The sequence below is a fragment of the Ambystoma mexicanum genome, chromosome 4q (genome assembly GCF_040938575.1).
Source record: "Ambystoma mexicanum isolate Mex_15411 chromosome 4q, UKY_AmexF1_1, whole genome shotgun sequence".
Classification (NCBI taxonomy): domain Eukaryota; kingdom Metazoa; phylum Chordata; class Amphibia; order Caudata; family Ambystomatidae; genus Ambystoma; species Ambystoma mexicanum.
This window is the reverse complement of record NC_090928.1, coordinates 1,076,049,715-1,076,121,803: the sequence shown is the minus strand read 5'-3', so window position 1 is coordinate 1,076,121,803 and position 72,089 is coordinate 1,076,049,715.

The window sequence follows — 72,089 nt, the reverse complement described above, 5'->3', positions numbered from 1 at the left end:
CAGCAAAGCTTTTCAGCAGCCTCTGGGAAACTGTCTGCTGGATGGGCCGGCTCATGTGGAACGTCCGCCTGAAACAAAGACTGATCCATGACCACAAATGCTGGTGTCCTGCAGACAAGGTAGCAGTCACCGCTGATATGGGGTCAGCGGTTTAAAGGAAGACAAGGAGGAGCGATCTTCAGTTCGGGGTTTTGATGATGACTTTGAGAGGCAGATTTGTTACCTATAGCTTCTGCCCCTCCCACAGTTCAGTATTGCACAGGTGAGAAAAGACAGTATCTCGCGAACCAAGCCAAGGTTACCATGAGCGAGAGAGAGACATTAATATTAGCTAATAAATGCAGGGTGAGAAAATTCCAAACCTGGTCCCATCACACATGGCCCATAATTGAAGAACACGGTCTTGCCATTAGTATGGAAATGAGGGATGGTATCTTCTTTAAAGGAAAGCAGTCCATGGACCTCACTCCCACTACTGCTGTCTCTGTCATGTTGGTTAGTAAGAAGCAAACCAATAGAATGTTAGGCCGCCCATTACATATTATGCCAACCAATAGCTCATTTCCGAGATGTCTTTCTACTTTTTATCGATTTCTTGAGGAGCCATCCGACCATGCAGCAGACCAGCATTACCCAATCAGAAATGTAACCCTTCTAGAATGTAGATGTAGTTGCCGCTATCATTGAATGTCTATAGAATTGGGTATCTAAGATTACAGTATGATGAATATTGGATATATAAAATGTTTTGATAATTGAGGGCCTTAAGAATGATCTGCTTGTATGCTGTCCCTGCTTTATTTTGATGATGGTAAAGCTGGGTTTTGTCTTGCACTTGTCTATTTCTGTTATTGAGTCTGGCTCCAGAACCTCTGTCATTTGGGACTTCCCATTCCATCTTAATGTTTTGGATTTAATGTCTTACCTTGACATTCCAACACATCTGAAGTGATTTCCTTGTTTTATTTTATTGGGAGCTCTAACCTTGAAAGCACCAAGATCGCACTAGCCTTATCCAGCAAAGACCTTTTAGCTGAAGCTGGAAGGGTGTAGGCAAAACTGTGCGTGAACAAGAAAGTAGATTCCCGATTGCTCTTCAGAGGAGATTTCCTTAACCACTTGTCGTCAACAGTCGTAGCTGCTGCAACTCCAAATCTTCCATGTCTATGGCCTTAATTCCACAAATGGAGGTTGGTTCTAATTTGCTTTGGCAGGCCAACAGACGCCATTGTTGCTGCTGCCAATTTGAATCTGGAGAGTGAACGCCTTTCGCCAAGTGTGGCTCCATGCAACCAAGTTTGTTAAGATGTTCCGGAGACCTTTCTGGAGCTACCTAGGTAAAGGGCGCTGTCGCAGCTCAACTGAGGAGCTGGCCAAGACAGAAGCAAGTACCTTAACTGCAAAGTCACTTTCTGTTCTTACGACACCCTCTGCCCTGAAGTCCACATTTCCACAAAGATTACATTTTTTTTCCTTTAGATGCTTTGCTGTATTTCACAACTTTTGAGATCTGAAGTCCTGATTACTGGAGCAGTAACCGGCGTAAAGCGCTAAGGACAGCAAGTTGGGGAATTTTCTTTCATATGCGGCTTAATCTTCAGACACAGCTTCCTCTGATAAGACCACCAAGTGATGGTTGGAATTATCCCACGAAACGTTTACAAATGAATTTCTCGCCATCTGGAGGCTTGAAAGACAATAACTGATGCTTGGGTCATGTCTGTGTTCTGCAATGGATATGTGGGACCATAAAACAATTCCTATCATGGTCTAGCCCCTGCTCTGGTTGACCATGCATCAGTCTTAGACAATCTCCTAGGGGGGTGTGGAACACTATTAGCCCTCCCCCCACCTGCTTTCCTATTTCGGGGCCTATGTGCACTGTGTTACTCCTAGATTACTTACATCACATACTCCTATTTTACTCCTATGGGCACAATAACAGAAGTCCCAAAACACATGAATCGATTCAATTATAACAATAGAATACATTTATTCATGTACAGCAAGGCATGATGCAAGCAATGTAATGCAAATATCGAATTTGCGCCTTTATACTTTTGGTGCAAATCTACCATGCAGTGTAGTTACTGTAAGCCTTACAGGCTTCTAATGCAAGCCTGTGATTCTAATGCAGCCTAATGCAAGCATCAGCATTCCTCTCCAATCCACACAATACTTCACTCTCTCTAAGACAATCCTAGTCTGATTTCCCTTTCCCAAACCCAAAGCTCTTTGTGAGTGTCTGTTCTAATCCATCAGTTTAGGCCATGAACCATACTTCCCATTTGAGCTTCCCATGGTCTCATCTCGCCCATCACTCCCTTAATCAGCTCTTTGTCAAGTCTGGTCACTCGAACTGCCTTTGCCAAGCTCTCGATCTCTCCCAAGCTAGTCTGCCAAGGCTGCATCAATGCCAACAAAACGCCTCTCTCAATCATCAAAGAGAGCAGTTCCATCCAAAACTCCATCTAGAACCAGCATCTCTCGATCTCATGCAAGCCAGACGTCTCCATCGAACTCCATCTAAGTCGTCAAACTCCTATCTCTTCACCTCTGGTTATACTGAGCAATGACTTGTACAAATCCCTATGGTTACTTTAAGCATTCCTTCTTTGCTCTGTGTCAGCATTCTATATTTGAGCAGTGCCTCAAAGTCTGTGTTGTATGTACTTTCACTCCATGTTCTGGTCAAACGCTGCGTGTTCTGTCAGCGTGACATTTCAAAGCATATCTCTATCATGGCTGCCTTCTGTCTGCCTGCGGTGCAAAACACATCTATTTCTCCATTCATACCACTGTTAGCTTCACGAAATCCCTCTCTCCTCCAGAGAACAGGCCATCTCTCCTCTCATGCAAAAGCACTTCTCCCTTCATCCATGTCAAAAGCTCCTCTGCTGCCTGGCCCCCACCTTTTCTGTCTCTGCGAACACCAGCCCAAGGCGGATTAGGCCTCCTTTGCCTTCTCCACTCGGACAAGGTTCATCTGTGCATGCCAAGAAACGGTGGTTTACATTCCTTTCCTCACACTTATTCATAACAATCTCTGCACAGAACCAAATGGCACTTCTGTGTCTCCTTCCAGAAATGGCTTTAATAATGCCATAGGCTTTATTCTTTCTAGCGTTTACTCTTTCTCTCGCACACCCAAGCGCTATCTATATGCTCACTCAATGCATATTCTAAGTGCGTGTCTCTCAACATGCATACATAATACATATCTCTAAATGTGTAACTACAAATATACCTTGTCTCGAAATGGCACTACATGTCTCTGCGAATATACCAGGCCTCAATCATTCTCTATAGTGCCTAGCATGTTTCTCTCAGCCGAAGTGCTACATAAATGGCATAATACATAATTCTAAAAGCATCTCTCAACATATATGGCAATAACATAACTAAGCAAACCCTTCATATAACGGGGCCTATTTCTCTCTTCAAATGCATGGTAATAATGTGAATAGTATAATGTTACTATTTCATGTACTCCTAATCAGTACTAATCAGATGATGGATAACTAAACAGGATAAATGGATAACTGGATTCCTAAAGGGGTAATAATGGGTAACCATGAGTAATGATTCTCTAACAATAGGTAATGATGGGTAATGGTTCTGTAATGATAGAATGGAGTGGCCCGATTTGTTATCAGGTTCTAAAGATGTGTCCTCCCCCTCCCACCTGGTTCACCCATCATGCCCCCCCCCCCCTTCCATTGCTCAAAGGAGCACACTACCCTAGATCTGTCGGAACTCTTAACTCCACCTGGAATGGTTCAATATGCCGACCCCCACACAGCTTATCTACAACAGGAAGCTTTCCTATGTGTAGCTGTGTATTTCCATATTCTGATCTGGCCCCAGCACTGGAAATGTCTTTGTCCCGATAAACCAAAAGGAAGGCCGCTGTACTGGGAGCTTGGCCCAAAGCATTTTACAGAAAATGCTAATCAATGGCGGCCTTCCTCAGGCTACGAGGGTGTTGCATGCCGCCATATTTGGGCAATGGGTTCCTCTGGTCTCATTTGCTAGCGAAGGTGATTGCTGAAAGGCAAGCACTGCTTCACCCTCTGTTCCGCCTTGGCCTATCAATGAACTGGAGGAAATCCTCTGGTCACCCAAGACCCGAAGTTCATCAGATTTCGGTAGCCAGGGTTTTTGTCATGAAGGAATGCATTACTGAACCAACCTGTGCCCTTTTCCTAAATTCGACCCACAATGATGGTTGCAGTCTGTTTGGCTTGATGGCTTCCAGCTTTCTTGAGGTTCTATTGGCAAGGCTAAAGCTACCATTTCACGTTGGCTAGTTTCATGCATAACAGAAGCTCCTACTGTTCAAGGCCTACTGGCACTGAGAGGTCTTCATGCTCATCCTGTGCATAGGAAAGTAGACTTTCTAGAAATATGTCCCTTGGGAGTCCATTGCTAAAGCAGCCACGTGGGGCTCTCCCTCAGATTAATTTTCAGACACTACTGTCTAGCTCTTAGTTCTTTAGCTAATGCTCTGGTTGGTCAGGCGGTTCTTAAACCTTTTAAATGGGGTATTTAGCCATGCACCCAGTAACCGTTCTCAAGTGCTATGAAATCTCCCGTAAATATGGAGTGAAGGGGACGGGACATAGGAGCAAGCAAGCTTGTCACTGTCATTTTCTACATACACCTGCCCGCAGTACACTCTAAAAATCCTTTAGTTGCTAAAAGCATCTACCGTCATTGGTGATTGAAAGGGGCTGAACTGAGTGGTGGGGCTCAAGAAGGTGGGCTAAAGCCGACGCATGCCTAACATAAAAATGTTCAGTGCTAAAAAAAAAAGCACTTCGGTCCTGATGGACCAAATATCCCATTGAGTGTGAAGGAAAGGAGATTTTGGACTAAGTTGGTGGGGGTTCATTTGATCAGTGATTTCTGAGCAAGAACTGTAGCGTTCTATTGTGGGAAAGCAACATGAAGGTTGGATAGTAGAGTGCAGTAAGTGTAGGTTGGACACAAATAACATGTGCATAGCTTTACATCTAGGCATGTCGGGCCTTGTTGAATGCCCTGAGACCTAACTCCCTAGCCAAGAGGTAACGGGAAAGAAGAGTATGCAAAAAGTCGATGCATGCTTTACTTTTGTACTTTTGTATCTAATTTGCTGCAGGGTTCGAAATTGAGATTCAATGAGCTGGAACTGAAACCAGCGTCGGCAGCAATGAAGGAGGATATCTTGTTAGAGTAAAGGATTTACATGGGGGGGGGGGGGGGGGTTTGCCTATTAGTTGTTGGCAGGGCATGACCTGGCCTTCATCTTGGTTTGGTATTCTTCCCTTCAATGTGGTTGAAATACTGTTTTCAGTCTTAGTTTAAAGAACTTGTTGTGTTCATTTTTTTTTTCTTTGCTGCTGTGGTGTCAGTATCATTTGTAATGCATAATATGAAGCCTCTTGTCTTGACATAGAATCTACAAATGGCATTTCAGCAATAATCTTGATTTTCAAAAAACTCTTGTGATGAAATAATTGTAATTTATTTTCTACAGATTTATATATTGGCTGCAAGATGAGCAGTGGTAGATCTAAATGTGAAGTGCAGCCCTACAGATAAGGGGCGTATCGGCCACTTTTAAAATGCTCCCAACAAAAAATAGGACACTAACATGCAGAACCTTCTGCCCTTGCTTTCACCCACACAGCTCCATGGGTCTTTGTACCAGTAGTGCCTGTAGAGCTGTGCTGAAAACTCATTTGTCCCGCTGACGTGGGGTTGCTGCATGATTTGCTGCAGGCGTGTTTGTAGGGCAACAGCCAGGGAGGGGCAGAGGTCCTTATCTGGACCTGTAGCTATAAAAACGATCGGGCTCGTCTTGGAAATAGCCACCCGCTGTGCGCGTCCCCTGCAAACCACATCGCCCTCGGTGGAGTGCGCTTTTGCAGAATTGGTTCCTCTGGCACAATTTAGATTGTGGACTTTATTTCTACTTTAACATGTTTTTGAGCCAACCTTTCTTAGTTCGAAGATGGATGTTTACTTAAACTTTTTTGTTTAAAGCGAGAGTCCTCGTCCTCTTATAACATATTCAAACAGATGTTCTATTTTCACTTTGTGCTCGCGCTAATTTCCCTTTCTGTGGTGTTTTATTTTAGCCGTTACGCGCTGGCTGTTTTCCAGGCAGTACTCTATGAAGGGCAATACAAATATCAACCCTTCTGGCGTACTTGTTTAGCAGATATTCTCCCTACTGCAGTGAGTGATGAGCAGCTCCTCACTGTGTGGCAGACAGTGGCTGGTTTGCGTTGATTTTGAAGTTGTAGCCATTGGAACATTATGGTATAGTCCCTCACTGTCACTAGCTGTCCCCTGTGACCAATAAAAAATGGAACAGGGTGTTGTGGGCTGCGGATAGGGCCAGACCCCCTCCTGCACTCTCGGTGGGTTTGGTGTTGAATGCCACACATGTGGCCCGTTTACCTAATGACCTGTATCACATGTCCTTGTGCACTTGACATGAGCCTTGGGAGGGGGGGGCGTCCATACATTGCATCCCAAGTATATATTACAATGGCATGATGCAACATGGGTGGCCCCCAACATTTAAATTATATTGGTTTTATGTCAGCAAAGCAACCCTTACACATTTGAGATGGACGGGGATTTGCCTATAGAAAGGTTTAACAACAAAATCACGTACATTTAAAACTGCACCAGCAGGACACTGGGCATGGCACACACTTAAGAACCGATTTGTTAGTCCAGGCAGATGGTAGACCACTGATGTGCCCTTTTACAGAGTTCAAATTATGCCTACAGGCAGTTTGCTGGATCATAGCTTTGGGCTAGCAACGTCACTGTGTCCACTTTAAGTGTTCCACCCATATGCAGGAACACAAGTTTCACTAAAATACATTTCAGTCACCTGGGCTATATGCAGTATGTGTGATTAATTCTTCGGTCCTTACTCGCCAGAGAAAAGTTTGATTGGGGGTGGAAGCGGGCTGATGTAGGTTGCGGTCATAGGCATGGTCCACCTCGTTCCGCTTTCTTGCTCTTCCCCCCCAGGCAGGAGACTCACATTTTGGCTGCCTCCGTTTGTCCCCCCCCCACCCCAGGTGGGAGCCATTTATAGAGCCAAACTGGGTTCAGTGTAGCAGCGGCCCTGACATTGTCAGCGGCTGTGGTGGAAACCGCTTCTGTCTCCAGTGGGTTCTGCTTCCCGCTGCTGCTCTGGTGTTATGCGCCCTTGCCAGCGGTTGACGGGACTGTCCCTGTCATGTAGAGGATGGTGTGAATAGGCTCCGACTGGGGACTCCAGCGCCGGGTGCCCCTGCATAGGACCTAGCTGGTGAACCAGTGGTTGTCGGGACTGCCCCTGACCTATTTTGGATGATGTCTGCAAGCCCGTACTGGGGTCTCCAGTGGTGGATGCCAGAGCACCTTGGCACTTTGTCAGCATAGCTGACGGTCCTTGGACCAGGTTCAACACAGGATATGGGAGTGCGTCATGGCGGGGTGCTCCCTGCAGTGCGCTCTGGCATGGGCAGGCCTGACCTGAGCTTCTTGGATCCTCGTCACCATTGTTAACGGGACTCCAGATAGTGCCTGGCCCCTCCTGCGCTCTTGTTCGAACACAGGTCAGCTTGGTGTTCAACTGCCAAATGTGAGCCTGTGCAGCCCTTTTACTTAATGACATCATGTGGGAGGGGTTCAGACATTACATCGGGCATGTACACACAGTTTGCGGGTTTAAATTGGGTCAGAGCTGCCTCAGCTTTTTTATGGTAAGCTCTGTACATAAGTATCGTCATTTTGGATAATGTAAGTGCACATAGTGCCAGAGCTGGCCTTGGTGGGCCGTCCTGGGCGACTGCTTGGTGTGCCCAGCCATTAGCCTCACCAGCTCGGCCGAGTCTTTCATGGTAGCCCCCGAGCTGGTGTGGGGAGAAAACGTGGCAGGTGCCCCATTGAACAACGGGGAACAGATCAGCATCTATTGAAAACATTGTTGCCTCCTCCTGTTAGACCCCTCCCCCCAATATGACCAGGGGTGCCCTCCCCCCAATATGACCAGGGGTGCCCTCCCCCCAATATGACCAGGGGTGCCCTCCCCCCAATATACCAGGGGTGCACTGGAGGGGAGGGGAGGGGAGGGTAGGGTGTGAGCTGCGGGGTGAAAATACAGCCCCAGGGTGACAGACTGAGGCCATGCTAGGCGCCTAGTGTGAGTGGGAAGCTGGTTAATGGTGAGTTCCATTGAAATATAAAAGTCAGTAAAAAACTGTGATTTCCGACAAGGTATAGTGAAATATAAATGGGCCTATTTCAACTCTACTAAAATGGACAGGTGCTCCAGTGAAAAGGGAAATCTAAAAACTGCTGGATATACCCAATGCATGGGAAAAGAAGTGTGGCTGGAAATGCTGTTTTTTTTTTTCCTAAAATATGGAAAGTTACAATTTCAACTTGGAGACCAGCATGTGGCATTGACTTCTATGCAGCACACGATTGATGCAGAAATCCAAAGTGAAGCCAAACATTTTGCATTTGTTCATTTAAGACTGTTTTTATGTAAGTAAAAAAAAAAAAAAAAAACCTGGTTTCTATGTAATTGTGGCCTATGTGTGAATAATAACAAATGGACTTATCTGTTCAAACAGTATGTAAAGAACGACTATTGTAAACCTGCCCAGATGCAATACTAAATGTTACATATAACCACATCATGGCAAGCTGTACAAGTATGGATGCAGCTTGTGCTTTTTCACTGAAATGAAATTGCAAGCTTCAGGCCTTTGGCTGTGGCCCACTGGGAGAAAACGGGCCTTGGTTTCAGTTAAATGCAAAACAAATATAAAGAATTAGATCAGAATTGTGGAGGGGTAGATAAGCTGGCCGGCAGAAATGAGCTTTAAGGTCAGGCCTTCCCATTTAACTGTGCATTAGTGGGCCACAGAAATACTCTACCTCAAGAAATGGCCTTCAGAGACTCTAATGGATTTTCGAACGCTGTGTAGGAACAGATCCTACTGATAAACATGTTTGTGTCCGGTCGCAGAGAAATGAAACTAAAAAAAAAAAAGGGGGGTGGGGTGGGCTCTACATATGAAACTGAACTCTCATGAGAAGCATTGGCTGATTAACATAGGATTACATTTTCTTTAATAAAAAGAACATTGTGTGTTCCAGTGAGCTCATTCCAGACTCTTATTGAAGGGGAAGACTCCTATTGAAAGGGATAAGAAGCTGGTCGGTACCTTGTAAATATGAATTTGATGTATAGAATTTGAGTTATGAAGAAAATTATGATTTTGGCCTTCTCATAATTCCCAGGAAATGGCAAGTTGGTGTGGTGATGGTTTGTGAAATAAATGTTTGAATCTTCAAGGGCCAGATTTGTAACTATTTTGGCTTGGGAGCAAATGAATATCTTCTCCCAGGAAGAGCATGTCGAAATGAGATTAGCATTTTCCAACTCGCCATAAAATATAGAACTCCAAATGTAGATTTGTACCTACATTGTCTAAAAAATTAAAGTAGCTGCCATGCTAACGCTGAAAAGGTAAACCCAATCGTTATTTTGGGATGATGTATCGTTTCGCTCAGCCTCCATCATCCACACCTACCAACTCCTTGTCCTATCAGCAGGCAGTGGGCAAATATGAGGGGGGGAGGTAGGGAGACGGCTAGCCAATTTGTTTTGTGGGAATTGTTAAAATGTGAGTGTCATCTGCCCTATAAGAGATCAGTTTTCAATCTCAGCGGGACGGACTCTTGACTTTGTCCACTCTATTCCAGGATGTACTCTACTGCTGGACTCTTGCGAGGAACAATTTAGCAGAGACACAAGGAGAGTTACCAAGGCCATCGGGGTAAAACTTGCCAAGAGAAAAGCTGTTTACCTGGAAAGGCCTGGAACCTTGCATGGGATACGCATTGGGAAGTCTAGAAGCTAGCTGGGCCTGCCATCTGAGGAGCCAGAGGAGGACTTTGGGCTGGGGGCTATCCTTGACCAATGCCTTTGACCAGATATGTGCTGTCCTTGGAGGAGCACTGCTGTTTGATGCCCCATAACTGTTAAGTATTTCAATCGGGCGATGTACCCTGGTCTCAGCTTAGTATGCAGCGCACAACCAAAATGCTTATTTTAATTATATATATTTTGAGTGATACACCACTCATATCACACCCCTTTTCAAATACCCCAGGTCACGATGGACCAGGAATCCGGCTGGTTGGTAAAGATAATATATATTTAAAATTCAAATCAAACATACTTTTTAATAGGGAGCAGCAATCGGCAATGTGACAGTAACACACAAGAAGGTATGTAATGCACTTAAATTCATTCACTCTTTAGCAACACAAAATAGAAAACAACACTTTTGGCTTGTTTGGAAAAATAGCACTTAAGTTAGGATTTCCCCCTGCGTATTCCTCAACCCACAAATGAGCAATTCTAAATAGATGTAAGGAAGCAGCAGGTAATCAGGAATAAGGAATAATAAACAGAATTCGAATACAACCGTCACTCCCCAAACAAGAGAAACTGATTTTAAACCCTACTGTTTAAAATGACATTTCGGCAATGGCTGAATAAAACACTGCAAAAATCCTTAAATCGGGACCAATTTTCTATGAGAGCAACATTGGAAAGATTCTAGCAATCATGAGCAGTAGTTTGAGCAAAAATAAACAATTCAAATTTGACGGGAAGGTCAAATAATTTAGAATGAAAATAACACATGTAAAACTTTGCAAAAATGTTGATTCTCGCATGCAGTTTTTAGGTTGGGATGTAGCTATAGGTCTTAGGTACACTCTGGAATTGAAATGAGGTCTCTAGCGATTAAACTGCGGGAGATTTGCAATGTAGAATGAGAGGTGTTTTTAGAAAAATGGTTAACGAAAACAGAAAAAATCAGTTTGGACAAGAAAAGATTTACTCTACACTAGAGCATGTAGGCTAGAATATCAAAGAGGGACACACTAATCTCTGGAGTTGATTCATGACTTCAACACCAGATCCCACAGCGCCTGCTCTGGCGGAACCAGACCGGCCACTCAAAATTGGGTTGATAGTTTAAGATTTACACAAGATAAAATGACTAAAGACATGGCGCTTTAGCAAGATAAAACAAGACAGTATTGCAATAAGGATTCTGACAAGGTTCTAAGTTGTTAAGGTAAGGGTAGGATGGTTTAGAGATTGGGATAGGGCAAGGTATGCTATAGTTTTCTATGATTCCTATTAACACTTACCATCCACTTTAATTTAGGATTTTAGACCGTCTAGGGTTCTGGTCATCACATGGATCTGGTCTAACCAAGGACAGCTGGGCAAATCTGGTGACACAGGATCATCTGGGCAGTTCTGGTCACTGGACTGCACTCGACTGGCGCTTCTGGTTATTGGATACTACCGTTCAGCCGGATGCCAAGTTTGGAGCAGGCATGCATCTAGTAGCAGCAAGCCAGGCTGGATCAGGATGCTTCCCTTGGGTTTTTGGGATTTTTAGAATTTGGGGCCTAGCTGAAAAGGGGTTCAGCAATGCATAGGCCTTGGCTTTGCAATGAAAATCTGGATCAACCATGATGAAGAAATCAGGAACAGGACGCCACGCAGGAATTCAGGAAGAAAGTTAGAAATCGGTGTATTGTGTGCTGTCAGGTGCCCTTATTTATCATGACAGATGACATCACTACAGTATATGGTAGGGGCAGGCATAATACCCACACCCATAATGCTAGGATTGGGCCAGAGCATAGTTTCCGCCTTGCCCCAAGCTGATTGGATCACAGAAACGGGATTCCATGTTTATGGGGTTACTTTTACAATGTCTAGAAACCTCCCCTAGCTACTGGAACCAAAATCAAATTTTGCTGTAAATACATATTTATGCAGTTATAACCTCTGAGAAAATCGGATGCACAGGGTACATATATTGCGCGTCTTATTTCAATCCAAATCCCAAGTCTGTGGGACCTGGTTTTGCCTTCCTGCTACATTTTGGCAATTTTAACCCTGAAAGATTTGGCCTAAAATCCCCGCTTTTGTACGCAGATGCGCATTTACCCCTGGGATGTGTACAAAATATTATGTTCGCAGCATCAATACTTTCCCCGCAATCTGTCATTTTTTTACAACTTCTGTTCCTTATGCAGTAGTGAGTTCTACCAAGTTTTCAAAGGAAGAGCATACCATTCTTGCTGCGCAGTTAAACGTCTTTTAAAGTTCAGTTAAACAATAACCTTTTTAAAACCAAATATCACTTGATTCGTTTTTTTTTTATTTCCCCCAACTGCAAGCAGCTGTCAATTCCTTTGAAGCAGGATGAGGGGCCTTTCTCTTGATTGAAGATTTTATTGCCCCTCACACTTGAAGGAGAGTCTCAGCTTGCTATTGTCCCAGCCTGGAGCAAAGACAAATGTCTGAGCTGGGGAAGTCCCTTTGTCCTGGTGCATTCAAAGTGTTCCAGCTATCAATTGGCGCTTTCCTGTTCCAGAAGTTTGAGGTGTCACCCTTTCTCAGGGTTAGCAACTGGCAGACCAAATGGTTATTTTTTTTTTATATAGTTTACCAACTTAGCCTAGGAGTTTTTACATCTTGAGTTAAACCTATGGAATCGGAACAGTTTATAAATGTACTTTTACCAGCAACAAATATTTTTACATTGCTAAATAAGCAGGCCTTTACCCAACAATGTAATTTTAAATAGGCGATTTTCTCTCTTCAGTCAGAAAAGGCCCATTTTACTATTTCTTTAAATTCGGTTTTCATCTCCAGCAAATACACTTTCTGCGCAGCTATAGTTCTTTTCTGGAGTGCTACAGCATGGATACATTTAACAGGCATCTATTTAGAGTCTTTCTCTGAACAGCTGATTCTTGATACTTTTGCAAAGAAAATAGACTTGTTTCCTGTGTAAAATGAAAACAAAGCCCTTGGTTGATTCTTTAAAGATACTTTTGACAGGAGCTGTCATTCAAATGAGGCCCGGTTCCTCTGAGGCCTAATGAATGATCCTGGACATTTACATTGCAGGGCCTTTTTAATCACAGTGGTTCATGGTAAATGGATGGATTTAACACCAAACAGCACTTATGGTTGAAAAAGGTGTCATTTTAAATAGGCATTTTGGGTTTTTCAGCAAAGTAATGCTGCCTCTTTCACTTCACTCCATGTTTAATGTTGCAGAGCACACTGGCACAACCCTGCAGTGAGTACTCTGTTCCACCCCACATGAAATGTGTGTGGCAGAGTGGTGCAGCCATTTTCTGGTTGTTGCAAAAAGCAGTTTAGAGATCTTGGCGCGCACAGGAGTCAGCACAGCAATGTTGCTGTTTCTTGCACCAATGCAGAAAAGTGATGTAGCATAGCACGGCTGAGTGGGTCAAAATATCCCACATAACCAAGGCCCCCCATGTAAGTAGACCAATCCAAATGCCAACAAAAGTGTGGGGTGAGGGAAATCTGCCAGCCTCCATCTCAACTCGGGTAGGGGGGGTGGAACTGGGTAGACCCTTGAAACATTTTTATCATATATAACTCTAATTAATTCCGCCATAGAAAACCATCCTATCCATTTTAAATTGAATTGTGTTGGGAACTGCCTGCCTTAATCCTTTCCATTAAATTGTGGGGTAGAGGGGTTAAACTGTTTAGACCCATAGCACATTAATTTCCAGGCACCGCTTTCTACCACTTAGCCGCGAAAAACTGTAACAACATTCCAAAAGTAATAAGGAACACCAAAGATCACCTTAAATTCAGAAAATTACTAAAAACCTGCCTCTTCAACACCAGAGACTAAAACCGAAACAACAATAAGACAAACGACTCATCAAAAAAGGGACATTGACAAACCCCTAGAATCCGACAGAAGTACCCTGAGCACCAGTAGGGCTGACGCTGGACACAGAGGTCCACCCGCGAGACCCAGAGAAACGGAGGCAACTACTCCAGCCAACCCTTACCATCCCGCACCGCCCGTGCAGCCACAACTAGGTACCACGGGGCTGTGGAACGGACAAGATACCACCAATCGACACACAATCGGAAGTATGGACACTAGCAGCTGCGCTAGTCATGTGGAGGGGGTGAGGAGCATGCAAGGTTATTAAGGGAGCGGGCGGAGGGGACAGCTAAATCCTCAAACGGCCTCGAATGCAAAAACAGGCACGTACCTCCTGAGGCTCAGGGTGTACAAGCATCCCGTCGTGGAAGATTACACGAGCCCAACCGGTTCAGTCCAGGATAGAGATACAAACTAATCAATACCACTAGCAATTTCCTTCTCTGCATACACCTCTCAAACTCCAAACCAAACACAACCACAAACCTCTAGCGCAGCAAACCGCACGAACTTCACTACACTGCAACAACAAAACAAAAACACACACTCGCACATCAGCACACAACGACTACCGGCTGCATACACCCCAGGCCCAGCCGACGGAACCACCGGGCTGACAGCACATCACTGCAATCTTGCACTTTTCCAGCCTCCATCCACTAACCCTCCCTCCCTCTTTCAGAGCCGCCAGAGCGCCAGGGGACCACTCCGGTGGTGATAGTGCGCGGTACAAATGACCTTTAACATTAACATATAGAAAAATCATAGGATGAGTGTGGAGTTCGACCCTAACCAAGTTCATGCCCTCTGCCTTCAGCCGATGCAGATAATAGTACTTGGGTGACTATTTTTTTCTGGAACCCCCCTCCCCCCCGACTTCTGTACAGAAGGGGATGCCCACACCAAAAAGAAGCAACCCTAAAACTCAATGTATAGTGTGTAAAACCGGTTTTCCTTGGTGGCTTGGACACCCGAGGCCCATATCTGTATGGTGTGCTGAGAAAGTGTGAATTTCAGGTGTCAAAACAGACATGGTGCTACCTGTGTTTTAGGCTTTCCCCTTGGCGCCCAGGTAGGTGCACCCACACATGCGGGGTACCGTTTTCATCGGGACACCTGTGGGAACGCGGGACGGTAGGCCATGTGTTGTTTGTGTGGTTTTCATAACGTTTTGACCCATTTGCTGGTGCCCTTTGTCACACAACCCTTTCATTTCCCAAATGTGACTTACATTTAGTCGCTGCTTTAGGCACCATACACTTTTGCAACCTTCACAAGTCACCTACCCTTGAAAAGGTCTGCATGTGCTCTTTCAAAAAATGTATGCTTGCTGTTCGTCACCACATTGGTTTTCCCGATTTACACAATGCAAGTGCGTCTGTTCAGGCCGTGAGCGTAAAACTCCTGTGTACCATGGCTCAGTGTTTGGCTTGTGGTATTGCTTGTTTTGTAAAACACTACAAAAAATGTGTGCTCTCCTAACTGCGAGAGTCGGGGGGATGTAGCGGAGCATTGCTTTTCTCAAAATTCATAGAAGCCATTGCCGTACCAAGCCAACCATGTCCACACACATTTTTTTTTCGATCATTTTCCCGCTTTTTCCCCCCAATCTATGGCAGTTTCGCCTACCTAGTTGTTGCCTGACATACGCAAATCACCCCTTCCTAAACTTGGAATTTTGTCTATTTTTCAGAAATATGTGCCTTTCTGTCCTCCAATTCGGCTTACCTACCCTTTTCTTCCATTCAGTCCATGCATGTCCAATTGGCAAAAATGGCCAAAATCGGCTACCTCTCACAAAACAGTTGATAACCACATCGAAATAAAACAAATTTTCGTTTCCACTCAACCTGTTGAAAGCAGGAAATTGGCGAATTCAGCGCAGCAAACCATTCGTTCCTAGCTTTTACAAGGAAAAAAACACTGGCTTCTTTGTACATCATTTTATTGGCATTTTTTGAAAAAACCCAACATTTCCCCCTTTTTGGTTATTTTCTCTTACCCCCCTACAGCAACCTAGGATTTGTGGGTGGTGTTACGACCGCCTACATGTGGGGAAAGAAAGGAGCCAAATTTGGCCGAAATATCTCATGCAACAAAAAAGTTACAAGCCATTGAATGGCCACTTACCGAAATCACCAAAAAAGGCCCTGGCACTGGGGAGAAATAACTATGGCACTTAAAGGGCTAAATGTTTCTATGGGTTTAAGTTGAAAGACATCTGATGTAAGTAATGACTGTGAATCTCATAATTATGGAAGCATAGGAGCAGATGAATTGAAAGGGCAAGAAGAGCCAACACCATCCAGTGTACGCCAGCTGTAAGGAAAAAGGCAGTTCTTAATAGTGAATGATGGATCAATGGAAGTAGGGACTAGGGTGCAAAGGAAGACTAACCTTTTGATTAAGGGGTCAGGATCGACAACTTTCTTTCGATAGTGTTATTTTGGTTGGATTCCCACTAGTAGGAGCAAACCTGGAAGTGATGAGAAACCTAAACAGGTTTAGGGAATGTAATTTGAATGAAGAGGCTCTTGCCTATAACATGAATGAGTACTAGGAAGTGATGAGGAAGACTCAGAAGGGAGTGCTGTGAAAATCCATAGAAAACTAAAGTGAAAAGGATGGGGATGGTTAGTGGTGTTAACGAGGACCTGAAAACCCGTGCGGCACGAGGACGCACTAGCAACGGGTTGGTGCACGGGTGTATATATAACAGCAAGGCGTCTCTAGTTCGGTGCACTAAATAATCCCAAGGAATTCAGGGAGGACTCTAGGTTGAGCGAAGTGAGCGTGGCAGAAGTTGAAGGGCAATCCAATATGCAGTCCATGAATTTACTTTTGGTCTTTGCCATGCGGTCAGCAGAGGAACAGCTTTTAAGCAAAGGCAGTCCGTGTTAAACAAATCAGGTTGTTCAGTGTGGCGGCCAGCAGAGTAACAGGACGTGAAGCAATGGAAGTCTGTGACAAAAATCAGGATTGTAGGACCTAATCAAGGAAATGCCTGAAATCCCAAACTTCAATCATAAGCGTTGGTGCCAGTGTTCTGTGGTCCCCTTCCTTCTTTGGCGTGAAAAACAAGGGAGAAGCAGCCGGAGACCTGGAAGGACAAATGAATCCTGATGCTAGGGACTTTTCATTATAGTCTTCCAGCACCTTGTCCTTTTTGACAGTAAGAGAATAAACCTGTGGGTATCTTAGAGCCAGGATTCAAGTCTATGGGGCAGTCGTAGGGCCGATGAGGAGGCAGATGTTCTGCCCTGCCTTTGTCGAAAAAGTCCCTCAAGGTGCAATACTCACTGGGAATACAGGGAGTATGGGTTGAAGAAGAAACCGATCCGACCAAGGAGGCTGTATCGAGGATTTCCTTGCAAGAGTTGTTTTGTGTGTGTGTCTGAGCGCTACAGTAGACCGCTGGGAACTGCCCATCCTGATCAGAGTATTGTGTGACTGCAGCCAAGCTAGACCAAGGATCACTCAGAATTGAGGTGCCGCAATCAGATTGAAAGAGATGACCTAAAAAATGACCACAGATAGTGGGAATTGTGGTCATTTGAAGAGCGACTGTTCGGTCAGTCACTAAGCCGGAGACTAGGGTTTCGCAACAATAGTGACTCCTGAATTGCGGGCAATTGGATAGCCATGTAATTACCCATAGCACCTTAATCAATAACTGCCTCAGTTTGCCACGGTTAGTCAAGAGATGGAGAAAAGAACCTATTATGGGCAATTGTGAAACAGCACCCAGAATCGGGGTCCAGTAGAGCAGCACCCGGCAGAGGGACTGTCTATTGCCGAGCCTTGGAGTTCCCAATTTCCATACAGGTTTATTTGGCCAGTTACGCAAGAAATGGTCGGGGGACCCAAAATACATGCAGAGATCTTGCAAGATAGAACCTTTCCGTAGTGACCATGGACCACGAACGCCCCCGATATGCCTAGGTTCTGTATCGGCTTGTAAAGATGTCTCTGGGCATGAGGGAACTGGAAGGGTCGATCTCTTTTTGGCCTTTCTCTCTGCTCTCTGGACATTGATCTGTAAAACTAAATCTTAACAATTCTGGAAACCTTATGCAGACTACTGGAATGGTGGCCAGCATATCTTTAAGTTCATCTGAGAGACCTGTGTAAAACACTGCAGCCGCCTTGTATTCTGGCCATCCGGTCAGCTGATTGAATTTTGCTAAGTAAGAAAGCAAAGGAGTATCTCCTTGTTGGAGTTTTAAGTATTCTAGATCTGCGGCTTGTCTTGGACCTAGTTTTAAAGACCTTATTCATTGCAGTTATTAACACATCACAATCTTAAAGAACATAGCTATTGGTTTCCAACAAGGGATTGGCCCAGGCAGCTACAGTCCCTCCTAGGTAGGAGCAGATAAAAGCAGCCTTTGTTGTGGAATCGGGATGACACAAGAAATGCAAATTCCATTGATTAATGAAGGTACGGTATGGTTTGGGGTTGCCGTTGCACCTTTCTGGGGGTGCCAGTGGAAACTGGGTGGACATCAGGACTGGGACAGGAGCCTGTCTGGGTAGTGCGTGCACCAGACCTGGCGCACCAGCCTAAACATCAGCCCGTGGCTATGACTGTGCCAGGTCTTGTAAGGGTTCAATCCGGTGATGCATGGCCTCATGGGCGTAGGTCCTGTCGTGTTTCAGATCAGAGACTAATTGCATGAGAGCAGAAAGGGTATCGGATGCGTCCATGCTATTGGTAGGCTTCTGATTCTGTTAGTGTACAGATAGAGCCACCTGGGAGTTGTGAATTTGGGATTGCTTAGACCTTAATGGTTTAAGTCTCCTCAGTGAGGGTGACCGTCTATTAATGCGCCCCTCTATTTGGATGAATTATGCAAGCAGAGGAGCAGATGCATCGAAAGGGCAAGAAGAACCAACACCAAGTGTACGCCAGCTGAAAGGAAAAAGGCAGTTCTTAGTTCCTACTTACATTGATCTATCCTTCGCTACTAAGGTGCAAAGGAAGAATAACCTTTTGATTAAGGGCGCAGGATAGACCACTGTCTTTCAATAGCGTGGGTGATTCTTTTGGTTGGATTCCCACTATAGTAGGAACAAAAAAAGGAAGTGATAAGGCACCTAAACAGGTTTAGGGAAGGTAGTTTGAATGAAGAGGCCCATGCCTATAGTAGGAATGAGTAGTAAGTGATGAGGGAGACTCGGAAGGGAATGCAGTGAAAAGGATGGGGAAGGGTTACTAGTGTTAATGAGGACCTGAAAACCCGGGTGGCACGAGGACGCACTAGCGACTTGTTGGTGCACATATATATAACAGCAAGATGTCTCTAGTTCAGTACACTAAATGATCGCATGGAATTCAGGAAGGACTCCAGGTTCAGTGAAGTGAGTGGGGCAGAAGTAGAAGGGCAATCCATTTTCTTTTGGTCGTTGCCATCAGCAGAGGAACCGCTTTTAGGCAAAAACCGGCAGTGGGTGACAAAAGGAAATTCCTGAAATCACTAACTTCAATCGGAAGCATTAGTGCCGGTGTTCAGTTGAACATCATGGGTCAGAGGACGGATCCGGACGTGTCAACGGGAAATGGTTGGTCAGGTGACCATGTTGCGGCGCCGTTTGTGTGACAACAGGACAAACGCCGGAGAGCAATGTCTCTGCAAGTTGCGTCCCCACTGTTGCCAGGGCAACCTCCAGTGCCCCCGGAAGGGGAGTCCCCTGCATAAAGGAAACTGGCAGAGCATCTCCATTGGGCAAACGGCGGCACGACTCAGGTGAGACCGCGACAAGGTTGGAGGCCTCCCTAAAGTTGAATCTGCAAATCACTTTATGCTCCACCTGGCTTGGGGGGGATTCCTTGAGTTAAGTGACCACCCAATAAATCCGGACAGGGCACAACATTTTTGTTTTGCTGCAGCCACCAAGGCTGACCTTGCATAGTACATGTAAGTCGTTTGGTCGGTTATCATTATTTAATACTAGTGAGGCGGTAGTTTCCTGGCGAACTCAACGACCTCAATTTGTGCCAGGGGTGCGTGTGTTGGGTCCTCTAGTGGCGAAGGAAGAGTCAGGAATGTCACAAATTGATATTCCTATAGTTCAGATCTTGCTAAATCAGTAAGTGGTTTGGCACCAAACCCAGTCAACTAACTAGAAGCCATAATTCTCCCCATTTAGGAGAAGTAGCTAATTTCAGAACCAAGACAGCGAATATGCTTCTTTACAGGTCGGCCAGTTTTTAAACTGGGTCCATGCCACCCTCCCACCAGCCCCACCCTTTAAATCCACCTGATAGTGGATGTATTCCTTTTAGTTAATCTGAATAGTAGGTCAAAGTATTTTCAGTGACCAGGAAGTTCGATAAAATGTGTTACTGCCTTCCCTTGTAGTCCCCCTTTGATGTTGAGCAGCTTTTTAGGGGTCCGCTTTAATGTATGTCAGGCTTGCTGGACCCAGCGAATTACGCATCGACCTGGAAATCACTGGTTCAAATCTTTACTTGTCTTTTATGTCTCGCAGCTTAATTTAAGAGCCACCTCATGGTGTAGTCGGTGGATAGCTCACAAGTTTAGTGTTAATCCCATGTGCTATTTCCACGATATGTCTGCCTCTTTCCAGGTCAAAATATTGGGTGACGTTAAATGGAGTAATAATAAATAATGCCTGTATTTAGCTGCTTAAAACCTGGTGGAATAGAACGTGCAGCGAAATATAAGGTAGTTATTTCTTCATCCAGCTCAGGTTAACAGAAGTACCTTTCTCACCCATGACACAATAACATTTGAGTAAACCAGGTCCTTCCTGTTGCTCCTTGTTGGGGAGCATTCTCATTGCTCTGGTAATTCCCTTAAACCTTTGAGACCCCTAGCTCCTTTGCTGGACTTGGGACTTTTTGGGTTGGGGGGGACCTGCTCCCCACAAACCTGGCCGCAGCCCCTCCCAGCATACGTGCCTGAGGTGCGCGTGATCTCGGTCAGCTTGCCACTATTACGCAGGGAGCTTTTGCCCCTTTGCATGAGCCGCCCGGGCCAATTTCGACCCTAATACCATTAAGGCTCTCCCCACTACTTCAGAGTGTCAGTGTACAGGGAAGTGGGTGTCCAGCCCCTTTCTTGCGGCCGTGCTAGTTGCCCTTCTCTCCAAATCCAATTCTCCTGCCGTCTCCTACTATTGGAGCTTGTATACTGGGCGTGGAGCCATGCGCTCCTCTGTGCACTTAGGTCCTACGTATACTCACCTTAGCCTAGGGGGTGTGAGGGGGATGGTGTCACTGCCTTAACGCACTGCTCCCTTCTTGGGGCAGCTTGTGCAGCATCAGCTAGGGATAGGGAAGTTTACCAGCGGGTCACCCTGCCTTACTGCTGTCGTGCTTGCAGTCAGTCGCATAGCTTCCCAGCCTCTGACACACCAAGGGGCGGCTGCAGGGCTTGCTCTCTTCGAGGCGCTTCCTTCCCTCGCTCCTCAGGGCAGCCCGGGTCCGCACCCCTTGGAGGGCATAGCCTTCGCACGGATCCTCTTCAGCAGCGCCTCCCGCTTTCGTGTGCTCCGCTCGGCATGTCGTTTCCTGTCCTAGGCTCTGTATCCCAAGCCCGTATGACAAGTCACCACCTTCATACGGCGTCCGTGCCTCATTGCAATTTCCTTGGTGTCACTCCTCTCAGGATGCGCTGGACGAGGGCAGCGAGGTTTGCAGGGGCCGACACCAAACTGTGCCTCCCGTTGTTCCCCTCCTGGTCTCTCTGCTCACACTGCTCCGCCCGCCATTTTGCCTGTCAAAAGTTGTTAGTCTTGACACTCCAGCAGTGCCCGATTGAGGACTCCCAGGCAGCTCTTGTAATGGGCACAGTGTTCCAAGTCCTTTTCAACAATTTAATGACGTTTTCGTGTCGAACAGCAGCACTTCGGCTAATCGTGTGCGCATCAGACGGAGCTCACTCGGGGCACGTCTGCTTATTTTTGCCATTCTGGTAATATAGAAGCTTGGAGCACGTTTTTAGTATCAAGCCTGTGTAGTCTCTCCTCTCCCTTCCCAAGGTGCGGAGGAGGGTGAAAATGATGTTATTTTCTGAGTCCGATGGAATTCAGATACAATTTTGGGTAAAAAGTTGGATTTCACCTTAAGGACCACCATGTCCTTATAAAATAATAGTGTATGGAGGCTTTCAGAATAATGCCTGCAGTTCACTCACCCGTTGGGCAGATGTAATGGCTATAAAGATGATGGTTTTTAGGCTTAGCATCCTCAAAGGACAGGAGTGTAAAGGTTCGAAAGGAGCAAACATCATGAATTTCAACACCAAGTTGAGATCCCAAACCGGGACTTGAAAAGGGACCGGAGGGGAAAACGTGTGTCCAGCCCTTTAGGGATTGTACTATTGGAGGGATTTTGAAGTGATGTATTTCCTATGAAGTGTGCTTAAATATCGAAGCGGTGCAAGATATCCAATAGTACCACCTGGAGTCCCAGATTAGCTAGGTGTAACAAAAAGGATTACATGTAAATCGATCACCATTCTTATCGCTACACCAGCTTCAGAATCTGTTCAAATGGCATCAGTACAAACACTTAGTTGCTGGCCTTCTGGCCGAAAGCAATATTTACATTGGGTCATCCGGGAGGTCCCAATCCTTGTATCCCAGCCTCTCGGAAACCATGCGTGAAGGCTGAGTCTTGATCTCCTCTCGTCTACAAGACTTATTAGAGGGCAGATGGACATGTGCAGAAGGTCCGGGTACCACTTCCTCCTGGCTCAATCCAGAGAAATTGGGATGATGGATTTCCCAAACTTTCTCAACCTCCTGATGACCTGAGGAATGACTGGGACTGGAGGAAATGTGTGCAGGAGTGGAAATTCCCAGTCCACCAGGAACGCATCTCCTAGAACTCCTCTTGGAGGGGGGGGGGGAGGTTGGAGGAGGAATTCCCTGGAGCAGAACACTTTTCTCTTCCGGTTGCCACTGGTCGGAAAAAATCTATTTCAGGGGTTCCCCCCAAAGGTACTTCCTGAGCTAGTTCCCACACGTGGGAAACTCCTGAGCTAGTTCCCACATGTGGGAGACTGTGCTCTGCCTGCTCAGAGCGTCGTCTGTGTGTCTGTTCTCTCCACTCCGGCTAGGTGAATTGCTGATAAGGAGATCCCTGCTTGGATTCCCAGGTACCAGAGCTGCATTCCCTCTCTGCACAGTGGTAGGGACCCCACAACTACTCTTTTGTTCAGGTAGTGCATGGCCACTGTGTCAGTCAATATCAGGATGTTCCTTCCCTGTACAGAGGGCAGAAAGGCCTTCAGCGCTTGTCTGATTGCCCTCAGCTCTAAAAGTGTTGGTGGATTGTTTGGACTCCGATGGAGACCAAACAAACGCTGATAGTCAGATTGTTGGCGCCCCACAAGTGAGGCGTCCGTCAATACTGTTATCTCTGGCCATGGTTGCCAAAAAGGTTCGCCTTTTCAGAATGTTCGAAATCTGTAGGTTTGACATCCTGAGAATTGGGACCACTGAGTCCTGAGACTAATTTCGAGAGCTCTCATTCTCAGGCGAGCCTCTGGCACCAGAAAAATGCAAGATGCCAAGAGGCCGAGCAACCTTAAAGTCTAAGGCCTGGAGATGCTTGGCACTCTGGAATTTGGTGACGATCTGCAGAATGTCTTGAGCCCTCTGAGGCTTTTCCCAGGAGTGCATCTAGGACTGCTCCAATGAATTGGAGCCTTTAAGATGGTATCATGTGAAACCTCTTGAAGTCGAGGGAGAAGTTCAGTCTGTGAAGGGAGTGACGGCTGGAGCTGAAATGTTCCAGGGCCTGTTCGGGGGAACTGGCCCTGATAAGCTAATCATCCAAGTAAGGGTAGATGTGAATTTGCCATTTATTCCCCCCACCCCTTCCCTTTTCTCTTGAAACTCTCTGCCACCACCGCCATTAACTAGGTGAAAACCCTTGGGGTGGAGGTCAGCCCAAATGGCAGAACCCGAAACTGATGAGCCACCAACGGAAAACCTCAGGTGTCTGTGCTTGTGATGGATTGGCGCGTGAAATTAAGCATCCTGAAGGTGCAATGATGACATCCGGTCATGAAGCTGGAGGACCTGAAGGATCTGAGACAGGGTTACCATCTTGAACCTGTCCTTCCTAAGGAACATGTTCAAGTTTCTTAAGTCCAAGATGGCTCTCAATCCTTTGTCCTTTTTTGTAATTACAAAGTACGGGGAGTACCAACCCTTGTGCCTCTCTGCTACAGGTACTGATTCTATAGCACCTTTCTCTAGCAGGGTTAATATTTCCTGCATAAGGAGCAGATCTGGAACTTTGAAAAAGCAGTTTCCCCAGTGGATGACTGAGGCTTTTTTTTAGAAAAGGAAGGCAGTAACCCTGGGCAACTGTTTCCAATGCTTTTTTTTAGAAAAGGAAGGCAGTAACCCTGGGCAACTGTTTCCAATGCCCATGCGTCTGAAGTAATAGCCTGCCAGTCTGTCAGATGTTGTCCCAGTCTGCCTCCCACTGTCTTGCAGAGAGGTTTTGGGGCGGCTGACGCAGTGGCTGATGGCAAAGTAGCCGCTGCTGAGGCGGTCTTGGTACCTCTTCCCCATCCACCACGGGGAATCTTCGTTGGCTTCTTTGTATTGACTGTCCTCTACCTCTTCCAAATGTGGAGCAGTGAGGAAAGGACCTTCCTGTCCAGGGCGTATCTGTGGGGTTATGTGAAGGTTGTCTAATCGCAGCACCAGGGGATTTGACTGCTGCCTTTTTTCTTTTTTTTTTAAATCTATTTTTTTACATTTATAAAGCACACAAAGCGGCCCGAGGGCATCGTGGCGCAGTTACAGCAAGCTTACTTAGTTATATGAGAACGGTATCTTCTGGTCTGTGGTTTACTGTGAACCAGATAAGCGACAGATGGCGGTTACATTGACATTGAAATAGTGGTGAAGGTGTGAGGCAAAGATACACTATCCCGTAGTTGGAGGAGAGCACAGTGATCACACCAAGTTCCTAGAACCGCTGTATTCGTGGGCCTTGTGATGTGATGCAAGCTAGTTGAAGAGCTTTGTTTTGAGCGCTTTGTGGAAAGAAAAGTGAGGAGTCTCATTTCTGATGGTCGTAGGGAGGGCATTCCAATGTTTGGGAGCAAAGAATAGGAAGCTGGACCATCCAGCTTTGGCCCTTTTTGAAGGTAGGGATGTTGAGCGGATTAGAGTGGTGGGAGCATTTGGATCTGGAAGAGGTGGCTCGGCCTGTCTTTTCGGAAAGATGAGTGGGCTGAGAGTGATTTACTTGTGTTATGGCTAGGGTCTAGAACGTAATACATTCTTTGACCGGGAAGGTGAAAATATTATACAGGCTGGGCGTAGTGCAGGAGCCCTGAGGGACTCTGCAGTGGATGGTGATGGGTGCAGCACATGCTTGATCTGTGAAGACCTTCATGGCTCTACCTTCGAGGCAGGTGACCCAGGCAGTGGCTTCAGGAGTGTATTGGGCCGAGTTTGTTATCTGCAACAAGATAAAAAAAAGCTGAAGATCAGTCGGAGGAGTAGCAAAGCTGGCCTGCCTTGGTCCATTATTTCCCCTAGTTTTTTTTTTTTTTTTAGATCTACTAGGGCAGATTCCGTCCTGTGACCCTGGTGAAATCCTGATTGCCTCTTGCCTAGGATACAGTTCTCTTCCAGGAATTGTTGTATTTGGATGTATGCCGTTTTTGTTTACCATTTTTTTGCAAGAATGGTACAGTGGTGATGGGTCTGTAGTTGTTGGGTGAGGTAGGGTAAGGATGGTTTTTTAGGAGTGGGCGAACCGAAGCCACTTTAAGACAGGGTGGGACAAGGCCGGATGAGAACGATTCATTCATGAATGCTGTCAAGAATGATGCTAGGGCACCTGCGCAATCCTGGATGAGGCTGGCTGGGCAGATATCACCCTTGCAGTTGGAAGACTTTGTGTTTTAAGGAGGGCAACACCGTTTGAGACATCTCTGAAGGTGAAGAAAGTATTTGCCTTAATGTGGGAGTTTTTAGTTGGCGAGATGGGCAGGACATTATAGTGAGCCTTACTTTTTTTCTGCAGCATGTCTATTTTGTTGAGCATGGCTGTTTGGATATTCTCGCACCATGATTCGTCTTTCACGCAGTCATGGGTGCTGGGGTATCCAATTCTTTTAATGTCGAACATTTCTTTAGACTCCGAATTAGCATTAGTAATTCTTGTGTTATAAGATGTGTATTTGTCTAGGGGGGGGTGGCTTTTTATATTGGGTGGCAAGTTTTTTTTTTGTAGGCTTCTAAGGTGGAGTTCTGTGGATCTGATTGCAACTTGGTAAGCGCGTCACGCTTTAGACTGCATAATTCTTTGTTCTTCAGTGTATCAAGAATTGGCATGGTTCTTTCTCTAGAGCGGCAATGGCATTGACTGCTTTTTTGAGTGTTAGATTGTATAGTTCTACTAGAATCAAGGGGTCGTTGGAGAATGGCGGCTTGAGGGCTGGAACCTCTAGGAGCTTCTCTTTAGTTAGGTTACATGCGCTCCTGGTTAATGCTGGCAGCGATGGAGTTTTAGGTTTAACGGTTTTGGTGGCGTTTGAGATGAAGTGAATGAGGTGGTGGTCCGTCCAGGGGCAGGGGGTGTTTAAAGCTGATGTCGGCTGCACAGTTTAGGATCCGTCCTTTGGAATGAGTAGGGTTAGTGACTCGTTGCAGGACCCCAGGTCCTGAAGTGCTTTGGCAAGGGATTTGGCTTGTTTGTCTTTCGGCTCATTGAGACCAAGGTTTAGGTCACCTAGTAGGATGGATTTAGTGTTGGTTATGAGGTTTTCACCTAAGAGATGGAGGTTTTCCTGGAAATCAAGTACTGGGCCTGGCGGCCTGTAGATAATATGGATGGCAATCATGCGGTTGGGCCAGAGGGAGAGTTGGACAGTCCAGGAGTCGGCATTACCACCTAGTGGATCATTCATTTGTCTGAGAGACATTCTTATACTAGAAGTGCCATATACCTCCCCCTTCCCCTCCCCCTCTCTGAAAGTAGTCTGTCCTGCCGGAATAAGGTGTAGCCTGGTGGGAGGGCTAGGGAAATAGATGGTCCAGCTGCTTCGTGCAGCCAAGTTTCTGTGAAGACGAGGTCGTCGTGATCAAGGTTAGTGTCGCGGATCTCAGTGGCGTGGGCTGGGAGCGAGCGTGCGTTAAGGGCATATTGCAGTGAGGTGGGAGGAGTATTAGATTTGGTAGTGGGTATCAGGCAAAGAGCTTGGTAAGGGGCTATTGGTTGCATGTAGAACGGGAGCTTGTGGTTTGTAAAGGGGGAGTGGGGGTGTGTATGTCTGGCTTTTGTTTAGAGGCGGCTGTGAGATGCGAGGTGTGCAGGCCTAGCAGTTGGTTCCTTGGTACGGTTGGCCTAAAACCGGTTTGATGGTGGTAGGGCTCAGTACGACACCTTAACATGGATGGCCTACGTGTTGTATAGTCCATGGTGAAAACAGTGGTGTCAGGTTTCTGGCCGTGTGGTTTGGTGTGGTGGCAGGAGGGTAGGAAGGGAGAAGGGGCATGTCCTTCGAATAGGGTGGTCTATGGGCCATGACTGACACGCAAGGGTTAATGGGCCTGGATTGAATGACGCAGAAACGCTGGGCGTGCAGGTGTGGCCGCACGTGGAAGAGTTTACAGGAGACTAGTGTGTAATATGGTACTTGTGAGTATCGGGTCCTTAAGCAGCTAAGGACTAATCAGCTTTGCAGTGAACATAGCGCAATACAGTCTGGTATGCTAAACCTGATATTTCACAGTAGGGTCTGCTAGGCTAAATACAGTAGTCTAAGCAGAGATGGACAAACTTTAAGCTAGATAGCTTTGTAATGTGTTTATTTGGTATCGGGTAATATTTTCGCCAGCAAAAATATCGCCGTACATATGGTCGTCGGGAACGGCCATAGGCGATATTTTTGGTGGCGAAAATATTAGGTGCGGGGGTGTCCCCCGCAGGGTCCATGTGTTTTCGCTGCAAAAAATATGGTGATATTTCTGCGGCGAATATCACATGGAACTGTTTATTTGGGCTAGATTCATGTTTTAATGGTAGCCTGGAGTGAGCACAGCTGTTCAGTTAATGTAGGAGAGCATATTGAGCAGAACCTACAGTTTCATATATCGAGCAGAGGTACCCCGCACAGTGCTAACCTAGATTATGGCTTTGCACGTTACAAACTTGACTTGGGGTCGCGCTGCAGCGGAGATGAGTAAGATTCTTTCATGCACGCTTCCTTTGTCTCTGGGGGAAATGCTGGGTGGCATATAGTGTACTGAGGAGCGACGTCCCCATGTGCACAATGGGTTGCGCTGGATGTCAAGCCTGCGTACTGGCCATAAACCTTGGGGCGAGTCGGTGTATACGGTGTGGGCAGGGATCATATGTGGCACTGCTATGTAGTGAGTAATGTTATCTGGCGCAACATACTATTAAAGCGGAGACCAGCTCATGAAGCAGGTAAGCTATGAAATGGTGTGGGTTATTCAGGCGTATTGGCTGATTACATGCCTTCTGTGGACTATCCGTGTGGACGGTCGTTCAGTTGGGAAGACCAATTTACTGAAGCGGCACGTATGATAACAAGAGGGCGTAGCTCATTCAAAGTACTCACTGTAAACTTTTGATGGTCACTTCTGTGAGGCAGGCACAGTGACCGGGGATGTGATCTGAGGCAGCGGGACTGGCAGCACTGCTCTGGCGGCCCGGACAGGCACAGACAGGCCCTTATGGTGCGGCCCTTGAGCTGTGTGGCTGGCTTCCGCCTGTTGGCGTTAGCAATTGGCTAACGAAGTATGCAGCCAATTGGGACATGGGTGGCAGGCGAGTGAATGCCTTTTGGCGAGGTAGATGAGGCGGCCATTGCCAAAATTGCTGCGATGCTTGCAATAGGCGAGGAACAAGGCGATTCCGGCAATCCTTTACCGTTCTACAGGCTGCAGTTTTAGGAGGCAGTGCCCCTGGTAGAATACGACAAGCGAGGCTCTTTGCAGGAAAAAGGCACAAAGCCCGGTGGGACCTGCGCGCCCTCTTTTCTTACCCGGTGGCTGGTGGGTGTTGCTGAGGCTCACTTCTGCTGAAGCGCCCCACGGGTCCTGGGAGAGAGGTCTCCTGACCTCTCCGGATGATGCAGTGTAGGAATTAATGTATCTAGGGCACAGACAAGACCTTATGGTGCAGTCTTTGAAGTTTGCAGTTTCTCCAGACTTTCATCAGCCTTGCTACTGAAAAGAGTGTTGTCAAAGGGCATGTTGAGCAGTCTAGATTGTAAATCCTGACTTTCTCAAACAAGCAAACCTGTGCATAACTGTACTAGCTGCCATTGCTCTGCTGATACAGTCATCAGGGTCGAGACCAGTCTGGAGGGATTCACACATAGCGTGCTTTCCATCCTTGACGATGTTTAAAAACCAGTCTTGTTCTTCCCCTTTGGGAATCTGGTCAGCTGCCATGGATATACACTCCCAAAGGATGCGAGTGAACCTAGCCAACGTGCATGTGACATTTGCCAACTTCAGGGCCATAAGGATTTTTTGGCTAGAGCGTTGCAACACTTATCCTCCCTATTAGGAGGGATAGTAGGGTAGGCATTTTGTCTAGTGGTTTAGGTGACGGCTTGTACCACCAGACTCTCCAGAGTTGGGTGTTTTGATAAATAGGGATCACTGCTTGACACCCTGTATTTAGTGGTCAGCTTCTTGTTGACAGCCGGATTGAGTTCAGGCGCCTCCCAATTGGTAGCTACATGCTTTTGCAAAGCTACATGGAATGGAACAATTGGATCTTCATGAGGTCCCCTGTCCAGAATGTCGGTCAAGTCCTCTTGTTCAAAAACTGCACTTGGTCTAGCACATCCCATATATTCAACTACCCTTGATATCTACTGCCTGTAGGTAATATCTGCATGATCTGATCTGCCAAACTCTTCCTCTGGTGAGGTGTCCAAACCACTGGCATCATGCAGGAACTCCTTGAAGATCCTTTATTGTGGACTCTTCAGAATTTAGGGCCTCAGGGACTGATGGCATACTATATTGGAGGTCAAAAGGTCTAGACTCATCTGATGATGGCTCTGCATCCTCATAAATGGGTGTATTTGTTTTCTCCATAGTCCCCATGGGGTCATATTTGTCGACAAAGGTGCTGAAATTGTGTTGAGGGCTACGATGGCTGCGTCGACTACTTCGACGCACCTAGCATCGAGGAGCTCGAAGTCTGATGCGTCGATGGCTTTTCGAGTTTTTGGCACCAATGACTCATCTTTAGCGCTGATGGCGTCAGCAACAGTCCTCAAAGGGACTTTTCCTTGACTCGAGGGATCCTTAAACTGCTCTGTTTTGTCTGCCGGGCCCAAAGACACGTTTTTTATGTAGATCGTTTCTTTCGACAGGCTCATGGCTTTTAACTGTACTCGTGAGGGGGGGGTTAAGGCTGCGTTCGCGAACACCTTCATAATTTGAAGCCTAAACTCTTACCACTCGGCTGGTGAGGCAGTTTTAGTTGGCCATACGACCCGTTCCAGTGAGGAACTCTAAGATGGCGACCTATGGCACCATTTCTTCAAATGTCTAGACAATGACGAATGGTGGGAGCCACTTCGGGATTGCTTATTTTTCTTACGGCAAGGAGAAACTGTTCTCGACACGTCCGAAGTCTGTCTTTTTCAAGAGTTTAAGGGGTTTTATGGGTCCCACTTACCGCAAGTTTCCCGCTGCACTTTCGACGACATGGACAGGCAGTCCTCCCACTCGAATGAAGGATGAACGGATCCCAGACACCACAAGCATATTTTGAGGGGGTCCGAAAACTGACATCTCCAAACTGTAGTTGCAGCATTTTTTGAAACCCGACTTCGGAGTAGAAGACGCCGATGATGAAGCCATAAGATTTCTCTTCACAAAGGAACGAAGCGTACCATATCCGAAGTGTTGCCGTGGAAAAACAGAACTGAAGCCAACTAACGATGCATGTGCTATATATGCCTTCGATGACGTCAACATTGAGACGAGGGACCTTGTCAACACGCTTCGACGCGCAGCACACTCTGAAATTTCTTTCCAAAGGATATTGGAAATAAGATGAGGAATGCGTGGTAGGACACAATCCATTCGAATTATGCGATTGGCAGTTCGTGTCAGACCATGCTCCAGACCAGATGGTAGTGACCGGAAAGATGTCCCAGGGATGAGTCTGACACTGAGTGAGACCAAATAGTGAGACGTCTACCTGTTTAAAAGTGAACCAGGTGCTCTGCCGAAGAAGCAGGACTGTTAATGTCTGTGGTTAGAGCACCCTGGGCAAGATCGGTATTCCAATAGTGTTGGCTCAAAGGCACTAAGGTTTAACCCATCTTGACACTTGTGTACCGTCCTTATTTGAAGATTGTTGCCCCTAGCAACTACATGCGTAGGCCTTACCCAATCAATCCAGATGTGATCAGAACCAATGACACTTGTGGGGTTCTGTCTTTTCCCTATGCATCCGCTCCCCACCACCACAACGACTCATACGTTTCCCAACAAATTCAGCACACTGGTCTGCTTTCTCTAACCTTTTCCATAACTGGTCACCGCAATCATTTCCTTGTCGCTCAAGTAAGTTTAGCATCTAAACCTTCCCTGAATAGTCATTTAATTGTTCTGCATGCAGATTTGGGCTGTCCATTACTCGTCTCGAGACTTGGTGTGTGCCTGGCTTTTGTAACTCCACAAAAGCTTGTGATGAACTTACCAGGGCAACATTAATGGTAGAACAGGGACAAGGTTAGCTTTTTATACCGGACTTCTGTCAGATGTTTGTGTGGCACATATTCTTGGGTATCGTGAGGGTTTTCTGTGGGTGAATGGTTGCACAGTGGTTTGTGGTCCACAAGTGCATTTGGATACTCTGTTGGGTTTGTGTGAATGAGGTTACATTTACTGTTTGCTTATTTTGTACATGATCGCTCTGCTTTTCTTTTTCTCCTCAGTTCCCTTGCATGGTTTCCAGAAATACTTTGACCCGAACATGGAGCCCATCGATCCATGTATGGTCAGTTAAGAGGGCTGGTGCCACAAGAGACCACCAAGAGCAGTCGGTCCTAATTCACAGCCACATGTAGGATCGGGCTTGCAAGAATATGGTTTGATTTTTGTATTTCTTTTCTATTACTCTTTATGAAGCAAAACTCATTCTATTTTAGTATCGGAACAAAGCACAGTATTATAGTGGGGCATAGTAAGCCTCTCACAAGTAAGACCCTCCCAAACCCAGAAGCGGAATTGCACATGTGGCATGAACCTGAGGGGGGAGACTGGGTCAGGCGGCTTAAACCTTTATTTATAGACCTGCTGTGGCAGGGCAGCTACTGATCAGCTCTAGTTTTCTTGAAACCAGGAATTGTATATGTTGCTTGCTATTGGGTCACCCTTGTATGTGATTTTAAAAACATGTTTGATCATTCCAGTAGTGCAAGGTGGACCAACTTGTAGTGACGTCGAGCACATTTAAACTGAATTATTGGGGGAAAATCCCTGGATCTGTTGACCAAGACCAGGAAATCTACTACACTACAGAAGATCTCTGGTATGTTTAAACTGCTTCTGGCGAACTGTGATCTAGGACATGTGATGGGGTAAATATGTGCATTCATTAAACCCAAAACGTAGCAGTTGTCTCAATGGGGATTGAATGGAGCCTCCTCTGGGTTAAGTTCATGGACGGTGTGCCAAGATGCAATGTGTTGGCAGTAAGGTAGCCAAATTGATTATTCTGCTCAGACATATCGCACACCATGTCGCAAAATGGACTTCAAGACTGGGTGAGGTGATTGTGAGCCTCCTCTACCCTTCCTTACACGCCAACATCTCCTACATACCTTGAGCGTGACTAGGCTGGGTCGATGTGTGCCCTTCCCACAAAGCATATGCGGTCTCCGAATGTTAATATGTCCCATGGTTGGTGCAACCATTCTGGTAGAGCAGCCAAAATGGTCTTTAGTCAGGGCAGCAGGTATTGGCTATGCCTTCCTCCATTCTTTAACTGTACAAATCCAGTCTAATCCTAGGTGGGTTATTGTAAAGGCATGTTTTTATTAGTTCTGTTACTGTGATTGATTTCGCATATCGGAAAATCACCTCTCTAGGGAACTTGTATTCTCTAAATGGCTTGGCAAATGTTGTCTTTGCCAAGTCACAGTAATTAACTGAACTATAATGTGAATGCCAGTTTTATACTCTTAACATGTCTTGTAGAATTTTTGTGGTGGTATTCGGACTATTTTCAGTATGCTGCCTTTTTCCTGTTTACAGAATGAATGGTGAGTGGGATGGATGTGGCAGCAGACCGGGAGGATTGGGTAAATGAAAGGGAATGACTAGGGTTGGCATGTTAGAGGTGAACCCTTTGTTTTAAGAGACCTGGGAGGGTCAGGCATGCAGATTCCGTGTGGCAGCCTCACCATGGCAGGCCGGAAGAATGTCTTGTTGGGCGCTGGGTTCTAGCGTCCACCTGCAGGGTAGTTTTTGAGCTGCTGCAGACAGCTTGGTTTGGTGAACTATAGGCACGCCTTCCTGAAGCCAGCGCATATTTTTGCTGTAGGGTTTTGCAGTGAGGTGCCTATCCCTCCCTTCTGAAGTTTACGTCTTTTTATTTCCATGGCTTGTGTATAAGTGGGGGGGGGTGCAATTTGGGCCTCTCATAGAATGGTGTGTGATTTCACGCATGCGAGGCTATGCCACCATTTTACAAAAGGATGCATGCGCTATTGCTTTTATGTAATTCATGTGCTGGCCCAGACTGAAGATGCAGCAGATCTAACTGCTAAATGCATAGTAGGATAAATTAGTTTACGTAACGGCAATACACTTGACAGTAAGTGACCGGTTTTCTATATTTTTGGTCTTAGGATTGCTTTGTGTGCTTTGTGCAGTGACTGGTCAAGTAAGGCTTTGCGTAACCAGTCTCCTACTGTGTTTTCCTCTAAGCTTTTCCTTGAAGCTGTAGCCACTGGTGAAATGTTGAGGGGTTTCAGTTTGTAGTTTGTTTCTTGTTCAAGGTGGTTATACTTTTCCAACAGTCTCTGACCTCCCCATTTCCAGTCTATTATGTTTCAAAACGGGTCTTTTGGACAAGATGGGCAGACTTTGGGTTTGATTCTCTGAATGCCCTGTTTTTAGCTGGAGAATGGACCAACAAAACTCAAACCCTCCTGATTGCTCCACGATGCTGGGGCTCAGAAATAACTGACTATTCTGCTGTAGTTTTAAATCCAGGTCTGTGTCAGCACAAGACCTTGGAAGTCATGAGTTATTTGGTTTTTCATTTTTTCCACATGAGCCCTGCAGGATCGAGCGGGGCTTGCCATAATCTGATCTGTTAGGACAATTTTCTTTGGGTATATGATTGAGGTATTTGGACTCTAGTTCTTTTGCAAATTAATTCTTGTGTTTCTTTTACAGTTGAAAGGAGGAGAAGCTGGACCGCCTAGTTTGATCTTGGAGCACCTTTTGCTTTGTTGTCATTGCCTGCGTATCCTGTGCCACTGAATGCTACCGAGCATTGAGATTAAAACTGGGCACTCTTCTGGATGGAGTTCAGCACTAGCTTTTTGGCCAGATGGGCTGCAACACCCTCTTGCTGGCGAGCAGGGCACTAGGCTCCTTTAATTTGACCCCTCAACTAGCTGGTTGGTGCCTGGTCTCATGGCTGATCTCATTTAACCATTGTCCTGCAGGGGAATTTTCCAACTGGTCTGACCAGTGGACAAGCCAAACTCCCTTTTCCTTTGGGTAGAAACTGACTTTCAGTGCGTCATGCAAAACTGACATCAACACTAATCTGTGGATCCTGGTGAGCCCCGTGCACCACATGAGGTCCGACCGTCAACATTCAAAGCACGACCTCTGTAATCCACACTTCAGCATTATCCACAGTCTGCCTTCCTGGTTTCTTGCGTCAAATATAAGCTGATCTGCCCAGCAACCAGTTGCTCCACAACCCCTCAGCCCATACAAAACTGCAACTATCAATGGATAAGTTCAACCCCTCCAATCATTTATGAACTACTTTATGCATAAAAGCGCTGACATACATCCTTTCCAACAGGATAGCCCTACTCAAAGGGCATGCATTATAGACAAATCAGTGTATAGGTTTAAAGTTCTTTTATTGCATTTGTTGTTCAAATGTTCATATAAACCATTCATTTATACAAAAAACCACATATAACACATTGACAATTCATGTATTAAAAACCAATTTTAAAGATGCACATCACATCTAGAAAAAACACATATATTAAAACCAGTGATCACATCCCACCCATCCTTACTCACATCCACTTTCATCCTCATTCATACCAACACATCATTCGTACTGTGCAAAAACCGCAATTCTAATAACTTTGTTCTATAAGTAGAACACCCATCTATTAGGGCAAAAAATGTTTTTTATATTTTTACAAAAACGTATTTAGACACTGAATTTTTCTTACATCAAGTTAAATAGGGCAAATGTTCAAAAACCTGCTTGTGAACAATTGTCAATTGCCACCTTTTTTTTGGGAAAACTCAAGACGGCCCAGAGTTTCGGGCACCAAATAGACAGTTTCTATCTGGTGCACTTCATCAGGTCATACATTTCTTAGATACTAAAAACCAGTTTGTTTGCATAGTTCAGTTTGATATGTAGTGCGTGTCATCCAGATGTTCAATATTCAACTCCTTTCCTTTTAAGAGGGATTCATACTTGTGTTTCTGTGGAAGTCACTTCAGCCAGAGAAGGAAAGCGAGGCAGAGAGAAAAGAAAACAAAAACCAGTTTTAGTTAAATCGCTCTCGCCCCTCCTCTTATTCTCAACATCTTATCATGGCTGGCTAAGTTTGTCTAAAAACATATAACACTCCAAATTGTCTTGTCCAAACCCCTCCGTCGTTATGGGCATGGCTAAATATGGGTAGTTGTACCCGCATTTTAACAGGGGAGACAAAGTTCTCTCCTTGACATTGGAAAGGTGATGTCGCTGACTTACATGCTGGAGACATCCTTCCCATCCTGTACAGGGCCACACACAATTTATATAGGGGAACACATAGTCTCTTAACTGGACAAGGTCCCCCTATTGTCTCAAAACCCACCAGTCAATGGAGAAAGCCAAACGTGTGGTCCCAGACCACTTCTTACCCCAAAATGGAGAAATGGCTGCAAGGAGCCTAGGTACACTTTGGTCCAAGGTGTTTATGTTGGTATCTTCAATCAATTGCATTTCCTGCAATAGTTTTGTTCTAACTGCCAATATTTGTCGGGAGTTTCTTCCTGCATAATTCTTTTCCCATCTATTGGAATGGATAAATGGACGCCATGTATGTCCCTACATATACTTTACCCTCAAATGTCCCCATTGTACTTCCCCCCCATAATGTAATTATCAAAATTACACCCCCTAATGTTCTTTTGTCCAAGTCTGCACTGTAAAGTGCTAGGATCAACATCATTTACCTTGTGGTTTTGGCTCGTTACTTTAAAGTGGGTGGCATCTTGTCACCGTTCTCCATTCGGTACGGTTAACCGCTCCATGAGGTGCTGCTCCCGTTGCCCATGTTTCTTCAATGGGGTTTCGCCCTCCCGTTTGCGCATCCTTATTGCATGTATCCACAAGTGCTGGGAAATGAAAACAAAAGGGGAGGGGGGGTCAGGGGTGGGGGACATGGAGGGGGGGAACAAAGAAGAAAAGGAGGAAGAGGTTGAGTGCCCATTTCTTTTTGTGACCTGCCAGAGCCAATATGCCCCTGTCCCCCGCCGGCCACCACCCGCGCCAAAGGAGGGGCAGCTCTCCGGGGAACACCCACCCAAGCCGCGGCACTGTCGGGAGCAGTGCCTGACATATCCCATGCTGCCTAAGCACTCACTCCTTGCACTGTGACGACTCGCCTACATTTTGTAGCTCCAAAACGGCCCCCCAGTCCGATTCCCGGGACCCGCTGCTCTCATCTTACCTCTTCCTTACAGTCCAGGCTGCATCCCCATCATGCGTGCGAGGTTCTCCTCCCGATTTCGCCAATCTTGGAGACCGTGACTTGCCGTCCATTACGGTACTTGAACGTGTGCACAGGTGTACATGCCCACCTACGTCAATTACGCCTCCAATTACACAGGCGGACGCTTGAAGCAACGTCGGGGCCAATTCCCGCATTGCTGTTTAAAGGGCCAGTGATGTTTGGAAATAAACGGTGAATGCCTTAACTGTTACTTATTCCCGAATTGGACCTAGCATAGGGAACATATGGTTCCGCCAGACAATTCCCCTTTTCCCATAAGGTTAACTAAGGACTCCAGCCGCAATACCTTAACATGGTGCCCATTAGGAATACCAGTGTTTGCATTTGAAAGACACATAAGAAGTACCTTAGCTGTCACTTATTTCCGGGTTAGGTGTTGTGTAGAGGAACACCTGGTTCCACCAGACAATTACCAAGCTTATCTTAAGATGAAAAATGGATATGCGGCAATTCCTTCAAATGATTCCCATTTGGAAAATCAATATTTTACAAGGTTCCATGCACCATTGAGGCAAACCCATGTGACATGCAGGCACTCTGTCACACAACAGTAAGTGTCTTTCTTATTGTATTAGAAATGCCCACTGAATATCTTCATTAAGACCAATTTCATGAGTATTGAGTCGATGGATCCATTTTTGCTCCAATTTGGTTAACCTGTGTTGCATGGAATATTGGCTGCTATCCGGGGTCAGTTATCTATTATTGTCCATTTCATATCCTCTTCTGTGTGGTTTTCTGCTGTGTAGTGTTGCACCAAAGATGCAGTCCTACACTTTGTTCGGATACGAGACCTGTGTTCACTGATCCGGATAGATCTCTTCCTTGTTGTCATACCTACGTATAGTAGGTTGCAAGGGCACCATATTACATAGATGACAGTGCTAGATGCACAGTTTGTAAATTGGCAAAGCTGCCAATTAAATGTTCCATGTTTAAATCTGGTGGTTTTTGTGGTGAGATGGCATACACTGCATTTTCCACATGGGTAATGACCCAAAATACGTTCCTTGCTGTTATTCCAAGCGGCTCTCAAGGTATTCTGTGCAAAGTTAGTTCCAATGGGCAGTAACCTGGAATGGACCAGATGGTCCCGAAGATTTTTTTGATCATTTTAGAGCAAACCACGGAAGTTCACTTGTGCAACCTGTGCTAGTAACCGAGTTCCAATGTTTTTTGATTAATTTTTTAACCTGTACTGTTTGAGGTGAGAAGGTTGTTACACACACACCAACCGATCGGTATCCACTTTCTTCTCCCTTGGACTCCAAAGATGTTCCCTCGGCGTCCACTGTGCCCGTTTTGCCGAATTCTTGATTAGTTTGCGTGGATATCCTCTCTCCAATAGTCGAATGCCTAACAGGTCAGCCTGTAGTTTGTAATCCACCAGATTCGTACAATTTCATTGTAACCTAAGGAATTGGCCGTAAGGTAAATTATCCTTTTGGGAGTGTGGATGTTGACTGGAATATTCAAGCAAACTGTTGCGGTCGGTTTCTTTCTGTATGAAGATGTGAAAATACAGCCTTGTTTTTGGGCAATGATTAAGTCCAAGAATGGTAACTGCACCGGATCCCAGTGTCCTGTAAAGGTCAATTGGATTTTCGCTCGTTTAGCCAAGAAATAAATGCCTTCAATTGTTCTTCCATGCCAGACCAAATGAAAAAAATATCATTGATGTACCGTTTCCAATGGGAAACATGCTCCCCAAACGGATTGTTATACACAAACTGGTCTTCAAAGAGTGCCATATATATATTGGCCAAGCTCGGGGCAAATGCTGCTCCCATGGCGGTACCATGTTTCTGAATGTAGATGTTGTCTAGAAACTGAAAAAAGTTATTGCATAATGCAATTTCCAATAGATTTAATGCAAAGTGGGTGGGTATCCCATACGGCCTCGCCTGTCCATTCAGCCTCTCCTCAATGCTTGCTAGTGCCTCGTCCTGGGGAATATTGGTATAGAGGGCATTGATGTCAAATTTCCTAGTAGTGTTTGATTCCCATCCACATTCAATCCTTCATAGTGATTAATTGTAGCCATTGTGCCTTTCAGGAACGATGGAGAGTCCTCCGCCAAAGCGTGGATCGCTTTTTCAATGTATTTACCTGCTGGCTCCAACACGGAGCCACATAGTGAAATAATGGGTCTCCCCGGTGGATCTACACTGTCTTTGTGCACTTTTGGCAGTGCATACATGGTTGGTATCCGGCATTTTCTGGGTGTTAGGAAGCATGCTTCTTCAGATGTGAGAAAGCCATCCTCTATACCTTGGGTGCATAGTTCTTGTAGCATTGCCATAAGTATGTCAGTGGGATCCACGCATATTTTTTCATAATGGTTGATGTTACTAATTAATGCCAAAACCATCCTTTCATATCCTTGTCTATCCATCACCACTATTCCTCCCCCTTTGTTGGCAGATTTTATCACTATATCTTTGTTCCCCTCCAAAGATTTTAAAGCCTGTTTTTCCTCTGTTGACAGATTCTGTTTATGTTGCAAACTACCTGGTTTATGCATAGTTGCTGGTAATGCCTTCAAAACCATTCTTTCAAAAGTAACAATTTCTGCCGGTATCTCATTATTGGTGGGAGTAAAGGAAGACTTTGTTCTGAATCCTGTCAGGTATTCATTAGGTCTGTCTGATTTTTCCATGAAGAATGCTTTAAGTCTGATGGTCCTGAAAAACCGCCCGAGTTCGATCTGTAGATTATTAATGGTATTATCAGCCGATCGTACGAAGCTAAGCCCTTTCTTCAAGACCCCCTCTTCTATGAGGGTTAAGTGATGTGTGGATAGGTTGAATATTGATGTTATATTGCACCTTACCGGGGGTATCCCCGTTGCCTCGTGTTGAATGTCTGCTGTTGTCCTACTGGGGGACCACTGCCTCTGGGTGGGCGTCTGCTTCTTGAGCCGCCCCCGCCTAAAAAAAACTCTGGCCTCTGTTATTGCTATTTTACCCACGTCCAGTATTGCTAGGATCACTCCCAGATGAGCTTGTATCGGAGAATGTCAACCACCGTTTATTATTTGGTCTACCTTGGAATCGATGGTTCCAATTAGGAGCTTTATAGTCTTTCGCTAAATATGGGTATACCTTTTCTTTAGAGAAGGCTGCAATATCTATTTTCAGTTTATTAGATTTTTGCAATAAATTTAATTTCTTAAAGTCATCCCACTCTAAATTAATGGCATTCAATTGGTTTTTGGCTTCTGCCAATGTACCACTCGCCAAAAAGGTTTCTTCCTGCACCTCAAGTTCCTGTTTCTGCTTAGTTGCCAATCGTTCAGATGTATTGATAGTTAACAGCATCCGGTCTCGACTGCACTTGGTCACGATCTGGCTGAAACAGATCTTATATTCTTCGTCCTCTAAGAAGACTGCTGGGAGGACGTGTATTTGTAATCCCAAAGGAATGGTACTAGCCTTCAAATACTTTGAGTAAATACCCATGAAGTTCAGTGCAGAATCCCTTTTTCCTTGCTCTTAATAGAGCCTCAGGTGTGACAAAATAATCTGTGTAATCTGCTTGTGGTACGTCATCAAAAATGGTTGAGCCACTGACCACCCCTCAGCAGCTGTTGCGTTCGCCTGATGTGGTTCTCTGTCTTGATGGCCACCCATTCAAGCAATACCAGCATTAGTCAACTAGAAATCTCCAGGCTTTGCTACATTTGCTCTGCCGAGACCTCATAGGGAGCCCCTAATATGTCATGAAGCACAGCCATGCAAATGACTATTTCCGTGCCATACAACCTTGAACGTGCTGTCGTCCACTTTCATTATTTTACTTCCCACAAAAATGCTGTTTAGTGGGCCTGTGAAAAAACCAAATCTATTATGAGGAGTCGGGAGGAAGGAACATCCCTTCTGGCATCCAAAGCTAGTACGTCTTCTAGCACAATCTAACAAAGTCTCCTTTATAATGTGGGAAGGAGTATGGTTGGAAAATTACTTCAGAATGGCTGCTAGTGACCCACAAATTCTTTTACAGTGGAATTACCACTTCGGTTTCCATTAGTATGTGGTAAATTATACAAACCCTTCAGGCCAATTGAGATCCCAGTAATAACCACTCGATGTGAGGGGGAAAAGGGCAAATCAAATCCGGGACATGTTTTAAATAGCCGTATGCCATGGTCCTCAAAATCCTTCACAGAAAAACAAACCTGGAAACCCCAAAAATGGGCTTAAAATAACATGAGGGAGAAAATGCAGTTCACGTTTATTTTTTGTGCATCAATACCTTGGTTCCTTACCCACACTCAAATACTCTGACCTGGCTGATGCATGGGGTACACTGACAAAGCCCCAAAATATCTCTCTACACCGCAGCATATTGCTCTATGCTTTTCCATTAAATTACCTGGTTCTCGGATGGAGGACTCATCCAATATTAAAATGAGTGTGAAGTTTTGTTTTTCTATTTGTTGCTGTCCATGCATAATTGAGAACATTTAAAAGCATGTTTTTAATTGGAACAAAAACCTGTATAAGCAGTTTTTGCTAAGAGTGTGCAAAAATGATTGGGGGTGGGGAGCTTGCCTTTTTTATGCAAACAGTGTACATCATTAAAACATGGGAGGGAGAGGTAAGAACGGTTACAAGTTTGTTTTTGCCAGCAAAAGTTGCCAATTTGCTTTACCTGAAAACGGCCTCCTACATCCACACTTCCGGCCCGTCATTCACCAAGGGCCATCGTTCGTCAGGCCTGCAACCTGAAGTACACACCAGAACCAATTCGCCCAACCACAAAATGCATAATTAATGCATTGTAAATCGTGCACGGGCGTAAATTATGCCATTTTTGAAATGCTTGTAAAATATATATTCGTGTACAACGGCACTTGTGCCACAGTATGAAATGTCGTGTGTGTGCAGTGCACAGGAAATACACTACATATAGCTAGCATTAGATACAAATCTCTGTATTCCCTTGTTTCCGGGATCACTTCCCGCACACATTCGAATGTAACCTTACACACGGGATGATAACATTTGCAGACTTCCTGCTTTGTTTGACCAAACATTTTAGGTCCGGGTACAGATTAAATGTGGCAACAGCATGGCTGCTTGTTTGACTCCCAAAGGAATTGCAGTTGTGACTAGAAGCAGGATTTATGACACCCTCCCTCTTTCCCTTCTACAATCCTGAGGCAAACACTTATGCACTCTAGTAGCAGATTGTGGGCAGCGTTCAATTCTGTACTTGCATTGTGCACATGTGCCTTACTTCGCGATGCATAGCCCATTTTAACAGTGGCCTGAAGTGGGATGTTCAAGACGCTCCCTGCACCTTAATATTAGGTTTGAGACTTCAGTTTGCAGTACTTCAGAAACGTCCCAGCCTATTCTTCCAAAGTCCTTTAGAATCCTGTCCTGGCTTAACCATAGGATTTCAATAAATGTTAAGTCTCAACAAATGCTCAAAAACCTCTAGTGGTTCATCCCCAATCTGCAGCAGAACACTACTGCTGCACAGCCTCTTCTTTCAAGCCTTTCTGCCTCTGGCTTTGAACTCCGGTCACTCCTTTACATTTTCCTGTCCTCTCCACAGCCTGGTCACGGTTTCAAGGTTTGTTATGGCGCTCCACACCCTTTGATTCACCTTCAAAAGTTCTAGCCTCTCTGTGGCCTCTTTTATATTCTAGAGCTTCTTGACCCCTACCAAAATATGGGTCCTTGCCAGTAACACTATATTCGACCCCCCACCTGTCAACTACCAGGGGACGCTTCTTGTCATCTTCTCAGTTTAGACTTTCCTTTACAGGATTGCTCTACTTCCTTTTGCCCTTTTTTATATTTATGGTAGCTCCCAGCAACCTGTAGTCTTCTTTGATCTTGCAGTTTATGCTCTGCTTCCAAAAGATGGGCCACCTTGATAAACGTAGCAGTCTCCCTTGTGCCCCAGGGAATAGAGAACAGCATGTCTCGGCTTTCTTACAGCTTGTCTCACTCGATGGTGTTTCAGGGACATAATTTCACCGAAATGCCAGGGTCAGGGGACGTGAATCGCACGACCCTTGACCACTGATTACATAACAAGTGATCTCACAGGAAGCGATGGAACACCACTGTTCACCCCTTGACAAAACAGTGGATCACAGCATTGTTCCAAAGTACACTATGAAAAATATGGTCACGATATCACTGTAATGTGATATCCATTTCCTACAAGAATGTATCGCCATATGTATCGCTAATATCAGTGTTTATAGGCCCATATTACCAAGTTACTGTGAAGGAAAGAAGATGTTCAAGGCCAACTGATAATGATGAGTTGTTATATAGCACTTGAGTGTGAGCACCTTATATAGAACAAATATACATACAATATCACCCAACGTGTGATACTAATTTATCGACCTCAGAAGGATAAAGGGCAGAGCTGGCCTTGCTGGGGTTCGAACCTGAAGATCACACATCGCAGCAGCAAGCGCTTCACCCACTGAGCTATCTTGCCGGCTATAGTAATATGAGCAGTTACATGTCTGAATGTTCTCAAAGTCAGAAAGCAAATTACACTCTGTAGAGGATACCATTTAAACTGGTAACCGAGATTTAATAGCAGGCCAGTTCATCTGCCGGTCTGGGCAAATGGGCCGCATAGTTTGCATGGACCTACTTTTCAGGCTTCTGAGGTTGGCAAAATGCACACCATTGGGAGGGTTCATAACTGTATTGAAGAATTTAAAAGTAGCGCAGGGAAAGCAGCGCACTCGCACGGAATTCCATACTTTGAGCACTCGTTACCTCATACATGCAAACTAGCATGATTTTTTTATTCATTGTGTATTGTGTATTGGTTTAAAAAAACCTTTACAAAATCAGTCATAAACATTAAAATACAAGTATTAACATTCAAATGCATTAAAAAATTCTCTTCAAACTTTTCAGTATATTTTACAGGACATTAATTCATACTTACAATTTCGGCAAAGGCTAAAATCCCTTTTCAATATTAATAAATCACATATGCTTCTTTACATGGAATTTTTCATCTAAACAAAATCTAAAATTATTTTTAAACCTTATATTAATGACAATTCTAAATACCAGTGGTGCGATACGACGCACATCTATTATGTCACTGCTCTTACAACCATACCGTGGAGTCCATACTTTCACGGATCTTGAGTCTAGACTTGTGTTCATTCCCTTAACCAATTAGGTCACATTACATGTAGTCGTCAGGAAAGCTATAACTCTGATCTTCAGCGAGGTATTGGACCCGTGAAGCATTTCAGACCATATGTGTTCCCTTATCACATACGATGTGTCGTAGACAAATTCAGAGAAATATGCAAGCCTCTTGGTACTCAACATAGGACAAACTAGCAACAAGTGCAACAATGTTTCATTAGTTCCCACATTATGACAGAATCTACAAATTTTCTGATTCTGAGGAATTATGAAACTAATTTCATTAGTGTTCATTACATTGAACCTGAACCGCATTACATTATTGCGCAGTTTACGAGAAGGATATTTTACAAGATATGATTTCTAATTCGGGAAACCATTTCCACAGTGATGAGGCAGAAAAAGATGAGGGAGTTCAGAGCCAATTAACTCTCCTCCTTTTGTTTCATCAGCAAGCCAGTTACAGTGAGGTGATGTCATAAAGTGTCGGGAAGGGATGGCCCTCTGTCGGAAAGACTTTTGACTGGGCCAATGAGAGATAAAGAGGTTGTTCTCAAATGGGTGCTTTTCTTTAATACTGGACTTCTGTTGATTATATTTTTTTCAGGGTTTTGAAAAGGTTGAGGACAGGGTTTGCCCGGAAGAAGACGTTTATGAATGGGCATATTGATACGAGGATGGCCCCAGAGTAAGTCAAGATACGCTCCTGTTGAGCGTCTTGTGAAGTCTTTTGAACAATACTGTTTGAGCCGAGTTGAGAAGTTATACAGACTAACAAGGCGAGAGGAGAGCTTGGATGGCGTCTCGAAGGCCAGACGCTTGAAGAGAAATAGAGGCTATAAGGTGTAAGCTCCCGATCGACATCTCCAGCCCTCCGTTGCTGAGGAGGAACTGTCAGAGCAGCTGAGAGGGACGTTGCACTTTCGTTCCAGGCCCCACCAATGTGGAGGAGGAGCCACCAGAGCGAGTTTCCCAGAGCTGTCAGGACCGCTGAGAAGGACGCCGCTGCTTCGCTCCAGCCCCCACCCTTGCAGGGGAGGAGCCGATGCGGCGATGACGTCGGGCCCAGCTGCGAGATTCTGCACAGCCGCTCCAGGCCCGGCGTTGCGAAATAGGCAGCCGGCAGCCAGACAGCTGATTCACAAGGCCGCACACGAAGCAGAGGGACGGGAGATCTTCAGAAGTGCCCGGAATGAGTCGAGACTCTGTATGAAAGGTGAGGTGGTTCAATTGCCTAATTGGGTGGCGGAGAAAGTTAAAACAAAGTGAAAAGGTAAAGATCAGAAAGGAGGGGAGCGGTTATTTGAATTATAGAGAATGACTTTAACAATTGGTCTATGGGGATAAAATGGTAATACCTCAAACCTGATGGGTACTTTCCTTTAACCCCATAATCACCACGCACGTTCATCCACATGGAAAATTGAAAGGGAACTTTCATGAAAGACAGTCATTCCTATGAGTGGTCATGTTCTGAAAGGACATGAAGATTAACTTGTAACGGCCTAAAGACTCTTTACCATCACCACCACCAAGTACAATCCTCACACCAGGAAGCCCAAAGACGTGAAAGACTGGCTGTCAAAGCAGGGAGTCAAGACAGAAGTCTAGTTGTTGAACCAAGTTATGAATGTAGAGAAATAAACACAGTTCAAGCCAATCTGTGTACTGAGTGGTCTATACCCAACTGCTCTCTTACACACACACGTATAAAAGCTGGGAGTACAGTTTGAAAATAACAGCATTACTGGAAACCCAGTCAAACGCTTTGATCAGCATTTTGGTCTTTGCTGGTTTCTCAATGAGACATTTGATTGTTGATATTTGACAAAATATTTTCTACCTCCTATTTTCAAATTCATCATGTACTCCTCTGTTGCATTATAAAATAATTTATACAGCCAAATTTTGCCTGCTAAGACACTTTCTGTATACCATTGTTTTTTTTACATTCCATGATACCTTTTTAGAGAGCAAAGACCAAACTCATACCTTTATAATAGAGAGCAAAGACCAAACTCATACCTTTATAATAGAGAGCAAAGACCAAACTCGTACCTTATAATTTCCATTGCTATGCATTTTTGGTTAAAAAAAATACCTTTTTCCAGATTGCTGCTTCAATAGTTTTGAGGTATGGCGTAAGTTTATCTGGGTAAAATTCAAGACCATACGCCAATCTCGGAATAACCTTCAACGTATAGAAGTCCCTGCAAGCCGACATGGTAAATTTACCAAATTTCCTTTCAATCACTCATTTGCTTACCTGTTTCAATAGCCTTTGATTCTAAGCATTTTGTCAAAATACTGTGCGTCATAGTACTTGAGAAGGAATAACCCAAATACTTGAGTGCTTTCTGCAGACAAATCCCAGTTACTTCGACAAACCACACTCGATTAGAACATTTCCTTTTAGTTTGTCCTAAATATGACAACAGTTTTAAGGGGATTCATTTTCAATTCCAGTTCACTTATAAACCTTGAAAACACATCAATAAGCCAGTTTTGGTTAGATCAAAAAGCAGGAAGTCGTCAGCATAGGCAACCCATTTTATGTCGGTTTGACCTACCTTTGGAGATAACCAACTAGAGGATTCAAACACTACATTTGCTCCCGACACATCAAAATTAAATAGAATTGCTGCCAAGGCACATCCCTGCTTAAGACCATTCCTAGACCTTATTTCTTTCAACATCAAACACTCATTGTTCCGTCTAACCTTCAAAACAGTATTGGAATATAGATGTATAAGCATTGAAAGTAATCCTCTTTCAATGTTCAGCGCAGCAAGCCTTCGCCATAGTAGTGGTCTATCAACCATGTTGAAGGCTGCAGAAAGATCCATGGATGCAGAATACAATGGTAAATGCTGTTATTTCAATGCTTTACTTTTCAGGATGGAGACAAGTAAGCTCCCCCCCCCCCCCCCGCATCAGTCCCCAACTTTTCTGAAACCCAAACTGCTGTATATCAAGGATTTCATTCTCATCCATCCAGCTTATCAAATTCTCCAATACAATCGATGAAAATAACTTTGTCTCAATACTGATCAAAGAAATTGGTCTGTACTTCGATTACCTTTTTTAATAATGAGGAGCACATATGAAATTTTCCATGAATCTGGCATGGACTGTCTCAATCACATCATTAAAAATAAAGCAAAGTATCCTTGCCGACAAGTTCATTCTGTTTAAGCGTGGCACAAGACAGATTATTCGGACCGGGAGTAGTGGAAGATTTCATCTTCCTAATAGTTAATATTTTATCAACAGATACATCTAATATCCATATATCATTATCGTAAACAGCTAGTGGCTCATCAGATTCCGAGGGTGCATATAGATTTTCAAAATAATCGCACCACACTTTCGCTAATTGGGTTGATGTTCAGTTGGACTTGGGGAAACCTCAGTGCTGTTAATAAGAGTCCAGTAATTTCTGGAGTTTCTCCTTCATCGCCTTAAGCATTGCTTCGTCATCTTTCTGGGATTGGGAGGCACGATGTTGAATCTTCGAATTGTCATAACGCTGGCGACTCAATCTACACAGTTCTTTATAGGTTGACTGGGACAGATTTAGTCTTTTTATTACTCTTAATTCCTCATTCAACGGGCTGTGTTGCTTAATATCTAAATCGTAGGCATGTTTATGTATACTTTTCCGAGTTACTCCACCTGAAGTTGATTGCTCAAACCTAGATATAATTGTACCAGTAATCCCCCAAAAGAAGCAACCGAGTACGTTTCTTTTTTTGATTCCATAGATCTTTTTTCAAAATCATGCATCAAGTTATTGAATTTGGCTGTCTTCATGGTGTTCCATTTTACTCTACTGCCCCTGACATTAACAATTTGAGCACAATAAATGTTTCTATGATTAAGTTGTTTCCTTAAATTCAGATTGATGACATGGCATGATCACTAAATGAATTGGGTTGTACGAGCATATTTTCATCACCCACAAGTAGATGTTCACTAGAGAATATGAAATCAATGATGGTAGCCTCACCACGAGCATTCAAAGTGGATTTGTCGTTCAACAACTTTGACACCACGATCTTGTGAAGCTAAGCCATAAGGCCTCTAACGTTTATTGCCTGTTTTGGGACCATTGTCCCCACGAGCCGTTAAACACCAATCTATCTCAGTACTAGATAGATTGCAATCGGCATTCATATCACCAGCCAGGATTATAATGCTGCCTGGCGTGGATACTAGCCACTCCTCTTTCAAAATATTCAATTCATCAATCATCTTTGCCAACAATAGATCGTCATAATCAGCACTGTTCCAATAAATATTTATAACCATTAGGCCCACAGAGCAATTTCGAGTTGTTATATGAAAGGTGGCTACTATACAAGAGGTATACAGATGTTTTTCCCACAGCATTATAATATCTTTATTACGAAATGCAAGAGCTAAACCACACTTGGGGTGGCCTCTTGGACCACATGTCCCAAAAGGACACAGTACAACATACCCATCCCACAGCAGTGGTCCACAAGCCCACATTTCCTGAATAAGCACAAAATCATCAGTCTTCTAACAAATTATAGACTTTCTTATTCGAAGCTACATGTGCGTGTCCTCTTGAATTCCATGTGACAAGCTTAAATGGGTCTCCTTCGCTAAAGGGGCTTACCCATATTCTTCAATTGATCAAGAGAGTCCCTGAGTGACACAGCTGGGGTTCTCCATTTCCTTTAGGGACATTACATCAGCTTGACCCTGTGAGGTGCCCTTTCCCTTATCTGGTTTTGGAATATTTTGCGGTAAATGCTCTGTATTTGTCACCCCCGTTATTCCTTGATCTTGATGGTATTTATTAAATCCCCTCTTCTTGAAAGATCCAGCTTCTTTTAGGATAAAAGAACAAACTAAAGGAGACAAATACCAAGTGTACAAAGTCAAACCTAAAGGGATGAATATAGTCCACCAATTGTTTGTCAGAAGATGTAATAAGTGACAGCTTAGGTATGTTATGATACTTTGCATTTATATAGCGTTTTATGTACCATTGGTATGGTCTGAGGGCGCTGGTAGGTTGAACGCCCTCGGGAACCGAAGTTCAAGTCAGTGGAGAGAGTAGAGAGTCAAAGGTGCTTGTGAGCACCGGGTATGTGTGCAGCTGTTGTGACATTCGTGTAATAGCTGCTTCATAGCGGTAGGTGTGGTGGTTGAGAGATCGGGGGTATGTGTTTGTTCTGGCAGGTTTTATCCAGACCGGTTCTGGCTGCGTTAAGCCTGAGGAGAACGCCTGGCTGGGGGGGGGGGGGGGGTGAGACCAGCAGTGATTAGTTAGTGATGTGGAGTATGAGGCAGTTGTTGGTATGAGAACAGCTATACCGAATGGTGTCATAGTATGTGTTCTAGTTGAATGGTCATGTAAAGAGGAGAGTAAGCATGGTGATGTGATAAGATGGTTTACATGCTCTTTCAAACGTTACATGCATTCCAAACCATTCATGTATGTCGCGCACTTCTATGTGCTCTAGTCCGTTCCACGCATTCCAGTCCGCTCCACACATTCCACTCCATGCGCACCCGTCTGTTGCATGCATTGCACGCACCCTGGAGCCATTGCACGCACCCTGGAGCCATTGCACGCACCCCGAACATTCCGAACTATTCCACACACTCTGGACCATTCCACACATTCCAAACTATTCCACACACTCTGGACCATTCCGAACTATTCCGCACACTCCGGACCATTCCGCACATTCCTCACATTCTGGAACCATTCCACGCGCTCGTAACCATTCCACCAAACCATATACACGAACCATATACGCATCCGCTCAAAATGCTCGTCCGTTCTATACACTCATCCGCACAACGCATTTGTCCGCTCGGCGCACTCATCTGTTCCACTTGCTTCATCCATTCTAACGGTTTCATCTGCTCCATTCACTTCGTTCATTCATCATGCATTATCGATTCAGGCCATGTTACTTGTCATATGCACTGGATCCGTTCCGTGCTCTATCAATTTCATGCACTGCTCTTGTCACATGTACTTGTATCTTCTATTCTGTACTTTCCATTTATGCCATGCACTCATACAGTCGGAGTCATCTGAATGTGTATTCATCAGTCTCTTGTATTCATTTTTCCATCGTCTTCTCTTTATTCATTTTGCCCGTTTTTGTTCATTTTGTCCATTGCACTCATTACATCCATTTCATTAACTTAAACTTCATTACATTTTCCGTGTAATTTGTTCTTTTTTCCCACTTACTGCTTTGGACTACTTTACTAGTTCCATTCAGTCTGTCCTTTTAGTTTACATTAGTGTTTATTAGTTGTCGATTTCCCAATGGATCTTCATGTTGTAATGATTTGTCTTATTGTTATTCAGGATCTAGTAGTTTGTTGGATTGGTGTCGTTGAGCTGTTATTCTGTTCGGGTTAGTTTGCGTATGGGTTGGTTTTAGGGGAAGAGCCAAGTTTTCAATAGTTTGCGGAAGGACATTAGATCTTCAGTTAGGAGGATGTGGGGTGGGAGTGCGTTCCACAGCGTGGGGGCCGAGGCTGAGAATGATGATCCGCCTAACCTGACTGAGTTTGTTTTTAGGTATGACTAGGAGGCCGGCTGAGCTTGATCTTAGGGGACGTGGAGGGTGATACGGTTTTAGCTTGTCTTGAAGATGAGGTCCGGATTCATGCAATGCTCGATGAGAAATGCATAAGGTTTTGAGTCACCCTTTGGGCCACTGGAAGCCAGTGCAGAGTCTTAAGGGCTGGAGAGATGTGGTCTCTCGGGCCAAGCACAAGTAGCAGTTTGGCTGCAGCGTTTTGGGCCCTTTGAAGTTTATCCAGTTGGCAAGCACGGACTCCGAGGTAGAGGTATAGCTAGAAAGCCATCCCTTTCTTCCCTTCTGGGATATGCGCAGCCGCAAGTGAAATAAAATTCCACAGAGCGTGCGAAAACTTTGCCAAGGCACAGGGAGTTGGCCGATTTCGGGGCCATACTCCCAGCAGCAAATACCTTGAGCACATCCATCCATGCATTTATCGTACCCGTCTGGAGGGATGGAGGGGTATGCCGTTTGCTTTGACGTAGCCATCTGAACCACCAAACTCTCTGGAGTGGGTGGATAAGTACCCGGGGTCGCTACTTGATGGGTGGTATTTCTTCGACAAAGTCTTGTTAACCGCCGGCATAGATTCCGGGGAAGTCCAAGTAGCAGCCACCCTTTTCTGTAGGGCCACATGAAATGGCAACACTGGGTCAGTGGACGGACCCTGATCCAAGATGTCCGTAAGATAATCTTGATCATACTCAACCTGAGTACTGGACCAACCCAGGAACTCAGCCACTCTTAACATGAGTCTCCTATAGGAGGAACCTGCATGCTCACTCGTATCGTGATTCCCAAATGCCATTTCAGGGGATGTCGGGCCACTAGCATCATGCAAGGACTGACAAATGCTCAATCCTCCTATCTTCATCAATGAGACATTCCGGAGCATTACGTGTCCCATAAGGCAGAACAAAAGGCACCACGTCACCATCAGACCTCTCACCATCATCCCAATAAATGTTCTTGTGACTGGAAAAACTCCATCCTAGGGAGAGGAGTGCACCTCTTATCTGAAACTGTCTTCACAGTCTTAGTAAGAGCCTTTTTAGGAGGTCCAGGAGCCACAGAGGCGTCAGACGGCAACTCCAGCCCAGCAGGCGCTGACGGCTCCGACTGTATCGGCGTCGATAAAGGCGCAGAAGATTTCGAAGGCCTTGAAGGTCCGACCCCGAGGGCGTGCGAGTATCGGACCGGGATCGACTCTTGCCGGATTCAACTGAAGGAGAGGACGGGGATGTGCCATGAGACTGAAATCTCTAACATCTGCTCCCGAAAAGCCTCCCATTCCTCAGGGTAGAGGACTTATTGGGGCACGGCACCCTTTTCTGGTATCCGTTACCCGACGGGGAAGGCGATCAGTGACGTCGCCTCAGAGACCGCCTCGACGAAGAGGACGAGTGGTGTGTGAACCACTCCGGGACCTAGACCTGCCAGACGGCTTCAGATGAGGAGACTCGTCGGTCGACTTCCCAGCAAATTTGGATTTACGGGGTTTGGCAACACTGCCTACCTTTTTAACTTCCCCTTACGCTCTTGCAAGGCCTTGGCAGTCAACGACTGGCACTCGAGCAGTCATCCGTGGCGTGGTCCTCACCCAGGCACCACAAGCAGACGCGGTACGGGTCTGTGATGGACATCTTGGAGCCGCAGTCCCGACATTTCTTAAAACCAGACCGCGGGGTCGTCTGGGTGGAAGAAGACCGTCGAACAATGCAAAGTTGAAGACACACGGCGCGCCGAGTTCTCGAAGCACACACGTTTGCGGAAAAAACAGAACTGAGGCTACGGACGCTGTGCGTCCTACTTGTAACACATGATGAAGTCGCCCTAGACGGAGGCCCTCGAGGGACATCGACCAGATGCCACCGACACAAGGGCACCCTGTGGCGAAAAAAATTCTGAAGCAGCACAGCTGTGGACATTACATGTCATAGATTAGGACACAATCCTTTAGAAGTATAATATCCCTGCTCCCGGTGAGACCCACAACCCTTTTTGCTAGACTTCTGGACCTTTTTCTTTCTATCCTGAATGAGTGGAGCCTTTTTCCTTTCATTCATTCTCGTGGGCTCTGTCTTTTGGAACTCTATTCCTTGTATTCTACCTGAACTATGGAGTCTGTCTGCTCCATAGCTCTTGAAGGCATCTGTTTTTACTACTGCAGCACACAGCTCCTTATGGGCAGTGTTGCTGGGGACCCTTATGGTCCTCCTTTAAGATTCTTTTTCTGTATCCCCCAGTAACTACAGTTTTCAAGGACAGACTTGGTACCCCTCATAACTAGTCTGAGAGATGGGCACTCCACTGAAGGTGGAGTGTGCCAAAAGGATTCCTAGTAGCCCCCTTCTCTCTACTACTGTGACGTTTTAGTCACCTAGACAATCTCCTAGTTATGGCTGGTGGTAGTGGATGTGTTCTATTGAGTCTTTGGTATACTACAGGTTCAGTGTACTTTACAGCCCTCTCTCCCCAAGATGAGCCTGGCCGCTCTGTCTACACCACCATGCACCAAACAAGCTCAATATGTAGGGTCTATTCAAGGCAGGAGAATAACCATCGTCAAATACATAATACAGGATCAAACTCGGATCATTTGGAAAATGTAGCTGACGAAAACTTTTGTTGGAACTGCCTTTGGGAAATCTACTCTGAGCCTTTCGTTCATATGTGATGTCCTTGCTCCTCCCCTCGCCCTGAGCATACTCGGGATTGAACCACTCCCTCGCTTCAGTATCTGACTCAGCATTTCCTCCCACCTGCCCTGTTTTCTTTATACACACTTGTGCATGTTCTTATCTCAGGCTCAGGAATAAATGTCAGCTGATGTTTTATGATTTCCCCATGGTAAGCTTTCTGGAACAAGCATTTTCTCAACTTTCCGATTCAGTATGTCCTTAATAATGGTTTGCACAATCTTCTGTGAGAACATTTCCTATTAACACTGATTCAGACTCTATAAAAGAGTCAGTGTTGCGATTGTTAACTGGTCGTTCATTTAAAGGTAGATCCTTATTTACTAATGGTGTCTGGAGGTCAACATTACTTTGACATCCCTCCAGGCATGAGCGTTGCCACTTCCAGTTGTATTAGTGCTTAGGCCTTCATTTTGTTTTTGGACCGCCCCCCCCATTGTTTCCTGGCTTGTCTACTTTATCTCATCACTTTTTCTTTCTGCCGTACATTCCCCACAAAATAAAGTTGGACTTGCATAACGACCTTCCTCGTCCCTTGGTGGAATCATTATTTGAAGAGGGGCAGCCGGATTCTTAAATAGATTAAATATATCCATCATTCCCATTTTAAGGTTCTTTTGGTTGGTATCAATTCTGTCAGTTACTATTTTGTTTTTTTAGGGCATCAGACAAGTTTGTTTCAGCTGCAGAATAACCAGGCCGCTTCAACCCATTACAGTGGTCTTCGCCTTCCACCGACAGTGGGGCCTCACTTGAATTCTTTATCGCTGGCTTTAAGGGAGAGTCCGTAACCAATATTGCATAATTTGCAATTAGATTCCCATGCTTCACAGCACGCAAGTTACTGTCCCTCAAGAACTTACGAGAGGATATATTTAATGCCTTTTGCGCTTGTTAGCGCCTGTTTTTCTCAAATTCTTTTTTGTGAAAATGTTTATATTAAATATGTCGGCAACATTATTAGGATCATTTGCAACAGTCGGGATCTGTAAATCCTGAATATTGGGACCTGTAGCCAGTGAATAAGGTAATTCAATCACACTGGCATACAAAAAGGAGCAACAACTTCATTTTGATATTGCCCATTGGAAATTACTATAGGTCGTTGCTTTTGTGCATTGAAACTTCCCCACATTGCTGCAGGGATAATCTTTAAAATGTTTTCCGAAAATGTTTCAGGCCAGGCAGTTAATGCAAGCAAGATTTCATTTAGAATGCTGGTCTGTTTTAATTTCCTTTTAATAACTGTGGGTCACCCAAACTCATTCTCTTAACCTTGCATGTGCAAGTTTTATTATTTATTTCACCTATAACTGTTTCAGGATTTGTGGGTCCTGTGGGATTGGAAGATGCATCAAAATGTTCAGATAGACCAACTAACGTTATTTCCCCGGACGCAAATATTGGAGGAGTATCCATAAATGATAAACCAAGATCTGTACTTCTTGGTTTATTAAGATCAGGCAATCCCACATCCAGACCATCAATCTTTCCCAGTCTCCCTTCCTCATAAAATAGAGACTGTGAGGACTCTGGAATATCATGCTCACCCAGTTCCTCAAGGATTTGTTTATAGGAATTTTGTGCACACTCCAATAAATCCTCATCCGTGTCTGAGGAATCCGGGAGTGGAAGCGCGTTGGCATGGGCAATGCTCATTTCTCGTGTTTTGATCGTATAAATTGGCATTACACTATCACGTTTGCCCCCTGCAATCTTTCTTTTCATAACAAGAATCATGCACTGGACGTCATGTGGGAAAACGCTCTGACTTTAGAGTCCAAGACAAACACTTTTCTTACCAGCGGCCTCTAAATACAGCAAACGATACCTCGTGCAATACCTTCAACTTTTACAAACATCCACAGTTAGGTTGCATTTAGCTTCCGATTACCCTTTAACTCACAAAATCCTACTTTGTAATGTAAACACTTCCGGTTTTCGTTTGCGCTAAACGACAATATTCATATGTAGCAGTATGCCGGTGGTTCAAACCACCTTTGCTCCGCAAATACTCCCCAAAGAGTCATGCAACTCCTTCCAAGCATCCACACAAACAAATTGCATTCAGTATCAAATTACATGCACACAAACGCCGGCTAATAGATTCAACCGCTTCTGGTCTTTGTTTGTGTTAGAGGACAGTATGCTAGTATGGGGAAAGCAAGCGGATCCAACCTTCAGAGAACAGGCGTGCTGCTGCGGCCGTAACAACAAAAATGTAAAACAGAAACCGACCTCAGCGCTCCACTAGACGAGGACTGTCCCTCCGATAATTTGCAGGCATCCAAAGCTTGTCTGGGGAAACAAGTGAAAAGAGTGTGGTGCTGCTATGCTGCGCTGAGAGCAGCAAACCGAACCACTTGCAGGACCACTTTCTAGGAGTGCGCGGCCCAGTGTTTATGAAGGTTTCCTGAAGTTGTGGGCGTGGCCAAGATTTAAAGTTGCAGAAGCACGAAAAGTAGAGAAGTCCAAGGAGAGTTTCTTCACAGCCACAGCAAACGGAGCCACTTGCAGGACCACTTGAATACAGGCCACACACTCGTAAAGAGCTCACCCCGCAAGCCTGCACTCGGCTCCTAGCTAATAGCCAACAGCACTATCCCAAGCACTCCCGCAACACAGCATTAATTGTGGCTCAAAGAAATCAAGGTCCACTTTATTTGCTATGGTAAAACATTTCTTCACTGCACACAAGCTTGTAGGCACAAGGGTTTTGTCCAGTCACCGAAGACACCAAGATGGAATGTCTTGTGGTGATCGTAACTGAGACAACGGCAGAAAAACATGCTATAACTGCAACTTCCAAATACATAGACCGAAATGGATGCTTACTGTACTCTAAATGCTTTATGGAAGTTTGTATTTGCATTGTGAGTTTGAGGTGTTTACATACTAAATCAGTGACTTGCCCCCTAAAGAGTGCCTGAAACAAACCTTTAATGAGTCTATTATTGTATAGAATTCCAGAAAGACAAATTTGTTATTCCTATTCTTTCTTATTTAGGATCACTGCTAAAAGTGTTTAACAATGTGTTAAACCAGTGGGTTCCACGTGTTTAAGAGGCTTGAACAAAAAAGCCAGCCACTCCAGAAACAAAGAGCCACATGGCGCTGACCACAGCCCAGAAGCTTCCGTTTATTTAAAAACGAACCTTTGTGTTTTTTTAGGGGTTGCAGGGGAGACCATAATGGCCGCGGCTGCAACACCTCCTCCCCAAATAACGTGTCTATGGCTCTTACTGCCCTTCTAATACACCTGGGCTAAGGATCCTGTGTAAGCCCACTATAATGATGTACTGGACCACTCAGATGCCTGAACCAAAATCTTTACTTTATTGACCAATAAGTAAATAAAGTAGTAGAAAATGTTCGGATATAGTCTTTCTTTTCTCTAAATCAAAAAACTGCCAAAGTTCTTTAAGGTCTCTTCAATGCGGTTTCAGTATAGGGGTGAACTCTCTGGCTCTTGCTCCTTCTAATCCTCGTATGTCCAGCAGTGTTCAGGTGCTTTCTCCTCAGTCTGGTCGATTCTGAAACAGTACATACAAGAATACACCAGTCCGTTGTTGTCTGCTTTAAATGGGGGCTGGGAGCTTGTTATCCAATCACTATCAAGCATACAGTTTAGGTTACAAAAACCCCTCCAAGGTCCGGCCCCTTCCTCTCTCAACGTGGGTTTGCTCTGCCTCTTCGTGCTAAGCACCACTTGTCCCTTCCCGACCACCGCCAGGTAGGCTAACTTGACACACTCAGTTTGGGTTTGCTTTATGTGTAAGTGAGGTGTTTGACATAAACTGGGAAACGGCTTTCCCTGACTCCGCTTTTGCGGTCTCCCACGAATCCTGTTGGTAAATGATTCCCACAGGTATGAGATCCTCGTGACCCGTTAGCTGGCGTTTTTTGCCAGCGTCTGTGATTAGCTGTGCTGCTGGTGTTTCTTGTGTTACTTTCCGTTCCACTGTGAATAACTGTGCCACTTTGGTTTCTTGTTTGTTTTTCTTTCCGTTCTGTTTTCTCATTTGAAAGGGCAGCGGCTGTTTGCCTGCCATGTTCCATCCTCGCTGAAACCTTCCCGGGCCGCATCCTCCCGTTTCAGTGAATCTCCCGTGTTTTGGCTGCGGAACTCCAGGTGTTGCAACCGTGAGTCCTGTCACGCTAGCCATGGCGCCCTCACCATTTACCCTCGCACGGGTCATGCTCCCTTTCCATTGCTTCTCGTTCCGCGGAATCGTACACCTTACATATACCCTCCTCCCCGCGAAGAATTGTGCCGTTTGGGCTGATCTATGCTTCTAGAGGGGTAACCTCGGATGATTTGGAAGGCTGCGGGTTTGTGGACGGTACAGAAGTTGATAGCTTGTAATATGAGAAACCCCCTTAGAACTCTTTGGTTGGAGTCTTTTTGTACTGCTAACCATTGTAAAGGTGCATGGTCCGTAAAAACGGCAAAAGGGCGGCCTATTAGATAATATTGCAGAATCTCGATGGCCTATTTTATTGCAAGCCATTCTTTCTCGGGGGTTGATTATGCAGTCTCATGAGGTAACCGTTTCCGGCTGATGAAAGCCACAGGGTACAATTAGTTTATCCCCCCGCACCCAGACCAGTCCCCGAAACATCTGTTTGAACAAATAATGGTTGCTTAAAATCAGGGCAGCATAGCACCGGAAGTGTTGAGATAATGATTTTGAGCTGGTTAAAGTCACCTATGGTGTTCTCGTCCTGCAGTATGTCACCCTTATCAGTGGCTTAGGGCATTGGTCAATGGACTTGCGATTGTGGAAAATAGTGGTATGAAGCGACTATAGTATCCTAAAAAAGCACGGACCTGCTTTCTGTTACTGGGCATGGGTAGTCTGGGTAGTCATCCACTTGTGGTCTAATGACTCCAAGTATCCTAGGTACCTGGTTTGTTGTGCCGCTAGGACGGTCTTCTTGGGGTTGAGGTTGAGTCTGGCTTTTTCCAGAGCTGCTGCTACCACTAGTTTTAGATGCTGGAGGTGTTTTTTTTTTTTTTTCCCCCCCACCCACCTGCGCCCTTCCCCTCCGGTTTTACTGAACTGTCGTCTAGGTATGCCAAACTGTTGTTCGTGTGGGGCTAGAACCTTATTCATTAGAGATTGGAATGTTGCAGGGGCTCCATAAAGGCCAAAGGGAAGGACAGTGAATTGATAAAGTCCAGATGGTGTGGAGAAGGCAGTTTTTACTTTATCGTCCAGTCGGAGGGGAATTTGCTAATACCTCTTGGTGAGGTCTATGGTAGTGAGGAACTGTGCTGTCCGCACCTTCTCCAGAAGTTCGTCAATGCATGGCATTGGGTACGCCTGGTATGTGGATATAGTGTTCAATTTTCGGTAGTCCATAAAAATCGTGTTGACCCGTCTGGTTTTGGAACCAGGACAATAGGCGAAGACCAGTGGCTGGTGGATGGTTCTATAACCCCTCCTGCCCAGCTAACTATCGCCCAATCTCTATCACTCCCTTCCTGGGCAAGCTCCTGGAGAAACTGGCCATCTCCCACCTTAATCTCCATGCTGAATCTGTTGGTAGTCTTCATGACCATGAGTCTAGCTTCAGAGCTGCCAGAAGCACGCAAACTGCTCTCCTGAACATCCGTGAGGACCTGCTCTCAAACCTTGACTTTAACACCCCTTGTGTTCTCATCTTGCTCAACCTCTCTTCTGCCTTTGACACTGTTAACCACACCATCCTGCTCAACTGTCTCCATGATAACCTGGGTATCACTGGTCAAGCTCTGGCGTGGCTGTCCTCCTTCCTCTCCAATCGACCCTCCCAGGTCCAACTGGGTTCCTTCCTCTCTGACATCTTTTTCTCTACCTGTGGTGTCCCCCAGGGATCTAAGCTCTCCCCCTGGCTGTTCAACCAGTATCTGGCACTTTTTGCTCACCGCATAGCCGCTCTCTGTCCCAACTCTGTGTTACGCGGATGATACCCAGCTCATTTTCAGGCTACCCTCAGCCTTCTCTTCCACTTCCCTCATCTGACTGTCTTTCTGCTATCCAGGAATGGTGTGCCGCCAACGACCTCTGCCTTAATGCCAGTAAGACTGAGATTCTACTTATCGGCACACCACGCCCTCCTTCCCTGCAGCTCTCTGGCCGGCCTCCCTTGGCCCTCTTCCTGCTCCTACCTGCACGGCAAAAAACCTCAGGGTCATCTTTGACTCCGCACTCTCCTTCTCTCCTCACATCTCTGACGTCACACTACCAGCTACACCTCCGACGAGGTATCCTTCCTTTTCTCTCCTTCCCCCAGAAGCTCACTGTCTAGAGAGCTCTGGTTCTCTCTAGGCTGGACTACTGTAACAGCCTCTATCTAAATCTTCCTCCCTCTACTCTCTGCCCTTTGCAACTCATCCAGAACAGGACTGCGAGACTTGTCCTTGGCCTCAAGCCCAGGGACCGTATCTCTCCAGGACTGAAATCGCTACACTGGCTCCCAGTGGCTGCAAGGATTAAGTTCAAAACCCTCTGCATTGTCCACAAGGCCTTCTGGGGCCTTGGGCCAAAATACCTGCAACTCTCTTCCTAAATATCTTCCTTCTCGAGCCCTTCGCTCATCCACCTCCAACTACCTCAAGGTCAGCCTCTTCTCCAAGCAACGAGCTGGTGGTAGATCTCTCGCCGCAGCAGGGGCCTCCCTCTGGAAAAGCCTTCCTGCCTCCCTGAAACTTGAGGAGAACCATCTCCGGTTCCGGAAGCACCTCAAGACCTTCCTCTTTGCCTTCGCTTTCTCTCACTTTCTCCCCTGCTAAAATCACTGAACCTGCACTAAATGTGCAACTGGGCCACTCGCCGATCTCATGTCCTGGCCCAGCCACTCTTCCTTGCACTGCCTACATGCACTACGGGACTGTCTCTGTATCCTACAGCCCCTTCTCCCGGCACTTACCTTTGCACTTGCCACCAGCTGGCCCTATTTATCTCATTCTATTAGCCATGTACCGCACTTTCCCTGCACTTGCAACCAGCTGGCCCTATTATTTATCTTGTATTCTACTAACCATGTACTGCACTTCCCCTCTACCCTTCCCCCGCACTTTTTCCCAGTCCCCCTACCCTTGCACTTGTGCGATCTGAATGACACCTGGCCTAGTAGGATCGTTGTCTGTCTCCCTTTGTCCCCCCAACCCCTGCCTCGTCGCGCCTTGAAACACTTGTGTATAGGCGTGTTACAAATGCCATATCATATGTTTATTTATATAGTGCCTGTACACAATGTGTTTCAAAGCACTTCAAGGCAAGTGAGGGAACAAGGGAAAATACAATGACATTCTTACAGGCCATGAACAGTAAGGATGTGAAATTAACTATTGTACTAGGCCTGACGACATTTCAGATAGTGCAAGAGCTAAGACATGGGTAAGGAACAGAGGGGGAGAATGGGAAGGAAATGGAAACAGACCGGCGTCTACCGTACTAGGCCTGACGACATTTCTGGTAGAGACGTAGAAAAACAAGAGGTGAGGGAGAGGGGTGCAGAATGGTAGGGGAGGAACAAAACAAGCGACTATCATACTAGGCCTGACGACATTTCAGATAGTGCTGGAGGAGGGGTGGGAAAGAAAAAAAACAGTAAGGGAGGGGGGAAGAGACAGACACGTTTGCTATCATACTAGGGAATGGGACAATTCTGATAGTACTGGATCTGTATTAGTAGTATGCTCGAACAGATTCGTCCGTCCCAGGAAAAAAACACAAACTCATGTTTCAACGGGTTGATGTTCTTCGAACTCCCTCTTTTCCTCTTGACTGAGTTGTTCACACCACTGTACTGAATGGAATGCAGATTGAGATGTGTCTACCATGAGGGTCTGCACCTTGGCTGTTGAGCTGGGGTCCTTCCAATCTTTAAGGAGGTTAACATGGTAATTTTTTTTGTTTTTCTCCTTCCTATCCGGCTGTTCTACCAGATAGTTTACTGGTCAAAGTACCTCTAGTATTTTGTACGGCCCTCTCCATTGTGCTAGCATTTTGTTGTGTGGTAGGGAGAAGCACAAGTACACTATCGCCCACTTGAAAATTGCGAATTTGTGTACGTCTTTTAAACTTCTCTTGCGCCAACTGAGAGCAGCCCAAGTTCTCATGTGCTAGCTCTCAACTTAGTAAGATGGGATCTTGGTTCTATGACATAATCGTTAAGGTGCTTCTCTTCTTCCTGCTCCTCCCATTCGCTTTTTGCTACGTCTAATATGGTTTGCTATTTGTGACCAAATAGCAGTTCGAACAGTGAAAACACAGTTGAGGACTGAGGGGTGTCCCTCAACACTGAGTACCCACAGTACTACCCAATGCCAGCCCTTTTCTGTGGGGGCAGTCACTCTCTTTAGCATTTGTTTGATTGTTTTGTTGTAACGTTCGACCAGCCCATCCGTTTATGGATGATGCACTCAAGTGCGTATTTGTTTTATACACAGTTGCTCACAAACATGCTGCATTATGCCTGAGACAGAATTTCTGCCTTGGTCGGTTACAATTTCTGCAGGTAAGCTTACCCTGCCAAAGAAGGGTACTAACTGGTTACAAAGTTAATTGGCACTGATCCCTCTCACTGGAAACTCCTCAGGATACCGGGTGGCATAGTCCACTATTACCAGTAAGTATTGGTGACCATGGCTGTTTGGCTCCAGAGGCCAGACTATGTTCGTTCCATTTCTATAGAACGGGTCCTTTATGAGAGGCAATGGTTTCAGTGGAGCACGTAAAAGCTTCGGATTGGTCTTTTGACAAGTGGGACACTCTTCAGTGTTTGGCCATCTCCTGGTATACTCCCGGCCAGGAAAACCTTTTCAGTAGTTTTTTCTTGGGATTTTTCTCTTCCCAGATGACCCCCGGTTGCTTCGTCATGGGCCAGTTTAAGGGCCGTTTGTCTGAACTCAAGATGAACCAATAACTGTTCGATTTCGTTCTTCACTTGGTCCGACATAACTCTGTATATTCGACCCCAGTGGGACTTAAACCAGGGATACCCAGTGGTGCTGGATGGGTTTGTGAGATCTTGTTCTCTTGCACTTTTTAAGGTAGGGTCAGTCAAAATTTCACTCCGGAAGAAAGTTTTTCTATCCTCCGGGAGCCAATCTATTAGTCTGCCCAGTTCTTCTTTTCTCACCTCACTTCTACTCTTATGGTGTGTCTTGACCCCTTCTGGCGTGATCTCCATGAGGGGAAAAAGGAGCATTCCTTAGCCACTCTATCTGCAACACGCTCTTGAAATGTGGGTAGGTCAGTTCCTTACAAGACTGGTGCTGGTTGGTGTGGAATTATGGCAACCTTCATCTTGGAACAGACTCCATTAACTTCAACATAAACCTGCTTGGCAGGGTAAGACTTGGTGTCCCCATGTAAACATTTAATGGGTATTCTGGTTGTCCCAACCACCCCAGCCCCACTTACGTCCAGCCGGATGGCTGTCTGCTCGCTGCCACTGTCAAGGAGTCCCTGTCTTGGCGTTCTGTCGACCCTCACTTCCACAAGGTACGGCTCTCTTCTGCGTCGGTACTCCCGTCCTTGGATGTAACCTTTTCCGTAGGTTCAGTCTTTGTCTTCCTGGTACAAAACCTAGCAATGTGCCCCCATTCACTGCAGTCAAAGCACTGGGGTTGGTGATTCACGATGGGCCAGGCTTCTCCTCTTGGTTCTGTATGGATAGGCTTTGTTTTGGGGTTAATTGGCCCTCTTACTGGAATAGGTTTAACTGGTTCATGTGGAGTGGGCCTGTTTCACTGGCCTTTTGAAAGGCGGAGGCTCTGTCGATTGCTTCGGCCAATGATGGCTTGTGGTGTTGGCGCACCAAACGCTGCATTGGTGCCGGAAGAGCCTCTATATTGTTCCAGTTAGGTATTCTTCGTCATTTCCGGCAGAGTGCTTGTAGCAGCTTGAGCCACTCGCCAGCTAGGTCGTGTATTCTGTTGTATAGTTGGCGGGGTGTTTCTCCTGAACGCAGTCTGGTCTGTCTCCCTCAATATGCTTCCTCATCGATGCCCGTTCTTTCCAGGATGGTTCTCTTTATTTCGGCATATGATGCGTCTCCAGTGAGGTTGGCTACCTGGTATGCCCCTTGCATAGTCCCGTTCAACAAAGGAGCTATGAAATGGCCCCATTTCTCCACAGGTCATTGTGAGCTGGTGGCCACCCTCTCAAAATTATCCAGGATCATCCCCGGCTTGAAACTTCTGTGTAGGACGTTTGTCGGAGCAGGAGTCTGCCCTCGGGAGGATACCATTGCTTCGCTCACAAGCTTCAGGGCATCCCGACTAGCCACCTGTAGCTGCATGGCTTGCTGCAGACTGTCGGTTTGGGCCTGGTGACTTTGTACCTGAATCGTCAGTTACAGCTGCTGCTGTTCATCTGCCAGTGCCTTCAGTACGCCCGCAATGGCGTGTCTCTTATCCCACCACTGCCAAAAAAATCTGCAATGATGTTCTGGACCACTCTGATACCTGAACAAAAATCTTGTCTTTATTGACCAATAAGTAAAGTAAGGACTCAAAAAAATGTTCGGATAAAGTCTTTCTTTTCTCTAAATCAAAAGAAAACTGCCAAAGTTCTTTGTCTGTTCAAAGCGGTTCCCATATAGGGGTGAACTCTCTGGCTCTTGCTCCTTCTAATCCTCGTACGCCCAGCAGTGTTAAGGTGCTTTCTCCTCAGTCTGGTCAATTCTGAAACAGTGCATACAAGAACATATCAGTCCGTTGTCCCCTTTTAAATAGGGGCTGGGGGCTTGTTAACCAATCGCTATCAAGCATACAGTTTAGGTTACAAAAATCCCTCCAAGCCCCGCCCCTTCCCCTCTCAACGTGGCTTTGCTCTGCCTCTTTGCTGCTGGGCACCACGCATCCCTTCCCTCAGTGCGCCCACCGCCAGGTAGCCTAACTTTACACACTGTTTGGGTTTCCTTTATGTGTAAGTGAGGTGTTTGACATAAACTGGGAAACGGCTTTCTCTGATTCCCCTTTTGCTGTCTCCCGCGAGTCCTGTTGGTGCTGTTCTGCCGTGAATAACTGCCGCTTCTGTTTCTTGTTTTTCTTTCCATTCTGTTTTCTCATTTGAAAGGCCAGCAGCTGTGTTTGTCTGCCATGTTCAATCCTTGCCGAAACCTTCCCGTGTCGCTTCCTCCTGTTTCAGTGAATCTGCAGTGTTTGGTTGTGGCACTCCAGGTGTTGTGACCGTGTGAGTCCTGTCGCGCTGGCCATGGCGCTCCACCTTTCACCCTCGCACGGGTCATGCTCCCTTTCTGTTGCTTCTCGTTCCGCAGGATCGTACACCTTACACCCATTTGGATTCGACTTCCTGTGGTTGCTAGGCTTTTGGTATGCTGATTGATTTGGGCATATTGTTTTTGATTCGTCCTCTGTGGTCTTGATGTTGAAAGACATTAAATGGGCGCTAGGACCTCTGCACCATCGCAGAAGACTGCATTTGCTTGCGTTTCTTTGGTAGTCTGTGTCTGTGGGAAGGTGCGTGCCACATTGCAACCAGGATCCTCGTGTCTCTTGGCTTGCACAACAGGGTCCTCTCGTCCCTCGGCTTGCGCAAGTTTTTAGTTTAAGAACCTTAGCGCAGTTTCCTACACCAATCACTTTTAAATTTCATATACATACCTAATTTGTCAATCTATACAATCACTTAATACTAAATTCATCAGTATTTCTTTGAGCATGTTCGCAATGGAAGTCCATAGATTAAACAGAAAATGACCCACTGATGCAATATGCCCAAAATTGGTCTGAGCAGATCTTCTCTTTACATTGGACATGCTTGCATAAAAATGGTGTGTATATTGGAGAAATGCCAGACATTGCGTGGACAGATGCCTAGTTTCAAGCAAATGACTCTATATATCCGTCATTGACATTCTAATCTAGGAATGTTCTGTGACAGCCCTATAACCATAAGGAAGGGCAATTGTAAAATCAAGCATGATAAAACGATGCAATCTACTATTTGAATCCACTATTAAATGTTGTTGTCGTAACCTGCTCGTATAACCTTGGTATCCAGCTGATCAACAGTTCTACATATAAAGGCCTTAATTTGTAGTGTTCTCAGCATTGCAAGCCCTAAAAACAAATTCTAGCAATTTCTGTTTTAGCACAGAAATAATTACATGTTTTGACAAACGTGAATGGGAGGCCTTACTTTTTGTTTTGAACGTTTTAGTTATCTGCCCAGATAACTGCACAATGGGTTAATTTCAGTGAGGACTTTGAGGTATAATACTCCACTACAAATCCTTAGCATCGTCTGCCACCAAATTAATCCCAGCCTCATAGCTTGAATGGGGGAAACCTGGCTTCAGAAGGAAAGATGTGGAGATTAAAGAGATCGATTTACTTACAATAACCAGTCAAAGATGTTTCAGGCTCGGGAGTATAGGTCGGGGCAACGTGCTCGCCTTGGAAGCAAGAAGACACGGAGCAACACACGTTCAATCCCTGGATCAGTGCTTGGAAACCTCTGGGTATTAAGCACGTTCTAAGTAACCGATCATAGCATATATAGAGCAATCCCTGGGCAATGCTGGCTATGTATATTTGTATAAGGCCTAGAATGGAAAACCCACCAGCAGTGCTTATGAATTTCTTTAGTGATAAAAATGTACTCATTGCTTTAGTTGTAAATTACACTTAGATTTTTTTTTCCTGCTCAATATCGGTGTTTGGTATTAAAATTCACTAACCTGTTTTATTTCTCCTCCACCATAAAGGGTCCACATACAGAGATTACCTCTCCTGAGCAACCCCATTTTGTTTTTTTCATTAGTGAACTTCAAGCAATCTCATCATAAGAGGATAGAATATTTAATGAGTGCTGTATTGGTGCGACTAGGATTTGAAATGGTTTTTGTATGATGTAGTCTTATTTACACCGTTGTATCAGAGTAAAGGAGTTGGATCCTCATTAGTAACCCAATGGGCAATGCTCCAATTGTACAACTTCTATAGTAAACTCTAATTTACTGTGTCAAAGGCCTCCGTGAAGTCTATTAATGCTAGGTGTAGGGTGTGCTCAGAGTTGCGCCACATCGTTTCTATTTGGTATTGCAACAACATGATGGGTGTTGTGCCATACCCAGGGCAAAAACCTGTTTAGAAGATGCATAGAAGCGGAGAATCATTGATCCAGGCAGGCTCTTTAGTTGGAAAGATTTTGCTGTTGACCTAGAGCATGGCTGATGGTGTATAGGTGGATTGATTGAGTCCTGGTACATAAAGAGACCTCGTACTGAAGTGCTTATTTCAAGAACTTGGAACGCTTACAATACTCTCCTATGGAGTAATTTGTTGAAAATCTAGACCCGTAGCCGAGAGGTTGTGTGGGGTTTTTAAGTTCATTTGTTTTTTTTTATAAATATACCCTTGGCAAGCGCTTCTGGACTGGAGCATGTGCATGTTTAATCAGATTAACGGCATCCTTTATTGTATTCAAACGGAGTGCTTAAATCGGGAGAATGGTTTTTCCAGCTCGAAATATATGGCACTTATGATGTTCTAAAACATGGTTAATTTCCCCTCTTGTCATGGAGTTTAAATTGATTGAACATGGCTCAGAACTTCTGTCATCAAGTTCCACTGGACCGTATTGGTAGATGCTTTATACAAACCTAGGTTCAGGTCTCTCGTTTCAGATTGCGTATGAGATACACACACTAATTGGGATCTTTGTCTTTGTTTGACTTTCTTGACACGCTCAGCATCCTTTTATTAGCAATGATTGCATCATAACGGAGTGAGTCCATAATCCTAATTTCCGATGTATCACTAGTTGATCATGCTACTAATGCTCTGCTTTGTGTATTAATGATAACCCAATTTAATAATTTTCATATTTAACCCGTTTGCAGGGAACACCCACTGACCTAAGCAAAGTTTGCCCTAGTATAACCTGTCCTTCTGACCCAGAAAGAATGTAGAATTTGGGTACTCCCTGATTTTTGTTGACGGGGGAGTCAAATCTGTTTTAAAGGGAGAGTATATAATGTATTTAGAGCAAGGAACAGATTGACTACCCCTCTCTAGAAATCCTTTATGTACAACAGGGTAGAGTGATGTGGGACTACCTTGTTAGTGAGTAGAAAGATCACCTGGGTATATTTGGGTATTTGGGCCAACAGCTTTTGTTGCAAAACAAAATTCTCTTTAAATGTTTTTATGAAAAATAATTAAACATTTTGATCCTTTGATCATCCATCACTTTCATTCAACATACTTGTACAATAACTGGGTAAATCAAATTTGATTTTTCGAGCATCAGTCAGTGATTTATGCATATAGGACATAGAAAAGATGCATTAAGTTCCCTTTAAGGTCGACCTATGTTTCGGCCCTTGGATGTGTACCACCCTTGTCTTGGGTAGTCACTGGTTCAGATATTGGGCCATCTTCAGGACATGGATTGTTCTGGAAGATCAGTTTCATTCCCCATTGGTAGGTTTAATGATCTACAAAAATGCACAAAACAAAGGATTGTTTATTAAAAAAGGAGCTTGTGCTACCCAACGGGTTATAAAGGTGACTCATATATTTTTTTTACTGGAAGAATCAACCACTTCACCCACCTGTTGTCCATATAATGTTACTTAGGACTTCTGAGCTTGTATACTGGGAAATGTATTTGTAGCGTCCAGTATCCAGTTCCCTGAAACAATAGGGAAAAAGGAACTTGTAAATGTTATCACAAATAAATGACGGATGTATCCATAATTGAAAGCCGTGATAAAACTACAGATTCACGTGTCAGGCCGTGCCTCCTATTAGCATCTCGATGGTACAGAGACCCGGTGTAGAAATCCAATGAATTAGGGCGGCACTTCAGAAGTAGCTTCTATGGTGATGTCTGTCACTATAGGAGTAAGATGTTTTCAGTTACCCCCTATTTTTGGATTTTTTGTGGCCACAGTATATTATTCATTAATACTATTGGTCAAATGGAACATAGTGCAAATATTTAGTATTGCAAAGTTGAATTTGTCATTCAATGACCGAGTGGTTTAAAGCAGTGTCTGTATGCAGCCTAGTGCATAATGAGCTGCTAATAAAGATGCAGCTGTCTGCCGGGCTTACCTTGCTTAACGTGATTGCAGCAGTAAATACTGCTCCTCAGCCATTCCGTGCTGTGTGTGATCTCTGAACGGGCTATCATGTTTTTCTTTCTCATTCAGGGTCACACACATTGCAGTGGGGTCAGTTAGGAGTGTGGATAAATACGGCCAGGTTGGCGTAGTTATGTCAGGGGAATCATTGGATCGCAGCCAGGAGAGAATGTTTCGCCTAAAGCTATAATGGGATTGGCCTGTTCTGATGATGAGCAGGAGAGCGTTCCAATGTTGAGCAGCCAGGACTGGGAAGCTGCCGCCTGTCCTTTCTAGTCTGAATTTGGGTACCTGAAGGCAGTGAGAGTTGATCATTCTGGTGGGGCGGATAGAATTTCTTTTTAACTATTCTGGCTGCGAGGCAAGTGGGTGCTGCATTGTTTAGGCATTTGGAAGTGAGCGATGCTGTTTTGAGTGAGATGCGGTCACAGATTTGGATCCATTTGTGTTCTCTTCTTTTATTGGAAATGTGTTCATTGGAGGGTAGGTTGAGGGCTGTTCTGAGTGCGTTGTTTTGCAGTGTTTGAGATTTATCGTTTATGCTTTTGTTGGCTCCTAGGTATTGGCATTACAATAGTCCAGTCCGGATAAAATTAGGGCATTGGCGATGATGATGCAACTAGCTTGGGAGAGGAATGCTCTGCTTGCCCCGATTAACTTGCATGTGTAGGCGGTAGAGGATGCTAGTGAGTACTTGTTTTTTTTTTGTGATAATGCAGAGTCGAGGGGAAAGCCTAGAGTTTTTACTGTTTTGGCAATTGATGGTGTTGTCATCGATGTTAAATGCCTCGTAGTTGGAGTTTTTTTAGATTGGCGTTGGATCCAAGGAGCAGGATTTCGGTTTTGTCATCATTCAGGCATAGGCCATGTGTGGCCATCATTGCCTGAATGATGAGGTATATTTTGTTTACCAAGGCCGTATCTGAGTCAAAGTTGCCCGAAAGGGGTATGAGGATCTTGGTGTCATATGCGTAGTTGGTATATGTGACAACAGGTCTGTCCAAATTGTCAAATAGGGGCTTGGTAAAGATATTATAGAGGGTGGGGGAGCCGCAGGAGCCCTGGGGTATACCGCAGGTTATTTTAATGGGGTCTGCTGAAGCTAGTGGCGAAGACTTTCATGGTTCGATTGTCCAGGAAAGATTGTATCCAGGTTATGGCATAATTTGAAAAGTGAGCAGCCGAGGCCAGGTGTTTGCACAGGACTGTGTGTTCTACAAGGTCGCCGATAGGTCGAGGAGGAGTAACATGGTGATGTTTCCTTTGTCATTGATCTCATTAATTTGGGTTTTAAGATCGAATAAGGCAGTTTCAGTGCCGTGCTGCGGCCTGAATACAGATTGTCGGACACCTAGTCGTTTGTGAGTTTCTAGATATTGCTGGATTTGCAGGTATGCTACTGTCTATGATCTTTAACGGGAAATGTACCGTGGTGATGGGCCTGTAATTGGTGGGGATTGCGGGATCTAGAGTTTGCTTCTTGAGGAGCGGCAAAACCCAGGATTCTTTGAGATTACTTGGTATGGTGTTAGAGGGGAAGGATGCATTGATCAATTTGGTTATAAAGGGAGCTAGGTCCCTGGCAGCATCCTGGGGTCGACAGTTGTCCCCTTTGCGATTGGATGGTTTAAGTGAGGCAATGACTTTTTCTGTTTCTGGGATGGAAATGTTAGTAAATCTGAAAGGGTTTGGGTCAGAAGGGTTGGTTGCTTTGGTATGGTTGTTAGGAGATGATTCGTTAGAGTTTAGGGAGTCCTTTTTCAGTGCGATTTTTAGATTGGAGAGTTTTGATTTTGTTTGTTAGAGCGTTTTGGACGCTGGTGCACCATTGTTTGTCTTTAGTGTTCTCTGGTAGGGTTATTAGGGATTCTAGTTCCCTTAGTATAGTAAATGGTTCCCTGGTGTTGGAGCTGGATTTTTTCATGCTTTCATTGAATAGGTTCTTTTTTGTGAGCAAGATTTATTTTTTTGTAATTGCTAGCGAAGAGTTTAAGTTGTAATTTATTTTCTTCTTTGGGGGTATTGCGCCATTGGGCTTCTAGTTCCTTTTGTGCATTCTTAGTTCTTTCAGGTGGGGGTGTGGGTGAGCTGCTTTTTTGTGTTTAGAGGGGCAATGATGTCTAGTCCTTTTTTCGATGTAAGATGTTTATAATGAAGACCGAACATGTTGGTTATAGTCTAAATTTACAAAAGGATATTTTGCAAAAAAAACGGTTCCCACGACTGATAATCGTATGGGTCATGTAACAGAGTAGCATTAATAGTGTTGATTACTATCTATGTAACCATAGCGTTTGGGGCCATTGTCAGGGAGTTGTTTAGAACTGTGTTGTGTGTAGCCAGTTGTCGGAATCAAGGTAAAAGCTAAAGTTCTAGGTGGTTTCTGCCATTCTCTAGTATATGATCTGAATGGTATCGAAATTTGGTGTTATGGTGATACCGATATTAAATGAATGCACTCCATTCCACGGCGATGTTGAGGCCGTTTTTTACTGTCTGGATTGTAAATCCACCTTTGTTCACATCTGGTGAGATTTAAATCTGTTACCTCCTCGGAGATTTTGTTTAATGACCTGGATAACACACCACAGCATATCAATACATTTGTGCTGTTTAGCTATGAAGTGAGCCACCAATGGTTTGGTCTCTATCTTGTTTCGGATGCATGACTTATGCTCGCAGATTATTTGCCGTTTGGTCTTCCCAATATAAACCAGATCGCAGGGGCATTTAATAGCACAGACTAGTCCAATTTACATCTTTCACCAACTGTCTTACCCAATGGGTACTGTCTCTTTAATGCTTTTCATATTTGAAGTTGCGTGCATACTGAGCATTTCAGTGATGGTGGCCTTCCACTGGAGGAAAACCCCACAGGGGTATTTACGTTGGTCTATCCCTGATGCCGATGGGATATGTATATACAAGGGTGTCTTGGATATTTCTTTGCCTTTTTAAAGGCGCAACGGGGTGTAGATGGATTCAAATCCTCAGTTTTTATCATGTGCCAGTGCTTTAGGATTATCTTCCTCAAATGGCTACTGTTGGGACTGTGTGTACTAACACAAGCCATTTTATCCAGGGTGTGTCGCTGTGACGGTTCAAGACAGCTGGCTCTGTTTACATCTAGTGCCCTTTTGTATTCCCCTTTATTCGTTTTAGGGTAACCTCTATCCTTAAGCCTAGATTTTAATGTCTTTCCATGTTCTTTGTACAGATTTAGTTGAGTGCAGTTTCTGCAAATTCGCAGAAACTGTCAGTATGGGAGCCCTTCTTTGAGACTGCGAGGGTGAAAACTGTGATTGAGTAACATGTTCTTGTCCATCGGTTTTCTGTACAGGACTGTTTCTAGACCGCCTGAATCTGTTTTCTGTATTTCACGATCTAGAAAGGCTATGTTCCTTGAGTTTGAATGTATTGTGAATTGGATAAAGGAGTTTTGAGTATTGAGCCATTCATGAAACAACGTTAGTTGAGGTGCCGCTCCAAATCATACAGATGTCGACAATATAGCGAAGCCATATCTTAATGAAATTGGAATAAGGATTGTTGGTCCCATATATCGATTGCTGTTCTAAATCGTCCATATAAAGGTTAGCTAAATCCAGTGCGAATGTCGCACTCATGCTGGTGCCTTGTAACTGATTGTAAAAAAGACAGTTATCTGTTCAAGCCAACCTAATACATTCTAGAATGAATG